Raw genomic sequence first — 72,089 nt, 5'->3', positions numbered from 1 at the left:
AACTAAAATAAATAAATTAATTAAAAATAAAATAAAATAGATACCCAGCAAGGACCTACTGTATAGCGCAGGGAACTCTGCTCAACGTAAGTGCATGCTCAGTCACTTCAGTTGTGTTGGACTCTGCAACCCTATGGACTATAGCCCACCAAGCCCCTCTGTCCATGGGATTCTCCAGGCAAGAATACTGGAGTAGGTTTCCATGCACTTCTCGAGGGGATCTTCCTGACCCAGGGATTGAACCTGCATCTCCTGCATTGCAGGCAGATTCTTTACCACTGAGCCACCAGAAAAGTCTTGCTGAATATTCTGTAATAATCTAAATGGGAAAATTTTTGAAAAAAAAAAAGATACATGTGTATGTATAACTGAATCACTTTGCTGTACACCTGAGACAAATACAACATTGTTAACCAACTATACTACAATACAAAAAAAATTAAAAAAAAAAAAAAAAAAAGGAACTCGGGCCCTCAGCAGTGAGTGAGGAGTGCTAACCACTGTACTGCCAGGCAATTCTCTATAGTTTGGATATTAACCCCTTGTCAGTTGCATCCTTTGAAAATATTTTCTCCTATTCAGTAGGTTTTCTTTTAGTTTTGTTGATGGTTTCCTTTGCTGTGAATAATAAGCTTTTCAGTTTGATTAGGTCCCACTTGTTTACTTTTGCTTTGATTGATCTTTCTTTTGCCTTGGGTGATTGATCAAAGAAAATGTTACTATGATTTATGTCACAGAATGTTTTGCCTATGTTTTTTCTAAGAGTTGAACAGTGTCTTGTTTTACATTTAAGTTTTTAAACCATTTTGAGTTTATTTTTGTGTATGGTGTGAAGAAATGAGCTAATTTCACTCTTTCATGTGTAGCATCCAGTTTTCCCAGCACTGCTTGCTGAAGAGACCGTCTTATCCATCGTATAGTTTTGCCCTTTTTGTCATGGATTAATTGACAGTAGGAGCGTGGGTTGATTTTGGGGGTCTCTATTCTGTTCCTTTGATCTATATGTCTGTTTCTGTACCAATACCATGGTGGTTTGACTACTGCGGCTGATGAAAGAATTTTTGATTTGTCAAAAAAGAAAAAGATTTGTACATGACAATTAACTAAAGCTCTATTACCCTTGCTTTCTTTTTTTAGTGTTAATTGTTGATTATTACTTTTTTAATATTTTATTTCTTTATTTGGCTGTACTGGGTCTTTGTTGTGGCAGGTGGGATCTTAGCTCCCTGACCAGGGATTGAACCCAGGTCCCGTGTAGTGAGAGTACAGAGTCTTAGCCATTGCACCATCAGAGAAGTCCCACCCTTGCTTTCTTTTTAAAAAAATATTTATTTATTAATTTTTGACTGTGCTGGGTCTTTGTTGCTACGTGTGAGCTTTCTCTGGTTGTGGTGAGTGGGGGCTACTCTCTAGTTGTACTGCATGGGCTTCTCATTGCAGTGGCTTCTCTTGCTGTGAGCACGGGCTCTAGGGTGTTTGCACTTCAATAGTTGCAGCTTGTGGGCTCAGCAGTTGTGCTTCCTAGGATTTCGAGCACAAGCTCAATAGTTGTGGCACACGAGATTATCTGCTCCATGGCATGTGGGAACTTCCTGTACCAGGGATCCAACCTGTGTCTCCTGCACTGGCAGGCAGATTCTTTACCACTGAGCCACCTGGGAAGCCCTGCAAGGCAGATTCTTAACCCCTGAACCGCCAGGGAAGCCTCCTTTCTTTTTTATGTCAAACTCTTTTAAACTGTACTCTGCTTTTAGTGCCAACTTATTTTTCTTCCTCTCATTTTCTCTACAATCCCTTGAAGAGGACTCCTGCCTTACAAAAGGCTTTTTTAGTTCAGTGAGGACTTACCAAACAGCACATTCAGGTCTCAGCCTCCTTTATTTCTGCGTATGTCTCTCCACAGTTGGCTACTTTCTCTTTCTTGAACTTCTCTCCTCTCTTGGTTTCCGTGAGCTGCTCTCTTTGGCGTTTTAGTGTCTTTCTCCAGCTGCTCCTTGTCTGCCTTGTTTGCTGACTTTTCTTCTCCCCACTCTTCAAGGTTCAGTTGTCACCCAAAGCCCAGTCCTTAGCACTCTTGAATGCTCACTTTTCCCTTTATGATCTCCTCTACCCTTGTGGATTCCACCATCGTCCCTTCACTGTCATGATTTGTCCATACGTATCTATGCCTTTATCTCTGCTGTCTATCCTGAATGCCAGGATTGTTTCTAAAAGTTCATTGAGTTGCCCATGAATCTCAGATTCTAGGTGTGTAACGCTCACTGTTGGTTTACCACCACAGGCAGTGTTCCCTAAATTGCATAATGACATCACCACCCTCCGGTCATCTTGCTCAAAACTTCAGAGCCATTCAACACTCTTCCCCCAAATTATCTCCAAATCCCTGAGTTCTCTGATTCTTCCCTTTTCCCATTCCCATCCCCAGGCCCTCATCTGGCTTACTTTAACCACAAACTCATACTTGATGCCTAACTGTAGCTTCTCCATCTCTCCTTTCCTACTTCCTGCAGCCTGTGTTACTTTCTCAAAATATTAATGGGCTTATGTAACTTGTTTGCTGGAAATAGCTCCTGGTTCCACCCTGTTGTTCAGTTGCTCAGTCATGTCTGACTCTTTGCGTTCCCGTGGACCATAACCTGCCAGGCTCCTCTGTTCATGGGATTCTCCAGGCAAGAAGACTAGAATGGGTTGCCATTTCCTTCCCTAGGGGATCTTCCCAACCCAGGGTTCAGACTCATGGCTCCTGCTTGGCAGGCCGATTCTTTACCATGGAGCCACCTCAGAAGCCTAGTTCCCCCTTACATATAGAATAAAAACAGTTTTGCACAGTTTTTGCCACATCTTGATTTCCTCCCTTTCAAAATAATGTCCTATGATGCCCCAGATTCCCTTCCAACATGCACTGTCTATGGATCCCTGACATTCCTCCGTCTCCTGGACATACCTGCATGCTCCTAGCCTAGGCCCTTGGCGCACGTCTTTTCTGCTTGAACTCTGTACTCTATTGGATTCCTAACCATCCCCTCTTTCCAGGTTCAGCTCTCACGCCCAGCTAATGACTTAGGTCAGAGTCTCTGAATTAGAAGCAGATTTCATCAATAACATGAAAGTAACAATATAAATAATAGCAATAGCAATACAAATAACACCAATAACTCACATGGATCAAGCCCTTATCTACTGTGCCAGGCACTGTTCTATGTGGTTTCAACATATAAATTCTTCTGTTCTTGCCAATAACTCCTCACCTGACATCTTCAGTGTCAGTGTGGACGAGGATACAGACTGACCACACTCTTCATCCCTTGACTCCAGCATCAGCTGATGCTGGTTGAGTGCTCACCACGGGCCTTACCTTTTTTACTCCATTTACACCTCACAATACCGAAAGGCAGGTGCCATCGTTAGATCCATTCTATAGACCTGACAGTTGAGGCACAGAGAGAGGTCAGCCAACTTGCCCGGGGTCACAGAGTGAGGAGATGGTGGGGCTCTGCAACGCGCCTCCGTAATCAGTGGCTTCTTTCTCTGGTGGGCGCTGATCTGACTCTGGAGACGCTGAGAACCCACAGCACAATGGCTGGGTTGCGTATTGTGACATTCCCACACCGCCCAGCACAGGGCCTGTATACCAGAGCCAACATAGGCTTACTGATGCTCACAGGTTCAAAAACGCGCAGGACAGATGTCATTTTCACAGGAAACCATCCTGTCCTCATTGGGAATCATCAGAGGATAAACATCTCCCTTCTCACAGACCCTCATGAATAAATGAATAAAGAGAAAGTGACTGAAGTGGTGAATATAAAGCAGTGTGATGTGGTCATCTGTAAAGTTTTATTGGAAATCTTCAATGCCAAAGTGTTACTGCCCACGATGTAAGGAACTACTCCTCCTAAATACAAGCTTCCAAAGAGCACATTAGTGATGGGCACACACATGTCACCTCTTTTCCACACCTGCACTGAAGTGTCATTAAGAATGAGATTCTTGAGGGACTTCCTTGGCAGTCCAGGTGTTAAGACTCTGTGCTTCCACTGCAGGGAACACCGGTTCAATCCCTGGTGGGGGAAACCAAAATCCCACATGCCATGGGGCGTGGGAATAAAAGAGAGAAAGAAAGGTTTAAAGAATTTATCAACACAATTAATTAATGATAAAAATGATTAATGTCCTCCAGGATAAAGGTACCTAAGTAGCTGTCTGTTCAAATGCCCGTGCCCCTCAAAGGCAGGTTGGCTAATAGAGCAGCCCCACCTCTGTCTCCCTGCTCCTCCTTCTCTATTCCAACCCAGTGGTAGAAGAGGGGCCACGTGTGAAAATGCAGTGAGTGGTTCAGGGCAGCACAGAGCCTGTCGGTGAGTGACACTGAACAATTACACTCTGGTTTGATTTCTTTTAAAAGGGGGATGATGATTATGATGAAGAAACAGGATAAATCAAGTATGCCGTCAAGCATGGGACTCATGGTTAGAAGCTATTCTTAATATTCAGGATATTCCCATGCCCCAAGACACCTGTAAATATGTCTTGAACAAGCATAAAACCCTCAGCCTGGCCTGGCTTTCATTTGGCTCTTCTCACTGCAGAAATAGAATTCAGGAAGTTAGAGGAGAGACAGAGAGGGAGGGGAGGGGAAGGGTGGGTTGGTGAGGGGTGGAGGGGGAGGGGAAGGAAGGAACAGAAGTGCAGGAGAGAAGGGCAGCAATGGGGAAGATGGAAACAAAGTCTTCCTGATCTAGAACACAGGCGCAAGTGTTGTAGGGTGCCTGCAGCCAGCGGTGGGGAGCTGAGTCCAGCCCTGTATGCAGAGCTCCACAGTTACCTGCAAAGTTGAAGGAAGGGCCCTGAAGGAAGGTCCACTTTCACCGTAAGCTTTCAGGAGAGCACCAAGCACTGGCCGGGGTCTCCGCCTGCACTCTGACGTGGGTTAGCGCAAATCTGTAGTACTTGTTGCTTTCGCCTGGGGCGGGTTGGGTTTCGTACAGCCGGCTTCTGAGCACACTGTGTGCCCTGCAGATAGAGCCCCCGAGGGCCAGAGCAAGCAGCCCCCTAGCTAATCATTGCATTTGAATCACTAGCCCCATTCATGGAGTTTGCGGGTGAATGAAACAGAACCAGAGCCCCATCCATTAGTTACAGAGTTGGCGTGGTGGAGGGGCGTGGGGGGTGGAGACATACTCAGAGCCCACAGGACAAGGCGGACCACTGGGCTGTGGGTTTTTCCAGCCCCATCTTTGCATCTCTCGCTCTGGAGGAACTGTGGGCTAGGAGCCTGCATCCCTGGAGAGATGTTCTCCTAATGTTTCTCCAGGGCTCTGGCTCCAGGGGCCAGTGAGGGCTCGTTTCCCTGCCCCTCCCCACCCCAAGTTGGCAGGCCTCCAGCTTATGGCCATGCCCTGGCCTCAAGTGCCCCCAGAGGATCCCACCTACCTCGGTCAAGGGGCAGGACGGGAGGGAGGAGGGTCGAGGGAGGGAGGGGGGTCGAGGAGGGAGGACACCTAAGCAAGAGCAGGTACACATTGGACCAGCAACACAAGCTTTAACCCGGACCAGGTGCCCAAAAGAGGTACGGACCACCCGGCGGTTAGCCTCTGATCTATCCCAGACTGGGACATCTGCACAGATCCCGGCACAGAGGCCGATTCATTCACAGCACTCAAGACTGGAGCCTCCGCTGGGGGCAGGTGGGGTGGGGGGGCGCAGCCTGGGTGATGCTATTGCAGCCTGGAAGATGGCGAAGAACCGCATGGTCAGAGCCCGGGCCGGGTCAGGTGCTTTGGCGAAGCCCAGGAAACGCCCTTTCCCTGGGAGAGGCCGGTGGGCCGGACTCAGCTGCTGCACAGTCACGGCCCTCCGTCTCCCTATAGCCTCTCTCTCGGCCTTTCTCCTTTTCCAGATATGAAGCCTCCCGTGGTCTCAGCGATGGTAGTAGGAGGAGAAGAGGGCTAAGTGCGGTCTGAAGTGGGGCTGGGGGAGGACGAGGAGGCGGCCAGGAGCCCAGGCGGAAGCAGCAGCAGCAGCTGGAGCTGACCGCCTGGGGCCCAGAGATGAGGGGGTGGGGGTGGGGAAACACAGGAACCTGCAGAGGCGCCTCCACCGCATCACATTCACCCTTTGAGCCCATGGATGGAGAGCCTTTTCCAGGGCACCAGATACCTCACCTGGTTCCCAAGTACAAGGCTAACCCTGGAGCTGCCTAGTTCTCCAGGGGGCTCGGTTGGCTCTGGGTTCCTCTGGTTCTCTTCTGCAGTCCCTCTTCAGAGACAAAATCCACCTGGATGGCCCAAGGCTAACAGGGACACCTCCCTCAGGACTCTGTGGTGGAGGCGGTACCTGCTGGGCATCCTGCCGTATTTAAATCCATCAAGGAGAGAAACTTTGGCCACTGACCTGGTTTGTTAATAGTGTTTTGTTGGAACTGGGCATGAGGTACAGTGGAGCAAGTGCAGGGTCACAATTACCTATGTTTAAATTTTAATAATATTTTCATCATGTGCTATTTTTGCACTAATTTTGATATTTGTTAAATACTGCATTAAAATATTTTTGTCTTGATTACTGATTTTTTTTTGATGCCACAATAACGTTTTGTACAGGAGGGAATACCACCCCCTAAAGCAAGCCTAGAGCTGTGTATTGCAGAAATGTGTACTAGGGTAGGGGGCATGAAGGGGATCAGTTCAGTTCAGTCGCTCAGTCATGTCCAACTCTTTGCGACCCCATGAACTGCAGCACGCCAGGCCTCCCTCTCCATCACCAACTCCCTACATCCACCCAAACCCATGTCCATCGAGTCGATGATGCCATCCAACCATCTCATCCTCTGTCGTCCCCTTCTTCTCCTGCCCTCAATCTTTCCCAGCATCAGGGTCTTTTCAAATGAGTCAGCCCTTTGCATCAAGGGGCCAAAGCATTGGAGTTTCAGCTTCAACCTCAGTCCTTCCAACGAACATCCAGGACTGATCTCCTTTAGGATGTACTGATTGGATCTCCTTGCAGTCCAAGGGACTCTCAAGAGTCTTCTCCAACACCACAGTTCAAAAGCATCAATTCTTCGGCGCTCAGCTTTCTTTATAGTCCAGCTCTCACATCCATCCATGACCACTGGAAAAACCATAGCCTTGACTAGACGGACCTTTGTTGGCAAAGTAATGTCTCTGCTTTTTAATATGCTATTTAGGTTGGTCATAACTTTCCTTCCAAGGAGTAAGCGTCTTTTAATTTCATGGCTGCAGTCACCATCTGGAGTGATTTTGGAGCCCAGAAAAATCAAGTCAGCCACTGTTTTCACTGTTTCCCCATCTATCTGCCATGAAGTAATGGGACCGGATGATCTTAGTTTTCTGAATGCTGAGCTTGAAGCCAACTTTTTCACTCTTCTCTTTCACTTTCCTCAAGAGGCTCTTTAGTTCTTCTTCGCTTTCTGCCATAAGGGTGCTGTCATCTGCATTTCTGAGGTTATTGATATTTCTCCCGGCAATCTTGATTCCAGCTGGTGCTTCCTCCAGCCCAGCGTTTCTCATGATGTCCTCTGCATATAAGTTAAATAAGCAGGGTGACAATATACAGCCTTGACCTACTCCTTTTCCTATTTAGAACCAGTCTGTTGTTCCACGTCCAGTTCTAACTGTTGCTTCCTGACCTGCATACAGGTTTCTCAAGAGGCAGGTCAGGTGGTCTGGTATTCCTATCTTTTTCAGAATTTTCCACAGTTTATCGTGATCCACACAGTCAAAGGCTTTGGCAAAGTCAATGAAGCAGAAGTAGATGTTTTTCTGGCACTCTCTTGGAAATTTTAAAATCAAGCAGGAAATAACATCCGTATATTTAATTTCATCCACATCTCCAAATACTGAACATTTTGATTTCAGTCTCTAAGGAAGGAGCCTGCAAGGCACATGGATGAGACTGCAGTCAGGGTGCACGTGAGTAGACCTGAAAAAAATTTCTCAGATCAGCCATCCTAAAACCTGCTTCCGGGCGTGGAAACTTTTGTCCTGGACATTCTCACATTGATTTGTGCTTATGGCGATTTCCATGATTGGAAAATAAGACTGGAACTTTCCGGACTCTGAAAGTGAAAGTGACAGTCACTCAGTCCTGTCTGACTCTTTGACACCCTGTGGCCTATACAGTCCATAGAATTCTCCAGGCCAGAATACTGGACTGGGTAGCCGTTCCCTTCTCTAGGGGATCTTCCCCACCCAGGGATCGAACCCAGGTCTCCTGCATTGCAAGCGGATTCTTTACCAGCTGAGCCACCAGGGAAGCCCCTAAGGAGTAGTAAAGGGGATCCGTAAATTCAAGCTTACGGAAATAGCCCTTTAGCAGTGAGAACATAGTTCCCAAAGAAAAAAAAACAGAGCCACTTTTCCTACACCTGTGGTAACCTATCTATCTGAATATATATATATAGATACAGTCTCTTCCAATAAAGTTCAGGTCCTCCTCACACAAATATCCTTTAGGGAGGAAGTTAGCCCTCCTAAAAGCAATACTTCTATCTTCTGAGTTCATATTGGGACTCAATATGACCTGAAAGTACTTAATGCACTGAGGAGCTGGGTTATAAGAGGGTTCAATTGTACTATTTCAAATATTCAAAACCAAGCATATTCTCTGAGGTAAAATGCATGGTTTTGTGACTGCTTCAGCGCTGGTACAAGGGAGTAATTGGTTCAGAGAACACACTATAGGAGTAACTAGCATGCTTAGTTGCACTCAGATGAATGGGGTTGAAACCTTCAAGTCCATGTCCTGCTGTTGTTTTTCAGCATGTGGTAATGCAAGGTAGGGAGCGGCAGCCCTAAACTTGTCAATAAAAACAAAACCAAAAATGAACAATTACGGACAAAACTCCAGTGACCGAAGAAGGGTAAAAAAAGAGAATTTTAATATATAGTCAAAATATGCCTTGAAGATATCACACAGATTCAATGTTATGAAACTATCAAAGGCATAAGTGAATATTCTCTTGAGGAATTTCTAATCTAAGGATTTTTTTAAACCACTTTTTGTGGTACAATTTAGGAACAAGTGGGTTTTGTGAAATTTGTTTGGTGATGGTGCAGTTGCTGTCAATTCAGGGTAGATTTGGACCTGTGTTAATCTGAAGTACTTTTTCATTTCCTCTAGTGATGACTTCAGAGAAGGCAATGGCACCCCACTCCAGTCTCTTGCCTGGAAAATCCCATGGATGGCGGAGCCTGGTAGGCTGCAGTCCATGGGGTCGCTGAGAGTCGGACATGACTGAGCGACCTCACTTTCACTTTTCACTTTCACGCATTGGAGAAGGAAATGGCAACCCACTCCAGTGTTCTTGCCTGGAGAATCCCAGGGACAGGGGAGCCTGGTGTGCTTCCATCTGTGGGGTCGCACAGAGTTGGCCACGACTAAAGCGACTTAGCAGCAGCAGCAGCAGCAGCAGCAGCAGCAATGATGACTTATTTCTAGGTCATGGGATCAAGAGGTGAATACCTGAGACCATAGAAAACCTTAAGTTGTATCAAAGAAGCATTGATAGGAGGAAAAATCAGGAAAGGTTTTTCATTACCTTTGCTGCAGAAACTCTGTGTGAGGGTTGTGATGGACCTGGGCTGCAGACCTGGTTGGGGCTGAGGTGAAGGGTCTAGAAAGCAGGGCTGGGAGCCTAAGGCCGGAGGCTGGGCTCACAGTCAGATCTGGCCAGGGCTTGGGAAGCCCAGGCCTCTGCTCTGTCACACAGGCAAAGGAAGCTCACAGGGAAAGAAAACCTGACATTTTGGTGACTTGCTTCACCTAGGTTTACATAGTGGTCTGTTAGTGGACATCTGAAGGGCGAAAGAGCCACAAGAAACAAGGGAAACGAGAAAATGTTCTCATCTATTTCCAAGCTACAGCATGAATACCCAAGGACTTCCTTTTCTCTGTTTTTTTTTAATTGAGGTATAACTGACATACATTAGTTTCAGGTGTATAACATAGTATTTGTTATTTGCATACATTACAAAATGATTACCACAAGTGTAGTTATTGTCCATCACCACATAGTTACAGATGATTATTTCCACTGATGAGAAGAAATTCATTTTTTGTACTGTTGGCTTTTTGGGTTTTTTTGGTCTACACTTCATGCTTTTCATGATCTCAGTTCCCTGACCAGGTATTGAAATTGGGTCATGGCAGTGAAAGATCAGAATCCTAGCCACTAGACCACCAGGGAACTCCCAAGAAGAAACACTTAATATGTGCTTTTCCCTTTCTCTTTTGCAAATATAATAGACTTGCTTTCTGTAACCACTACTGGGAATAGAGACCTAATGCTGGCCCAATAGTCCACTGTGGGCTCTGGTTGTTTAGGGAGGTACATTTTGTTGTTAGGGAGGTACCGTGGTCCGTTTGAATTCTCCAAAAATGGACGTGGAGTCCTGGTGTGCTGCAGTCCATGGGGTCGCAAGGAGTCGGACACAACTGAGCGAATGACCTGAACTGAAAATGAGCTCAATTGGGCTTTCCTGTTGGATCAGAAGCTAAAGAATCTTTGTGCAATGCAGGAGTCCTGGGTTCAATCCCTGGGTTGGGAAGATGCCCTGGAGGAGGAAATGGCACCCCACTCCACTATTCTCGCCTAAAAAGTTCCATGGACGGAGGACCCTGGTGGGCTACAGTCCACAGAATTGCAAAGATTTGGACACGACTGAGTGACTAACACTTTGTTTCAAAACGAGCTCTATTACACTGGTCTTTATGTACTCATGTAGAGGAAGGATCCTAAATCCTAAAATTACAGAGCAAAAATGAGGAGTCAGGAAAGCAGAGGAGGCTATACTGTCACAATTTGTAGTCTGGAAACTTCCAAATGATTAAATGCAATGTAAACACCAGTAACTAAGATGCTGAGTGGATGGTGTGGTTTAATTGTCATGGTTTTGGTAATAGTTGCCAGACATCCTGGGAAAAGGCTTTCGTGTGACCCCCACTTCCACAGTTATAATAATTTTTTTTTATTGAGGTACAATTGACATACATTATTTTCTAGGGTTCCAAAATCACTGCAGATGGTGACTGCAGCCATGAAATGAAAAGACACTTGCTCCTTGGAAGAAAAGCTAAGACCGACCTAGACAGCCTATTAAAAAGCAGAGTCGTTACTTTGCCAACACAGATCCGTCTAGTCAAATCTATGGTTTTTCCAGTAGTCATGGATGGATGTGAGATTTGGACCATAAAGACAGCAGAGAGCAGAAGAATTAATCCTTTTGTGGTGTTGGAGAAGACTCTTGAGAGTCCCTTGGGGTTCAAGAAGATCAAACCAGTCAATCCTAAGGAAATCAGTACTGATTATTCATTGGAAGGACTGATGTTGAAGCTGAAGCTCCAATACTTTGGCCACCTGAAGGGAAGACCTGACTCATTGGAAAAGACCCTGATGATGGGAAAGATTGAAGGGAGGAGAAGTAGACGACAGAGGATGAAATGGTTGGATGGCATCACCGACTCAATGGACTGAGTTTGAGGAAACTTTGGGAGTTGGTGATAGACAGGGAAGCCTGGCATGCTGCAGTCCATGGGTCATAAAAGTCGGTCATGCCTGAGCGACTGTAATGAATGGAATTGCAATACATTAGTTTCAGGTGTATAACACAGTGATTCAGTTATCTTATATACTGTGAAATGATCACAAGAAGTCTAGTTAACATCGTCACCACACCAAAATTTTTCTTATAATGAGAACTTTTAATAGCTACTCGCTTAACAACTTTCAAATAGAAAATACAAATATTATTAACTGCAGTTACCACTCTGTACATTACACATTCCCCCTGTGACTTAAGTTTGTACCTTTGAGCCCCTTGACCATTTCTCCCACCTCTGGCAACCACCAATCTGTTCTTTTGTGTGAGTTTTTCCTTTTTTTTTTTGGCAGATTGTTTTCATAGTTGTCCATGTAATAGTGAGGTCATACAGTATCTATCTTTATGACTTATTTCACTTAGCATAATGCCCTCAAGGTTCATCCATGTTGTAGCATATTCAAGATTTCTTTTTTGTGGCTGGATGTATTCCATTGCGTATACAGGCATATTTCACTTATTGTGCTTGACTTACAGCACTTTGCGGATAATGTGTTTCTTTTTTACACATTGAGGTTTGTGGCCCTCTTGTATCTAGCAAGTGTACTGGTGCCATTTGTCCAAGAGCACTTGCTCACTTCTTGCCTGTGTCACATTTTGGCAATTTCGAGGAGCCGCGTGCCTCGGCCTAGAATGTCGGAAGCGGGTGAAGAGCAGCCCATGGAGACGATGGAGCCACGGAGAACGGACATGAGGCTGCCCCTGAAGGCGAGTCGCCGGCCAGCAACCAGAACGGCGCCGAGGGCGACCAGACCAACGCCAGCCAGAATGAGGAGGACGCGGGAACAATGTTCGTTGGTGGCCTGAGCTGGGATACCAGCAAAAAGGATCTAAAAGATTATTTTACCAAATTTGGAGAGGTCGTTGACTGTACAATAAAAATGGATCCCAACACTGGCCGGTCAAGAGGGTTTGGATTTATCCTCTTCAAAGGTGCAGCCAGTGTAGAGAAGGTTCTAGACCAGAAGGAGCACAGGCTGGATGGCCGTGTCATTGACCCCAAAAAAGCCATGGCCATCAAGAAAGACCCAGTAAAGGAAATTTTTGTAAGGGGTCTGAATCCTGAAGCCACTGAGGAGAAGATAAGGGAGTACTTCGGCGAGTTTGGGGAGATTGAAGCCATTGAGCTTCCAATGGATCCAAAGTCGAACAAAAGACGAGGCTTTGTTTTCATCACCTTTAAAGAAGAAGAACCTGTGAAGAAAGTTCTGGAGAAAAAGTTGCACACCATCAGTGGAAGTAAGTGTGAAATCAAGGTGGCTCAGCCCAAAGAGGTGTATCAACAGCAGCAGTATGGCTCTGGGGGTGGTGGGAATTGCAATCGAGGGAACCGAGGCAGTGGTGACAGCGGCGGAAGTGGAGGTCAGGATAGTACAAATTACGGGAAGAGCCAGCGACGCGGTGGCCATCAGAATAACTACAAGCCATACTGAGGCTTCAGCAGGAGTGCCTGACTGACCACACGCTTTGTTTTGGTATCGAGTGAACACGATTATATACCAAATTTAATTTGGCAAACTTGCTATGGCCTGTCCCACGTGCATCTTATTTAAACTTTTCCCCCTGGAAATTGTTCTCCTGTTTAATATTTCCAGAGCTCTAGTTGTTTAGGCAGCATGTGGTTTCTCAAGAGGCCAGAGTGGCATTATGGGCTGATTTTTATTACCGGGTTACCCAGAACCAGATTGAAGGGTCTGCTTCCTGCTGCCGCTCTGCAGCCTGGACCTGTGGACCCTGGTTGTAAAGAGTAAATTGTACCTTAGAAAACCAGTGTCACCTTTTTTTCACCTTTTAGTTTTATATTATTTGTGTCATACATTTCCTATAATGGAAGTGTTAATTTTACTGTAGTTTTTGGTACCTTTTGGGAATCTAATGTATTGTAAGGTATTTTACACATGTCCTGATTTTGCCACGACCTGGATATTGAAGCTATCCAAGCTTTTGAAATAAAAATTTAAAAACCAAAAAAAAGAAAAAAAAAAGAACACTGTGTTTTTATAGGCCGTTTTGGGGGTATTTTCAGAAAAGATGTGAATTCTCTTGTTTACCTATTTCTATTTGCCAAATGGGGTTAGTACTGTATGGATAAGAATTGCTGAGGGCTTCCCTGGTGGCCCAGTGGTTAAGAATTGGCCTGCCAATGCAGTGTACACGGGTTCGATCCCTTGTCTGGGAAGATCTCACGTGCAACAGAGTAACAAGTCCCATGTGCTACAACGACTGAGCCTGAGGGCTGCAACTACTGCAGCCTGCATGTCCTAGGGCCCATGCTCCGCAATTAGAAGCCACCTTATGAGAAGCCTCCACACCACAACTAGAGAGTAGCCCCTGCTTGCTGCATCTAGAGAAAGCCCATGAGAACTAATGAAGACCAAGCCCAGCCAAAAGTTAATAAATAAAACTGTTGTCAAAAAGAAAAAAAAAAAAGAATTGATAAGGAATGTCAACCTGGTCCCTTTTCATGAGGTGACATCCCTGAGTCACTATCACTAGGCCTGCACTTCTCAGACACATGTAGGTGAAAGATGGGGTGGGGAAAGTCTCGAGTGAGAGAACGCTGTGCTGCAAAACGGGGCCGAGCTCCATTCCTGATGAAGAGTTCAGGCACGAGCCTGGACTCTAAAGGAATCTTCCTAAGAAACTACTGTTCATAGGATTTTCTGGGAAGGCAGCATCCTAACATTCCCCTACTTTTGTTCTAGATGCTCCAAATTCTGTTCACTGCTCTTCCTTTATGTGGAGGATAGAGGGGAACAAACCATTCTGGCCCAAAGGAACTGCTGCTTCAAAGGAAGCACAGGAGACTCCATCAAGCCCAGAAAGGCTCTTCTCCCTTTTCTCCCCTGCCCCCACCACAGGAGCCATATTATTGCATCATCTCTGGCTCAGGAGTGACAATCATGCCTTCAAAGGTATTCTGTCTCATTCAGAATCACTGAGAGGACCCCAGTGCCTGACGATTAAACGCTAAAAGGGAACCTTTCCGTTCAGTGCTGCTGGAAGCAAGAGGGCCGCCCTGCTTAATAGTCCAGATGAATGGATCATTGAAAAGAAGCAACGAGACCTCGGCTTTCTTCATGCCGTCTTCCTCATGTGACACTGCCAGGCTACAAACAAAAAGAAAAATGAACTGAGGAGTTACTGTCAAATTTTTGGGCACAGTAATGGTAATAAGTTTATGTTGCAAAAAGAAATGTCTATCTTTTAGAGAAACATGCTGAGTTGTTTATACATGAAATGATACGTGGGTTTTGTTTCACAATAAATGTGGAATGCTGACAACTTCCCGTAAACTGGTAATTGTTCAAGTTGGTGGTATGTGCATGGTAGACCATTACGCTATTCTCCATGCTTGTATATATATTTGACCTTTTCCATAATAAAACTTAAAGAAAAAAACCTGGTCATTGTGTTTCCTTTTCTTTTGTTGGGCTTTTTTTTTTTGCCTTCCTTTTGTATCTTGATCTGAAAATTTAAACACATTACAATTCATAAAACGTTTAGCTCTAAAACGTTAATATCTTTGACCTGATAGATATGCTTTTGCTGCCCAATTTGTTATATCACAGAGATTCTTTCATTCAAACATTTACGTCATGAAACGTGCTAGGCAGTGGAAGCATAGAAATTAAAGTTACACTGGGTATTAGATGATATAAGGGATTATTAACTTATTGGCTGAGTTAATGCTATTGTAGTTATGAAAATGCCATTTTTTAATGAGTTGCATACTGAAATACTTAGTGTATTTTACCTGGAATATCTCAAGGACAAGAAAAAAATCCCTATCTGAAGCAAATGTCAAAATGCTAACAGATGTTATACCTGAGTGAGTGACAAGCACTGTAGATGGCATTAATGACACAACTCCCTTCACTTTCAAGGATGTTTGAGTATCTTCATGCTGTGTGTGATTGGGGGGGATGCTTTCCAGGAGCTCAGTCTAGTGGAGGAGACAGAGGGAAGGGGGTCAGGAGAATCTGAGTGACAGGGAAGTAGGGAGGGAGGGGGTGCTCTGGGTACAAGAGGAGTCTCACCATCAGGCTGATTTGGGGAGGGTGGGTGAGAAATGGTTGACCATGAAAAGGTGACTCTTAAGCCAGTTCTTTCTAAAGTCAGTTTTATTACAAAAGTAATGCGTGTCCATCCATGCAGTGAGTAGCCAAGCCTTGTGCAAGCAGAGACCGGCACTGTAGGCAGCCGGACTCTGTACCACATGGCAGAGTCAGGAGAAAGGACGTGCAAGATGAGGAGACGAAAGTCACTCTCAGACCACACTGGACAATGCAGGAGAGCGACAGTGTACGTGTGATGAGAGATCCACTGATCAACAGGGGTCTGACTTGACCCTGAGGCCACGGAGAGCTATGGGAGGATTTTAAGCAGGGACTGCCATGCTGAGATCTGTGCTTCAGGAAAACTCAGTCTTCCAGCAGGAAGGAAGAAAGGTAACATCAGGGGAAGGGGGTCTGTCTGTAATGTGTCCCCAGAGGAGGCACCCTCTGTCGATCGCCAGCCAGGGGAGGGCACAAAAAGGGGGCTTTGTTGTGATGCAGCCCCATAGGAAGTGTCTTCCAGAAATCAGCTGCTGGCCTGAAGGGTCCCCTATGTTGTGCCTCTTTGAAAATCGCACAAAGCTGCCCACTGAATGTGAGAATCTCTCAAAAGAGCCGCTCCACTGGGCTGATGCAGCCCCCTATGGCCTGGTTTGGCACCACACGTCTCACGGACTGACCCCAACTTGGTTGGGTGCCACAGGCCTTGTGCAGCTACACACCACCACTCTGGAGTCACACCGCTTAGCTCTGAATCCCACCTGTGTGACCTTGGGTTCGGGCGGTACTTATAACCTGCTCGGGCCCTCTGTCTCCCCAACTCTAAGATGCGTCCTACAGTGACTGTGTGGAGCACACAGCAATGGTGATATCAGGCACCTAGCAGGGTCCCTGACAGAAAGTCAGTGCGTGTTCAAAACCCTTGGCTATTAAAAAAAGAAAAAAAAAAAACTCTTGGCTATTATTAAGAACCTTCTTCTAATATTAAGTTTTACTTCTTGAAAGCAAGGTGGGCAGAATGATATTGGCTTTCTCACCACTGGAGTCTGTCAGAATCAGAGTCGCTGTCACTATCGTCACAATGCTTCTTGTGTTTTCTTTTAGATGACTTTTTCTTCTTCCTTTCCTTGGATCTTTCTTTTGAATGACCAGACTTCTTTTTTTCTTGTTTTCTTCTGCATAAAATATAAATAAAGTTTTATTGGGAATCTTCAATGCCAAAGCGTTACTGCCCACAATATAAGGAACTACTCCTCCCAAAGACAAGCTTCCAAAGAGCGCATTAGTGATGTGCACACAAATGTCACCTCCTCTCCCCTACACCTGCACTAAAGTGTCATTAAGAATGACATACTTGAGGGACTTCCTTGGCAGTCCAGTGGTTAAGCTCTGTACTTCCACTGCAGGGAACGCCGGTTCAATCCCTGGTGGCGGAAGCTAACATCCCACATGCCATGCAGCATGGAAAAAGAGAGAGAGAGAGACAGAGAGAGAGAGAGAGAGACAGAGAGGGAGAGAGACATAAAGAGAGGTTTAAAGAATTATCAAGAGAATTAATGACAAAAATGATTAATGTCCTCCAGGATTAAGGTACCTAAGAGGCTGTCTGACCAAATCCCCGTCCCCCTCAAAGGCAGGCTGGCTGATAGAGCAGCCCCAGCTCTGTCTACCTGCTCCTCCTTCTCTATTCCAACCCAGTGGTAGAAGAGGGGCCACATGTGAAAGCGCAGTGAGTGGAACCACTTCATCATCAGGCCAGCGCAGAGCTTGTCACGGAGTGACACTGAGCAATTCCACCCCGGTTTGACTTCTTTTAAAAGGGGGATGATGATAGTGATGAGGGAGCAGGTAGAAACAGGATAAATCAAGTACAACGTCAAGTACAGCACTCGTGGTTAGGAGCTATTCTTAATATTCAGGATATTCACGTGCCCCAAGACACCTGTAAACAGCTCTTGTACAACCATTAAACCCTCAGTCTGGCCTGGCTTTCGTGTGGCACTTCTCAGTGGAGAAAGGGAATTCCAGAAGTTAGAGGAGAGACAGAGGGGGAGGGGAGGGGAGGGAAGGGGTAGGGTGGAGAGCAGGGAGGGGAGGGAGATGAGGTGCAGGAGAGAAGGGCAGCGATGGGGAAGATGGAAACTCTTCCTGATCTACAACACAGGCCCAAGTAAAGGGCAAACATGCCCCATTGTAGGGTGCCTGTAGCCAGAGGTGGGGAGCTGAGTCCAGCCCTGTATGCAGAGCTCCACAGTTACCTTCACCGTCAAAGGAACGGCCCCTTGCCCCACTCTTCAAGGTTGAGTTGCCTATCTAGATTTTGGAGGATAACAACTCGATTTCAATTCTATCTATTAAAAAAAGAATTAAGTATTTCACTTAGATCTACTAAGCAATGTCATGGGTGTTTTACATGCTCTGCTTCATTTAATTAAAAAAAAGAAAATCTACGAAGAAGGTGTTATCAACATTCCCATTTTATAGATGAGGAAACTGAGGCACAGAGGTATTAAAGAAGTTAATAGTAAGTGAAGGAGATACTTTCTGGTCAGTAAATTTATGTATACTTAGTAAACTTCGTGGAAAGGGCACTGGTACATAGATTGTCAGGGAAATAAAACTCGATTTCCAATCTATTTAAAAAAACAGAATTAAGTTTGTTACTTAGATCTCTGAAGCAATGTACTCAGTGTTTTACATGCTCTGCTGAATTTAGTTAACAAAAATCTATGGGGAAAGTGTTATCAACATTCCCATATTACAGATGAGGAAACTGAGGCACTGAGGCATTAATGAAGTATCTAGTAAGTGAAAGAGATGCTTTTGGGTGAGCATGTTCATGTTCATGTAAACTTTGTAGGAAAGGGCATTATCTATCTAGATTGTCGGGGGATAAAATCGACATCTATACTCTCTATTAAACTTGGTCGGAAAGGGAATTGTGTATCAAGTTTGCTGGGGGAAAATACTCGATTTCAGTTCTATATTAAAAAAAATAAAAACTAAGTATGTTACTTAGATCTACTAAGCTTTTCCTGGGTGTTTTATATGCTCTGCTTCATTAAAAAAACTTACTTGAAAGTGTTAACAATATTCCCATTTTATAGATAAGGAAACTGAGGCACAGAGGCATTAATAATGTTATTAGTAATTGAAACAGATGCGTTTTGGTAAGCGTATTTATCTATACAAGTAAACATTGTCGGAAGTGGTTTGTCCACCTAGATTGTTGGGGGAAAAAACGACTTCTATTCTCTCTCTGGGAAAAAACAAAATTAAGCCTGTTACTTAGTTCTAATAAGCAATATCCTGGGTCTTTAACATGCTCTGCTTTAACTAATTAAATAGAAAATCTACAAGAAGCTGTTATCAACAATTGCCAATTTATAGATGAAGAAACTGAGGCACTGAGGGATTAATGAACTTACCAGGAAGTGAAAGAGGTGCTTTTCGGTGAACATCTTTAATCTGTATTTATTAAACTTTGTGGGAAAGGGCAATGTGTATCTAGATTTCTGGGGAAAGTTACTCGATTTCAATTCCATTCCAAAAAAAAAATCAAATTAAGTATGCTATTTAGATCTACTAAGCAACGTCCTGTGTGTTTTACATGCTCTGGTTCAGTCAATTAAATAAAAATAGACAAGGAAGGTATATCAAAATTCCCATTTCATAGATGAGGAAACTGAGGCACAGAGGCATTAATGAAGTTACCAAAGTGAATGAGATGCTTTTGATGAGTGTATTTATCGGAACTTTGGAAACTTTGTGGTAATGGGCATTAACTGTCTAGATTGTGGGCTATATAAAACTCAATTTGAATTCTATTTAAAAAAACCCAAAATTAAGTACCGTTACTTAGCTCCTCTAAACAATAATCTCAGTGTTTTAATTGCTCTGTTTCATTTAATTAAAATATCAATTAGGAGGGTGTTATCAACATTCCCAAATTATAGATGAGGACTTTGAGGCAAAGGGGCATTAATGAATTTACTAATAAGTGAAAGAGATGCTATTTGATGAACATATTTATAGACATTTAGTAAAATTTTCACAAAAGGTTATTGACTATCTAGGTTGTTCATGAAAGAAACTCAATTTCAATTCAATATAAAAAAATCAACTATGTCACTTAGATATACTATTCAATGTCCTTAGTGTTTCACATGTTTGGGTCCATTTAATTAAAAAATATATATGAGGAAGGTGTTATCAATATTCCCATTTTATATATGAGGAAACTGAGGCATAGAGGGATTAAAAAGTTAATAAGTGAAAGAGAGTCTTTTTGGTCAGCAAATTTATGTATACATTTTAAAGTTTGTGGAAGGGGCATTGTCTATCTAGATTGTTGGTGGGAAAATACTCGATTTCTAATCCATCTATTAAAAAAAAAGTATTAAGTATGTTACTTAGATCTACGAAGCATGTCCTGGGTGCTTTCCATGCTCTGTTTAATTTACTTTAAAAAATCTACCAGGAAGGTGTTATCAACATTCCCATTTTATATATGAGGAAACTGAGGCACAGAGGCATTATTGAATTCAGTAGTAAGCGACAGACATGGTTCTTGGTGAGCGTACTTATCTGTACTTAGTAAACTTTGTAGGAAAGAGCATTGTCTATCTAGATTGTTGGGTAAATATACTTGATTTCCTTTATATATTTTAAAAAAATCAAATTTCTGTATGTTACTTAGATCTACAAAGCAATGTCCTGTGTGTTTTACATGCTCTGGTTCATAAAATTAAATAAATGTCGACAAGGAAGATACTATCAACATTCTCATTTCATAGTTGAGGAAACTGAGGCACAGAGGCATTAATGAAGTTACCAAAGTGAATGAGAAGCTTTTAGGTGAGCGTATTTATTGGAACTTTGTAAACTTTGTGGTAAAGGGCGTTAACTACCTAGATTGTGCGCAAAAAACCTCGATTTCAATTCTATTAAAAAGAAAACAAAATTAAGTATGTTACTTAGATCTGCTAAACAATGTCTTGGGTGTTTCACATACTCTGCTTCATTTAATTAAAAACAAAATCTACGAGGAATGTGTTCTCAACATTCCCATTTCATAGATGAGGAAACTGAGGCACAGAGGCATTAATGAAGTTACTAGTAATTCAAAGAGATGCATTTTGGTGAGCGTATTTATCTATACAAGTAAATATTGTTGGAAGGGGATTGTCTCCTTAGATTCTTGGGGAAAAATATTGACTACTATTCAACTTTAAAAACTTAAGTATGTTACTTAGTTCTAATAAGAAGTGTCTTGGGTGTTTAACATGCTCTGCTTTAATTAATTAAATAGAAAATTTAGAAGGAGGTGTTATCAACGTTCCCAATTTATAGAGGAGGAAACTGAGGCACTGAGGCATTAATAACGTTACCAATAAGTGAAAGAGATACTTTTGGGGGAGCGTTTTTATCTATACTTAGTATCTAGATTATTGCAGAAAGTTTCACACATTGAAATACTCGATTTCGATTCTGTATTTTAAAAAATCAAAATTAAGTGCAGTATTTGGATCTATGAAGCAATGTCCTGTGTGTTTTACGTGCTCTGGTTCAGTCAATTAAATAAAAATAGATGAGGAAAGTGTTATCAGCATTCCCATTTCATAGATGAGGAAACTGAGGCATAGAGGCATTAATGAAGTTGCCAAAGTGAACGAGAGGCTTTTTGGTGAGCATATTTATTGGAACTTTTTAAACTTGGTTGGAAAGCGCATTAACCATCTAGATTGTGGGGGATATAAAACTCGATTTCAATTCTCTTTCAAAAAAAAAAACCTAAATGAAATATATTGCTTAGCTCTACTAAGCAATGTCCTGGATGTTTTACATGCTTGCTTCATTTAACTGAAAGGAAAAAGATCTACAAGTAAATTCTCTTCAAAGTGCCCATTTTAAAGAGGACACAACTGAAGCACAGAGACGTGAATTAAGTTAATAGTGCTTCAAAGAGATGCTTTTTAGTGAGCCTATGTATCTATACTTAGAAAGCTTCATGGGAAAGGGCATTTTCTACCTAGATTGCTGGGGGACAAAACCCGCTTTCAATTCTATTTTAAAAAAGTAAATATGTTCTTTACATCTACTAAGCAATGTTCTGGGTGTTTTACATGCTCTGCTTCGTTTAATTACAAAAAATCAACTAGGAATGTGTTATCAACATTCCTAAATTATAGACGAAGAAACTGAGGCACAAGGGCATTAGTGAATTTACTAATAAGTGAAAGAGATGCTATTTGGTGAATGTATTTATGGATATTTAGTAAAATTTTCACAGAATGTCACTATCTAGATTGATGGTGAAAAAAGCAAACATTCAATTCAATGTAAAAAATAAAATATGCTACATAGACCTACTATGCAATGTCCTTAGTGTTCCACATGATTGGGTCCATTTAATTTAAAAATACATATGAGGAAGGTGTTATCAAGAGTCCCATTTTGTAGATGAGGAAACTGAGGCACAGAGGGATTAAAAAGTTAATAAGAAGTGAAAGAGGTTCTTTTGGTCAGTGAATTTATGTATACATTGTAAAGCTTGTGGAAAGGGCATTGTCTATCTAGATGATCAGGGAAAAAAACTTGATTTCCAATCTGCCTATTAAAAAAACAGAATTAAGTATGTTATTGAGATCTACAAAGCAATGTCCTGGGTGTTTTCCATGCTCTGCTTAACTTAGTTTAAAAATTCTATGAGGAAGGTGCCATCAACATTCCCATTTTATAGATGAGAAAACTGAGGCACAATGCATGAATGAAGTTACTAGGAAGTGAAAGATATACGTTTTTGTGAGCATAACCATATATACAAGTAAATGTTATTGGAAAAGCATTATCTATCTACATTGTTGGGAAAAAAATTGTCTCGATACTCTCTATTAAAAAAACCAAAATTAAGTATGTTAGTTCTACTAATCCATGTCCTGGGTGTGGTAGATGCTCTGCTTCACTTAATTAAAAAGAAAACATACGATGAAGGTGTTCTCAACACTCCCAGTTTATAGATTAGGAAAGGGAGGCACAGAGGCATTCATGAACTTACTAGTTAGTGAAAAGAGATGCTTTTTAGTGATCGTATTTATCTAGACTTAGTAAACTTTGTGGGAAAGGGCATTGTGTATCTAGTTTGGGAAAAATACTCGATTTCAGTTCTATATTTAAAAATAATCAAAACTAAGTATGTTACTTAGATCTACTAAGTTTGCCCTGGGTGTTTTACACGCTCTGATTCACTTAATGAGATAAATATCAACAAGGAAGGTCCTATCAACATTCCCATTTCATAGATGAGGAAACTGAGGCACAGAGGCATTCATGAAGTTGTCAACGTAAATGAGAAGCTTTCGGTGAGTGTATTTATCCGAACTTTGTATATTTTGTGGTAAAGGGTATTGACTATCTAGATTGCAGGTGATATAAAACTGGATTTCATTTATCTTTATTAAAAACAAAAACAAATTTAAGTATGTCACTTAGATCTACTAAACATATCCTGGGTGTTTTACCCACAATATTTCATTTAATTAAAAAGAAAATCCACAAAAATGGTGTTATCAACATTCCCATTTTATAGATGGGGAAACTAAGCCTAGAGTCCTTAATGAACTTATTAGTTTCTGAAAGAGATGCTTTTTGTTGAGCATATTTATCGATAGTTAGTAAAATTCTTGGGAAAGGACATTAACTACCTCGATTGTGAGCAAAATAAATCTCGATTTCAATTCTGTTTAAAAAAACAAAATTAAGTATGTTAGTTAGATCTACTAAGCAATGTTCTGGGTGTTTTACGTGCTTTGCTTCATTTAATTAAAAAGAAAATCTACAGGGAAGGTGTTATCAAGATTCCCATTTTATAGATGATGATACTGAGGCACAGAGGCCTTAATGAAGTTACTAGTAACTGAAAGAGATGCGTTTTGGTGAGCACACGCATGGATACCTAGTAAACTTTGTGGGAAACTGCACCGTCTATCTAGATTAATGGGGAAAAACAACTCTATTTCAATTCTATTAAAAAAAAAATTAAGTATGCTTCCTAGATCTACTAAGCAATGTCCTGGGTGTTTTACATGTTCTGCTTCATTTAATTAAAAAGAAAATCTACGAGGAAGGTGTTATCAACATTCCCATTTTATAGAAGAGGAAACTGAGGCACAGAGTTGTTAACGAAGTTACTAGTTAGTGAAAGAGGTGCTTTTTGCTGAGCGTAATTATCTTTATTTAATAAACTTTCTGGGAAAGGGCAGTGTCTATCTAGATTGTTTAGGGACAGAACATCATTTCAACTCTCTCTTATAAAAGAAAAATGAAGTATGCCTGTTAAATCTACTAAGCAATGGACTGTGGTTTACGAGCTCTGCTTCATTCAATTAAAATGAAATTCCCAGGTATAGATGAGGAAACTGAGGCACAGAGGCATTAATAAAGTCACTAGTTAGTGAAAGAGATGTTTTTGGTGAGCGTATTTATTTATACTTACTAAAATTTGTGGGAGAGGACATTCTGTATGTAGTTTTTTTCAGAAAAACACTCGATTTCAGGTCTATATTAAAAGAAATCAAATTAAGTATGTTACTTAGATCTACTAAGCCATGTCCTGGGTGTTTTACATGCTCTGTTTTGTTTAATTTTAAAAAATCGACTAGGAAGGTGTTATCAACATTCCCATTATATAGATGAGACTACTGAGGCACAGAGGGAGTAGTGAGCTTAGTAGTAAGTGACACAGATGCTTCTTGGTGAGCGTATTCATCTATACTTTGTAAACTTTGCAGGAAAGGGCCTTGTCTATCTAGACTGTTGGAGGAAAAAATCTCGACTTCAATTCTATCGATTACAAAAAATTAAATATGTTGCTATATCTATTAAGCAATGTTCTTGGTGTATACATGCGCTCCTTCATTTAATTAAAAAGGAAATCTACAAGGAAGGTTTGATCAACATTCCCATTTTATAAATGAGGAAACTGAGGCACAGAGACATTATTAAAGTTACAAGTTACTGAAAGATGCTTCTTGGACAGTGTATTTGTCTATACTCAGTAAATTTTGTGGGAAAGGGCATCATCTATCTAGATTATTGGTGGGGGGGATATACTTGCTTTCAATTCTTTGTACAAAAAAAAAAGTATTTATGTTACCTAAATCTAAGCAATGTCCAGGTGTTTTACATGCTCATCTTCATTTAACTTAAAAGAAAATCTACAAGGAAAGTGTTATCAACATTCTCATTTATGGATGAGGAAACTAAGCACAGGGGCATTAATGAAATTACTAGTAACTGAAAGAGGTGCTTTTTGGTGAACGTATTTATAATTAGTAGACTTTGCGGGAAAGGGCATTGTGTATCTAGTTTGTTGGGGGAAACTACTCGATTTCAGGTGTATATTTTAAAAAAATCAAAACTAAGTATGTTACTTATATCTACTAAGCTTACCCTGGGTGTTTTACATGCTCTGCTTCGTTTAATTAAAAGAAACATCTACTTGGTGGTGTTATCAACATTCCCATTTTAGAGATGAGGAAACTGAGGCACAGAGACATTAAGAAAGTTATTAGTAAGTGAAAGATGATGTACTGGTGAGCATACTTATCTATACTTAATAAACTTTGTCGATAAGGGAACCGTCTATAAATTTTTGGTGCATTTTGAGTTGAGATTTTTGTATATGGTATAAGATAAGGGTTTAATTTTATTTTCTGCTTGTGGCTATTCAGTTCCTTGTTCCAGATTACATTTGACTTTAACTCATGTATTTTCTGTTACTCCATGACTTACTTATGCCGTTGGCCCTTGTTTACAGTACATGGACACGGAATTAAACAATTATGCACACGCGCACACACAAATGACAGGGAGGAAAAGGATGACAACTATGAAGAAAGAGAACGTAACAGGAAAGAAGAGCCTTTGTAGTTCAGATGAGACTCCCAGGGTGGCTCTGCACACAGTGTTTCAGACGGAGAGGAGATCATGTTGCTCACCCATTTCTCCACCCACATGGAAGACCACTAAGTAAGTGCTAGACCCCTTCTGGGAAGATCTTTGCTACCTCAGAGTCTGCCAAACGGGCTGGAAGGAAAATAAGAGGATGGAGCCAACACTGGACAAGCTCAGCTAATAAAAGTCTCCAGGCTCAGTAGCCTTGATCAAAGCCATCCGGTCTTCTTTTGTATTCACCAACCAATCGACAAGTCTCTTTTTGTAATGTTTCCTCTTCTCACTGGCTATCAGCTAAGGCTCCTATTTTATTTTCGGGGGGGGGGGGGGCATTAGTTGAATTTTCCTTCCATGACCTCGAAGCCTTTATTGCTAAAGATTTCCTCTCAGTACTGATTGTTTGGATCAGAAACTTAAAAACGACGATGAAAAGGTCATCTCTCTACCTTCTTTCTTGCTTTCCTGGAATTTGGTGTGGCCTAGCCAGAGGTGTGTCTCAGGGCTCAGCCAGAGCAACTCTTCCACCTTCGCTTCACTCCCAAATCCCTCAGCACTGCTCTGGGGAACTACATGGGAAATACTAAGAAGTGTGTAAAGTGTAAGGAGTTTACCATCTAATTGAGAAATCACAAAATACACATATACCTACACACATACCACATTCACCCATGTACACACACACACACACACACACTGGTCATCCTTTCATATATATACATATATATATATATATATATATATAATTTTTTTATTTTAATTGGAGGCTAATTACTTTACAATATTGTGGTGGTTTTTGCCATACATTGACATGAATCAGCCATTGGTGTACATGTGTCCCACCATCTTACTTCCATATATTTAACAGTGACTTGCACTGGAAGTAATGTGTGATTGGGATCCGATGAATTGGTCCCATTTTAAGAGCAGTAAAAGCTCAGAAGACAAGAGTACTGTGAGCTGGGAAGGCTTCTTCCAAGAGATAGAGATTGACCTAGAACCTGAAACATCTGAAAGTCAATGGGATTGGCAAATTGCATTTCTTTCCATCGAGTAGACTAAAAGCAAATAGTTTTTCCTACTCCTGGCAAGGACCAAAAATGTCATTTGAGGTTTCCCCCTGAAGGATGCTCGCAGAGAATGCGGCTGTAGAGAGCAATCCTTTGAGGCTTGAGCCCAGGCTGTCTTAGGGTAATATATCCTTAGTGAGGTGCCTGGTTCCTGCTTCATCAAGCTTGCTTGTCATAATGGCCTAATAGGTCAGGCAGAATTTAAAGAAAAATCATGAAATTTTACGCTTAAGGCCTGGTTAGAGCAAAGAGATGCTCTATCCCACCGTCTGGACTGGGATGACTCGGCCACAGTGACTCGGAACAAACCCGAAGGGCCCATGGTGTCCTGAGATAGGGCAGTGAATGCAAAAACAGAATCACTTTTATTGCCACATAAAACCACCAGTAGTAGTAGATATCCAAGTCTGTCTTTATTTCTTCTTCCCCTTTCTAAGGCAGGAATTAGATATACAAAAACCCCCTCCCCTGGAGTTTTCCTCTTACTGTATCAGTGTAGATACAGAAAAACTTATATCCTATAAAAACCAACCATAGGGGCTTCCCTGGCTTTGTGTTCCCAATGCAGAAGCCTGAGTTCTATCCCTGGTCAGGGAACTAGATCCCACGTGCGGCAACTAAGACCCAGCAAAGTAAAAAAAAAAATAATATCTTTTTAAAAACCAACCATAAAAAGTCACTTTTGAGGCAATCAGGTAATTCTGAATACAAGCGACTGGGTGATGACACCAAGAGATTATTAGTACCATTGAGGTGCCCGGATGGCTCTGTGGTTATGTAGGAAAAAGCCTGTATTTTTAAAGAAAGTACACATAAAGATATAAGGATGAAAATACATGTCTTGAGTTCCTCTCAAATTAGCACCGCCAGAAGAGGAGAGTGAGTGGGGAGGGGAGGAGGAGAAAAGGACAGAAAGAAGAAGGGAGGGAACAAAGAAGAGGGAAGAAAAAACAGGATAGATGAAGCACGTTTAGCAAAATCCTGATAAATATTGAATCTGGACGATGATTTCTATGAGAGTTCATTATTGAATTACTGTATTCTTTCTACCTTTGTGTATGTTTGAAAATTTCATGATAAAAGTTATTTAAAAAAATAAAAAGTCAAATTGCTTAAGACAAACGACAGTAATAGAAATCACTCTTTACATTTTTAGTCAGTTAATATTAATAAAGTATCTTTCCATACTTCATCTCGCATCACAAGAATTCTGAAAATAGCAAGACATACAAACAACCTAAGCATGCATTGATGGTTGAGTGGATAAAGATGTGGTATACATATACAGTGGGGTATTATTCAGTCATGAGAGAGATGGAAATCTTGCCATTTGCCACAACATGGATGAATCTAGAGGACATTATGCTAAGTGAAATACAGACAGAGAGAAACTAAAAAATTAAAAGAAAAAAGAAAAAGCATTCTGTAAGGTGATTGATTTTTATTTTAGCTAGTAGTAGTCATAACAATAGTCACCCTATTTTACACGACTCTCAGAGAGATACAAGGCGTGCTCAGTGTCATGTGACAAGAACTTGGGGCCAAAGTTCTGGTTGTGTGAAGGCAACTAAAGAACAATGCTGTGTGCTGAAACCAGATTCAAGTGTTCCAACTCTAAAGCCTGGCATCTTTACTCAAAACTCTGGTCTGTGTTTGGGGAGGGGATAGTTAGTGTCATCATGCACCCCCTTACTTATCTGATGAAAGGTGCACACACTCTTAAAATTTACATTCAAGTTCAGGGACTTCCCTGGTGGTCCAGTGGCTAAGAATTCATGTGCCCAATGCAGGGGGCTCTGGGTTCGATCCCTGGTCAGGGAACTAGATCCCACATACTGCAACTAAGAGTTCACGTGCTGCAACTAAAAATCCCGTGTGCTGCAACTAAGACCTGGCACAGCCAAATAAAACTAAATAAATACATATTAAAAAAATACGTACACCAGAAAATTTTACTTTAAAAAATCTTTTAAAAAGGAAAAATATATCATTAAACAATTTACATTCAAGTTCAAGAAGGCCCATGATTTCCCTGATGGCCAACCATGGCCTCCAAGTCAGGAAGCTGTGTCCATCCTTGTGGCTGAGCGCAATAAATGCAGTGAGCTGAGCTGGGAGCCAAATTAGAGACTCTCCCCCTCTCCTCCACATCCTAAGACCCTGATTTCATTATCACTGCCCCTGACCAAAACCACTACACTGATCCGTGTCCAGATGCTGGCATTCTGACTCCTTTCATAATTCTGACCTCAATCTACCTTTTAAACTTTATTTCTCACCCACGGTAGTGTTACCTTCAGGCTCTCCTTCCGACTCCCTCTCAAAGCCACACTTTCGGTCTTCCCTGGTGGCTCAGTGTAAAGAATCCGCCTGCCGATGCAGGAGACATGGGTTCAATCCCTGGTCTAGGAAGATCCCACATGCTTCGGAGCAACTAAACCCGTGCGCCACAAATATTGAGCTTGTGCTCTAGAACCCGGGAGCTGCAGCTACTGAACCCTACGTGCCACACCTGCTGAAGCTTGTTCGCCCTAGAGCCCGTGCTCCCCAACAAGAGAAGCCACCACAATGAGAAGTCCATGCACTGTAACTAGAGAAAAGCCCGTGCAGCACTGAAGACCCAGCACAGCCAATTTAAAAAAAAAGTCACCCTTTATCTGTACTCACCTGGCCACATCTGGCTGTGTTGGGGTTCCCTGAGACAAGCTTGCACTCATGCCTCCTGGGGCTGCTCGTGCTACCTTTTTTTTTTTTTAAGTGTAGTTGATTTACAACATCAAGCTCCCTGTTTGATTATTTTATTTTATTTTTCATGCTATCTGTTTTCCCTGGGATTCTCAGCACAACCTGCTCAGCATCTGCCAGTATCTGATCCATCCCGTGGGGTACAAACAACACCCTTCCCACAAACACCAAACCCGCTTCTACCACGGGCTGCTAAGAATAGTCTTTTCAAAGCTGTGAATCTTGGCCCTACCTTTGGGCTGTGTAACCCTGGGAAAGTCACTGAACCTCTCAGAGCCTCCATTACCTTGGTTAGGAACTAAAGAGAATGATGGCCCCCTCCTCGGGCCAATAAGATCGATTAGTCAGGCCCGGGTGCACAGTGAGCTCCCATACGGTGTCACCAGCATGAACAAGCATGGCCATGTGGCATTCTTACCAACTCTCATATCCATTCAGGAGCAGGGGTGATACTCCATGTCCAGCATCTTCAGTCGTGGTGCAGGCCCCCAGTCAGTCCCGACCCCTTAACTCAGCATCAGCGGAAGTTATCTGAGCCCTCACCATGGACCTTTCTTGTATTCCTTCATGTAAATGTCACAACACTGTCCAGCAGCTACCATCATGATCCTCCCCCTACAAAGGTGGTATCTGAGGCACAGAGAGGTCAGTTAATTTACCTCTAGCCACACAGCAAGTTAGTGATGGTAGGGCTGGACACTCTGTCTCCAGAATTTTCAGCTTCTTTCTCTCACATGGACTGATCTCTCTCTCTCCAGACTGTGAGAACCCATGGCACAATAGCTGTGTCTGGAATCATGACATTCTCCACACTGCCTGAGGTAGGGCCTTGTAAACACAGCAGCCAACAAAGGATTACTGACTGAAGCATACATAGGGACAAAAAACATGGCAGCGACACGTTCTCAAGAAAACTCTCTGTCCTCATTGCCAACTGCCAGAGAATAACCATCATCTCTCTTCTCTCATGGACCTTTGTGAATAAATAAATAAACCATACAATTGACTAAAGTCAGAAGTGTAAGACAGGGACTTCCCTGGTGGTCCAGTGGCTAAGACTTCGTGTTCCCTATGTAGGGGGCCCGGGTTCAATCCCTGGTCAGGGAACTAGATCCCATATGCTGCAACTAAAGATCTTGCATACTGCAACTAAGGGTTTACATGCTGCAGTGAAGACTGAAGATCCTATGTGCTGCAACTAAGACCTGGTGCAGCCAAAATAAATAATAAATAAATATTAAAAAAAAAAAAAAGAAATGTAAGGCAGCATAGGATGGCTATTGGTAGCACTTTGTTTTTATCACCTCAGTTAATTCTCACAATAACCTGGTGAGGTAGTTACTATTGCTATCCTCGTTTCACAGATGTAGAGACCAAGATTAAGTGAGAATGAGTAACCTAACAATTTAGCTAGCTAGCAAGTGGTTAGCACAGCCAGGATTTATAGGCCAACAATCTGGCTCCAGGGCCCTTCACTCCCATCAATCTAATACATCAAACCATGATTCGTGGTTATTACTTGAGGCTCCATTCAGTATTTAAGGTTTTAAAAGTGTGAAGTTAAGTAAAATTTAAAGAAAAACACTATCATGACTGATGCCAAAGTAAGGCAACGTTTGTCAAGGGTCACATGGGTTACTACAGTTGGGAAAACACAAATTCACTGTGGAAATCTGAGCTGTAAAGGGACACACTTCCTGAGCTCTCATAGAATTCTTAGCTAGTCTAATGCAAATCATGATGAAAACTCTAATAGGTCTCTCATGAGATAACTAATATTAAGACAAAATTGTGCATAGGATATCCAGCCAAGAGAGGCAGAGGCTTGCTGAACTCAACCAGGGCCAACATGAGGAGGAAACGTCTTGGTTAAAATCAGGAAGAGGTATCAGATTGCCATCTCTTACCATCTTTTTGAAAAAGAATTGGTCACCAACCCCTTTTTTAGTTAATTTCTTAGCCACTCTCCAGAAACATGAAGCAAAAGGTATTATGCGTTAGGCACTGTAGGTGAGATGACCTGGTCCCATGATACATTCAGGAGCCCACAAAAATGATTTGGTTTCTGATCTCAAATGGGGTTGACAAAAACAGTTGTGTAAGATAACACAAGATAAGTACATGGTCAAGTATAGGGCCCATTGTTAGAAGTTATTTTCAGTATTTAGGATATTAACAAGCCTTGGGGCATCCATAAAACACTTCTTCAAGGAAAAATCATAGAGCCTGCAATCTAGCCTGGCTCTCTTTTATTTGACAATGAATAAAATTTATTTATTCCTCAGAAAGGGCTCAGGAAGGTTTCTAGAAAACATGATGAGGCGAGATAAGGGGGTGGGGGAGGCAGCTGCAAGAAAGCAGGTAATTTAGCCACGTCCACAGGAGTCCACCCCAGGGTACATGTATACCTCTAGAGGATTTACAGCCAGAAGCAATAGGGGCTGTTTATAAAGATGTAGCACAATCCATAGTTGCAACAAAGGCAAAAACAAAAGGAAGGGGTGCTCTCTGTACCCCTTGAGTGTTCTAAACACTGTGCAGGTTTCCACACTTGATATTTGATGTGGATTCGTTACTAAAATAGGCTAAGGGCCTTTCTTAAGGGAGTGGGCTGGGGTTTTGTTTTGTTTTCATAGCGCATCTGAGCACCCCACCTGCTCAGAAAACCCAGCCCTGAACTCCTGCTCCTGGAGACCGCTGGAGTATGGCAGACTCGGACTTCAGCCTCACTGCAAAAACTCAGAGCAAGCAAAGGCCTAGCTGGTCCACTTATACACGGGTTTTTTTCTGTAGACACACAGACGGCCCTCCATATCCGTGGGTTTCACATCTGCAGATGCGGAGGGCCCGCTATGGGACTCGAGCATCCGCAGATTTTGGTATCCTCGGCGGGTCCCAGAACCAATCCCCGGCGACACCACGGGGTGAACATATTAGTTTGATTGCTTCTCCTTGCTTAGTACTGGCTGCTGGATATGGCGGGCTGAGCCAGGAGCTAGTCCCCAAACGTTTCTCCAAGGTCTACGGAGCGAGGGTGAGGGCCCGTTCTTCCCATCCACAAATCAGGCACAGGCCCTTGGTCTGGGAAGACGCCGGACCAAGTGCGCAGTACTTGGTCAGCTAAGTTGCAACTTGGGGGCCTGAGTTCTGCTCTCACTCATGCTCCCTACCAGCGCCCCCTGTGGTGCGCACCTAGAATTGCCCCCCATACCTCCTCCCCCCTCCCTCCCCCCGCCGCCAGGACCGCCAAGCTCCTGCCGCATGCGCACTTCAGCCGACCCAACCCCCAGCAGCCGACGATAAACCCCCGGAGGGCGTCTATCCGGACTCTAGTCCTGACCCGACGCCAGTGTAGCCCTAACGGTGCCGAATCGCGGGCCGCCGCTTCTAGCCCTGAGTCTAGAGCCGGGATCTCGGGAGACCCAGGACAGCCTCCGCTGAAGGCACAGCCTCCTGGACAGCGGTCGGAACATGAAGCCTCAGCCGCAGCGTGGCCACAGTGCCCATAGCGACACCGACGCGGTCGTTGCGGGCTTCCTCAGGCTGCGGGTCAAGGACAATTGGGAAGAAGTGCACGGTCAGTGGCAGGCTGGGCACTCGGTTCAGAGGATACCGGGAAACGAATTTCCCTAGGGAGGGGCGAGCAGGAGGATTCCTCCTCAGACGCGGCGGGTTCCCTCCTCTTCCTCAGCGGGCTCGCTCGACGGCCTGACCTTTGTCTTCGGGTTTCTTCTCTTGCAGAGGCTGAGCCCGCGAAGATCTCGCTTCCTGGAGAAGAGGGAGAGGAGCCGAAGGCTCAGTCCAAACCTGAGCAGGGAGCAGCCGCGGAGGGGAAAGAGGCGGGATACGAAGAAGGAGAAGAAAAGGAAGGCGGCAATGTGGCCGCGGGAGATGCGGGCCCCCCAGACGGGGGAAGCCGCTACGCCAAGGCTGAGATAGACGCTGAGGCGGGCGCGGGCGGCGGCGAGGGCGGAGAGAAGGGCGGGGAGGAGCAGCGCCGGGGAGCCGCCATCGAGGTTTGGAGGGGGGCAGGCAGGCGCCACCGAGTCTCCCGGCCCACCTTCACGCTGGAGCAGATGCGGGAGCTGGAGAGAACTTTCCAAGACACTCCGTATCTCAGCGTGGCCATGCGGTAAGCGGGCGGCTCCGGGGGCGCGGGCTGAGGCGAGCGGGTCCCTGTCCTCAGCTCTGGAGTTGAAAACCCCAGGGCCTGGGGCGGGGGCTCTGCCCGGTGGGAATCGAGTCAGTGTTAAGGTGGGGAGTTTGAATAAGTCATGTCGGGAAACTGTCGGCCCATAGTTAACAAATGAGTCGCTGGAGGTATGGTGGAGCACGTGTGCGGTTGGATTCTACTTTGATTTAAAATATTGGTCATCAGTTATTCATGGATTATATTTGCGTTAATGTAGATACTACATTGAATGTGAAAGTGAAAGTCGCTCAGTCGTGTCAGACTCTTTGAGACCCCACGGACTGTATAGTCCATGGAATTCTCCGGGCCAGAATACTGGAGTGGATAGCAGTTTGCTTCTCCAGGGGATCTTCCCAACCCAGGGATCGAACCCAGGTCTCCGGCATTGCAAGAGGAAGCTTTACCAGCTGAGCCCCCGGGAAGCCCAAATACTACATTAGAACATCCTTTGTCTTAATTACTGAATTTTTAGTTACCCTTAAAGTTTGTGCCGGAGGTAGAATTGTCCCTAAGGCAAGCCACAGAGGGGAGAATGAATGGATTGCTGAGTGTCTGAATGCAGAAAAGATTTTAAAAGCTATCATTTACATTGTACTTACTGTGTTAAGCACTTGCCCTAAAGGGTTTCCTACAGATTGTCATTGAATCTTCACAACCCTATGTGAATGTGGCAGCTATTGTTTTTTTTATCCCTGCTTGACCTGTTAGAAAAACTGAAGCCCAGAGACGTGAAGAGACTTGCCCAAGATCCACACAGCTCGAATGTGGCTGAGATTTGATCCTAGGAGGCTGTTCAGTAGGCAAGGCCAGAGGTGATGGTGTGGTAATGGATAGAAGTGAACAGATTGAAGAGGTATTTAGCAGGTAAAATTGATAGCGATTCATGGTAATTTGGACATAGGAGTAAAGGGAAATGATTAAGAAAAATATCTGAATTTCTGATTTGCCCAACTGAATGGCTGGTGGAATACTCAATGAGCTAGGGAATATTGAAAGAGTGACAGAAGCTTGCAAGAGACAGAGGAGGACTGATTGGAGAGGCTGTAGGCAAACCGTTTCATGGAAACCTCCATGGTGGTAGGAGATGAGTTAATGAGAAAGGATGGTAAATAGCATCAACTTTGGCTCAGTATTTTCTGTTCAGTTTGATTACTCCAAGTTCGGTTGGCTTTTGCTGTGTGATAATTCTAAGAATCAGCCCAATTTCTCCCTTTCTCAAGTGTCAAACTCAAGATGCCCCTTGATTTGGGTGTCCAGAACTGCCTATATCTCATTTATACCTTTTGACTGCCTTCACCCAGTTCCCCCACCTGACTCCCTCTGGTAACCACCAATCTAATCTCTTTTTTTTCAGTTTGATTACTTTTGAAGTGTAGCTGACCTACAACAATATGTTAGTTCCTGTTATGCAACCTAGTGATTCATTATTTCTAAATTTATTTATTTATCTATTTTTTTACTTTACAATATTGTATTGGTTTTGCCATACATTGACATGAATCCGCCATGGGTGTACCATTATTTCTATACATTTAAAAATGATCACCATAAGTCTGTCACCATAAAAGATATTATATAATTATTGACTATATTCCCCACACCGTACATTTCATACCAGTTATTGATTTTGTAACTGGAAGTTTTTACCTCTTAATCTCCTTCCCCTATTTCTCTCCTCCCCCCACCCCTCCTTTCAGACAACCACCTGTTTTTTTCCTCTGTATCTATAATTTTGTCTCTGTTTAGCTACGTTTTTTCATTTGTTTCACTTATTAGATTCCACGTGTAAGTGAAATCATACAGTGTTTGTCTTTCTGCCTCTGATTTATTTCACTAAATATAGTACTCTCTAGGTCCATCCACATTGTTACAAATAGCAGAATTTCATTCATTTTTATGACAGAAGTATTCCATTGTGTGTATATATATATATATATATATCACATCTTCTTTATCCATTTATCTGTTACTGGGCATTTAGGTTGCTTTCATCTTTTGGCTGTTGTAAATAATGCTGCTATGAACATTGAGGTGCAGATATCATTTTGAATTACTGTTTTCGTTTTCTTTGATATTTACCCAAGAGTGGAATCGCTGGATCGTATGGTAGTTCTAATTTGAGTTTTCCTGAGAAACTTCCATACTGTTTTCCATAGTGGCTGCACCAGTTTACATTCCCACAGTGTAGGATTCCCTTTTCTCCACATCCTTGCCAACATTTGTTATCCTTTTGATGATAGCCATTTGACAGGTATGAGGTGATCTCATTGTGGTTTTGATTTGCGTTTCTCTGACGATTAACAGTGTTGAGCATTTTTTTTTTCATATGTCCGTTGGCCATCTGTGTATCTTCTTTGGCAAAATGTCTATTCAGGTCTTTGCCCATTTTTGCGTTAGGTTCTTTGTTTTTTGATACTGAGTTGTATGAAGTGGCGTGAAAGTCACCCAGTTGTGTCCGACTCTGTGACCCCATGGACTCTACAGTCCATGGAATTCTCCAGGCCAGAATACTGGAGTGGGTAGCCTTTGCCTCCTCCAGGGGATCTTCCCAATCCAGGGCTCGAATCCAGGTCTTCTGCATTGCAGGCGGATTCTTTACCAGCTGAGCCACACAAGGGAAGCCTAAGAATACTGAAGTGGGTAGCCTATCCCTTTTCCAGCAGATCTTCCCGACCCAGGAATAGAACCAGGGTCTCCTGCATTGCAGGTGGATTCTTTACCAACTGAGCTATGAGGGAAGCCTGACCTGTTTTTATAAATATTGGATATTAACCCCTTGTCAGTAATATCCTTTGCAAAAATTTTCTCCCGTCCAGTAGGTTGTCCTTTTGCTTTGTATATGGTTTCCTTTGCTGTGCAGAAGCCTTTAAGTTTAATTAGGTCTCATTGGTTTGTTTTTGCTTTTATTTCTTTTGCCTTAGGAGACAGATCCCAAAAATTATCGCTGTGATTTATGTCAAAGAGTGTTCTGCCTATGTTTTCCTCTAGGAGTTTTATAGTATCTGGTCTTACCTTTAGGTCATTGATCCATTTTGAGTTTATTTTTTAATGTTCTGTGAGAAAATGTTCTAATTTCTTTTACACGCAGCTGTCCAGTATTCTTAGCACCACTTATTAAAGTGACTCTTTTCCCTATTGTATGTTCTTACCTGCTTTGTCATAGAGTAATTGACGGTAAGTACTTGGGTTTATTTCTGGACTCTCTAGTCTGTTCTAGTGTATGTGTTTTTAATGCCAGTACCATACTGAGGTGTTGTTTTTTTTTTTTTTTGGCCGCACCCCATGGCATTCAGAATCTTCTCTGTCCAGGGATGGAACCCAAGCCCCCTGTAGTGAAAGGGCGGTGTCAGGTGTCTTAACCACTAGACTGCCAGGGAAGTGCATTGATGACTATAGCTTTGTGGTATAGTCTGAAGCCAGGGAGTGTGAGACCTCTAGCTTTGTTCTTTTTTCTCAAGATTACTTTGGCCATTTGGGGGTCTTATGAGGGTTTCATATAAATTTCAGGATTATTTCTTTTTTGGGTGAATTTATTGTAGGGTGAACAATGTCATATATTCCACTTTTTTGTAGGTACTTTTTGTTTTTTAGTTAATTTTCATTGGAGTATAGTTGCTTTACAATGTTGTATTAGTTTCTGCAGTATAGCAAAATGAGTGAGCTATACATATACACAGCCCCTCTTTTTTTTGATTTCCTTCCCTGCCATGTATTTTGATAGGAATTGCATTAAATCTGTAGATTGCTTTGGGTTTTATGGACATTTTAGCGATATTAGTTCTTCCAGTCCAAGAACATAGATTATCTTTGCATTTCTTGGTATAATTTTTAAATGCCTTCAGCAGGGTTTGATGGTTTTCAGAGTATAGGTCTTTCACTTGGTGAAAGTGTATTGCGCTTCCTTTGGTGAAACCAAACCTCCTTGGTTACGATTATTCTTCGGTATTTTATTCTTTTTAATGCTATTTTAAATGGGATTGTTTTCTTGCTTTCTCTGATAGCTTATTATTAAGTGTATAGAAAAGCAACACATTTCTATATATTAATCTTGAATCCTGAAACTTTACTGAATTCATTTATTAGTTCTAATAGACTTTTGGTGGAGACTTGAAAGTTACCTTTTTTAAAAAATTGAAGAATAGTTGATATACAATATTACGTAAGTTTTAGGCGTACAACATAGTGATTCACAATTTTTTTTGATTTCAAAGTATTTATTTAGAATTGTGTTTTTTAATAAAAACAATAGTATCAGAATATCACAATAATATATTTATCTTTGTGAAGAAAATTTCTGCATTAAAAAAATGAACAGTTGTATATACAAGCCAGTTAAACTATCATTTCTGTTTTTATATTTACTGCTACATATTGGGCAGAATCAATATATAACCATACAACAGAGTTGATGATGATGTCTAAAGATGCTTCTAGGGCAAAGATATGAAGACATAAAACTCTATATCAAGTTTAGATAATTGCAAAATAGAATTAGGAGCTTATTTTTATAATACCATTGGAAGATTATAGCCTACACAAAGGCAGCAGCAACTCTGATATGGAGGAGAGGACATATTTGAGAATTATTTAAGATTTAGGTGACAATATTGTAGTGGATATTAATGGAAAGACAAAAGAGATAATTTAGAGAAACTCTCAGAAATATGGTACTCACATAGCATGTGAAAATAACAAAGCCAGATATAATCAATGATTGTAACCAGATTATGATCATTATAATCAGATATAATTTATATTACATAGTTGTCATATGAATCTAGCACCATTATACTATATGTTATATCTTGTAATTTAGTATCTCTTACAATTTCATGAAAGAGTTACTGTTTATTTTATTTTATTTTATTTTATTTTCAATTTTTTCCTTCCAGATATATTAGGATAAAATTGACATATATCACTGTACAGGTTTAAGGTACACAGCATAATGCTTTCACTTATATACATCATGAAATGATTACATGTTCACAATAAATGTAGTGAACATTCATCATCTCACGTAGATATCAAAAAGTATTTTCCTCCTTGTAATGAGAACTCAGGATTTATTCTCTTAATTTTCATATACATCATAGGGGAGTATTAACTATAGTCATCATGTGTATACTACATCACTAGTACTTATTCTTCTTATAACCAAAAGCTTGTATCTTTTTTTTACCCAATTCAGCATAATTAAGATTTATACAATTTTCACACAACAGTTTTTTAAAGTTAGATAGATGCTATTGTCCCATGATTCCAACACTAAAAATATGAACGAGAACACACTGAACATCCTTATTCTTGTCCCTTCCTTTTCCCAGTAACTCATTTCTGCTCTCTCAGACAGCCATCTGGACTCATTTCTTTACATCCTTCTAGAAAAGGATGTCTCTCATCCTTTTTTCCCGCAAACCTTTTTGCATCGTCACTCTCCTGAGGAGGCTTTGAAGACATTTCTTCCTGATTATTGGCTCCTCCTTTAATTTGAATACACAGGTATACTGTGTATCTGTTTTTGTACTCTACATATAACTGTGCTCCTTACATAAAAATATTCAGATTCCTCCCACACAAGAACCAATTTTTACCCCTTCAGTGGTGATATCACCCCCAACAAGAATGCATATTCCATAGCTGTTTCGTGCAAATACAAGTAAATACAAATGCATTTTATTTTCCTCCTTTCACACAGATGGTACCATACTACACACATACTAACCTGTGCTTTTTTTACTCAAAATATCTCATGGTAATATTTTTATAATATTTTATTAAAAATATCCCCATTGTTTTTAATGGGTGCATAGTATTTAATTTTATAAATTTAAACTAACTTACTAAGATAATTTAAACTTATTTAATTCCAGTGATGGATGTTCAGGTTATTTCCAATTTTTTCTGCTTTAAAAAAAAACATGTTACAATGATTAGGATTATACACATCGAATATTGGGATCTGTGGTAGATTAAAGATGTCACGATTTCTCTGACACAGCAAAAGAGACACAGACATAAAGAACAGACTCCTGGACTCCGTGGGAGAAGGCGAGGTCACAATTTTTAAAGGTTGTACTCCACTATAGTTCTTATGAAATATTGGCTATATTCCCTGGATTGTGCAATATATCCTTGTAGTTTATTTATTTTATAGATGGCAGTTTGTACTTATTAATCCACTACCCCTATCTTGTCCCTCTCTCCTGTCTCTCCTCACTGGTAACAACTACTTTATTCTCTATATCTATGAGACTTGTTTCTTTTTTGTTATATTCAATAGTTTGTTTTCATTTTTAGATTTCACATATAAGTGATATCATACACTATTTGCCTTTCTCTGTCCTACTTATTTATTTCATTAAGCATAATACCCTCCCAGTCCATCTGTGTTGTTGCAGATGGCAAAATTTCATTCTTTGTCACGTTGAGTAGTATTCTATTGTATGTCTATACCATATCTTCTTAATCCGTTCCGAAGGCAATGGCAGCCCACTCCAGTACTGTTGCCTGGAAAATCCCATGGATGGAGGAGCCTGGCGGGCTGCCGCCGGCTGTGGGGTCGCTAAGAGTCGGACACGACTGAGCGACTTCACTTTCACTTTTCCCTTTCATGCACTGGAGAAGGAAATGGCAACCCACTCCAGTGTTCTTGCCTGGAGACTCCCAGGGACGGTGGAGCCTGGTGGGCTGCCGTCTATGGGGTCGCACAGAGTCAGACACGACTGAAGCGACTTAGCAGCAGCAGCAGCAGCATGATGATGGACACTTACGTTTCCTCCATATCTTGGCTGTTGTGAGTAATGCTGCATGAACACTGGGGTTCGTGTAGCTTTCTGAGGTAGTGTTTTGTTTTGTTTCCAGATATATGCGCAGGATTGGAATTTCTGGGTCATGCGGTGGTTCTGGTTTTAATTTTGTGAGGAACCTCATACTGTTCCCCGCGGTGGCTGCACCGGTTTACACTCCCGCCAACAGTGCGCAAGCGCTCTCTTTCCCCGCGTGCTCTCCAACATGTGGTATTTGGAGTCTTCTTCTTGAGAGCCATTCTGACCTGTGTGAGGTGACATCTCATTGTAGTTTGGGTTTGCATTGCTCTCGTGATTACTGATGTCTGTTTCATTGAGGTGTAGTTGATTTCAAATATTCTATGAGTTTCAGATGTGCAACATACTGACTGAAAATGTTTATAGATTATCCTTCATTTGAAGTTATTATAAGATATTGGCTATATTCCTGCTGCTGTAAAATAAATACATCCTTTTTAATTTTCCAATTCAGTTTCATCACTAGTAATTGATCTGTTCAAATTTTCTATTTCTTCTTGCTTCAGCCTTGGGAGACTGTACATGTCTAGGAATTTGTTAATTTCTTCTAGGTTATCCATTTTATTGATGTCTAAATAATTGCTCATAGTAGTCTCTTATGATCTTTTGTATTTCTGTGGTGTTGATTGTAACTTCTTTTTCATTTCTGATTTTATCGATTTGGACCCTCTTTTTTCTTGATGAGTCTGGCTAAACATTTATTAATTTTATTTACCTTTTCAAAGAATCAACTCTTATTTGCATTGCTATTTTATATATTTTAAAATCTATTTCATTTATTTCTTCTCTGATCTTTATGATTTCTCCCTTGTACTAACTTTGGGTTTTGCTGGTTCTCCTTTTTCTAGTTCCTTTAGGTGTGCGGTTAGGTTGCTTATGTGAGATTTTTCTTATTTCCTGAAGTAAGCTTGAATTACTACAAACCTCCCTCTGAAAACTGCTTTTAGTGTATCCCATAGACTTTGGATTATTGTGTTTTCATTTTCATTTGTTGCTGGATTTTTTCTTTATTTCATCTTTGATTTCTTCAATGACTTATTCATTGTTCGGTAGCATTTTGTTTAGCCTCCATGTGTTTGTGGTTTTTTTTGAAGTTTTTTTTCCTTGTAGTTGATTTCTAGTCTCACAGCACTGTAGTTGGAAAAGATGTTTGATACCATTTAAATTTTCGTAAATTTATTGAGACTTGTTTTGTGGAGAATGTTCCATGTACACTTGAGAACGCGTTCAGTTCAGTTCAGTTCAATTGCTCAGTCGTGTCTGACTCTTTGTGATCCCGTGGACTGCAGTATGCCAGGCCTCCCCGTCCAGCGCCAACGCCCGGAGTTTACTCAAACTTATGTCCATTGAGTCAGCGATGCCATCCACCCATTTCATCCTCTTTCATCCCCTTCTCCTCCTGCCTTCAATCTTCCCCAGCAACAGGGTCTTTTCCAATGAGTCAGTTCTTCCCATCAGGTGGCCAAAGTATTGGAGTTTCAGCTTCAGCATCAGTCCTTCCAATGAACGTTCAGGACCGATTTCCTTTAGGATGGACTGGTTGGATCTCCTTGCAGTCCAAGGGACTCAAGAGTCTTCTCCAGCACCACAGTTCAAAAGCATCAATTCTTCAGCGCTCAGCTTTCTTTATAGTCCAACTCTCACATCCATACGTGACTACTGGAAAAACCATAGCTTTGACTAGACGGACCTTTGTTGGCAAAGTAATGTCTCTGCTTTTTAATATGCTGTCTAGGTTGGTCGTAAGTTTTCTTCCAAGGAGCAAGCATCTTTTAATTTCATGGCTGCAGTCACCATCTGCAGTGATTTTGGAGCCCCCAAAAATAAAGTCTGCCACCGTTTCCACTGTTTCCCCATCTATTTGCCATGAAGTGATGGGACCAGATGCCATGAACTCAGTTTTCTGAACGCTGAGCTTTAAGCCAACTTTTTCACTCTACTCTTTCACTTTCATCAGGAGGCTCTTTATTTCTTCTTCACTTTCTGCCATAAAGGTGGTGTCATCTGCATATCTGAGGTTATTGATATTTCTCCTGGCAATCTTGATTCCAGCGTGTGCTTCCTCCAGCCCAGCGTTTCTCATGATGTACTCTGCATATAAGTTAAATAAGCAGGGTGACAGTAAACAGCCTTGACTTACTCCTTTCCCGATTTGGAACCAGTCTGTTGTTCCATGTCCAGTTCTAACTGTTGCTTCCTGACGTGCATACAGATTTCTCAGGAAGCAGGTCAGGTGGTCTGGTATTCCCATCTTTTTAAGAATTTTCCAGAGTTGCTGTGGTCCACACAGTCAAAGGCTTTGGCATAGTCATTAAAGCAGAAATAGATGTTTTTCTGGACCTCTCTTGCTTTTTCGATGATACAACGGATGTTCGCTATTTGATCTCTGGTTCCTCTGCCTTTTCTGAATCCAGCTTGAACATCTGGAAGTTCATTGTTGACGTACTGTTGAAGCCTGGCTTGGAGAATTATGAGTATTACTTTCCTAGCGTGAGAGGGGAGTGCAATTGTGTGGTAGTTTGAGCATTCTTTGTCATTCCCTTTCGTTGGGATTGGAATGAAAACTGACCTTTTCCAGTCCTGTGGCCACTGCTGAGTTTTCCAAATTTACTGGCATATTGAGTGCAGCACTTTCACAGCATCATCTGTTAAGATTTGAAATAGCTCAACTGGAATTCCATCACCTCCCCTAGCTTTGTTTGTAGTGATGCTTCCTAAGGCCCATTTGACTTCGAATTCCGGGATGTCTGGCTGTAGGTGAGTGATCCACACCATCGTGGTTATCTGGGTCATGAAGAACTTTTTTGTATAGCTCTTCTGTGTAGTCTTGCCACCTCTTCTTAATATCTTCTGCTTCTGTTAGGTCCATACCATTTCTGTCCTTTATCGAGCCCATCTTTGCATGAAATGTTCCCTTGGTATCTCTAATTTTCTTTCTTTTTTTTTTTTTCAAATACCCCAAATAGTTTTATTTTAAACATTTACCCATTTAAACTGTGCTAACTTCTGATACATAGACAATGGTATCTACTTAACTGTATATGCATACATGTATAAATATATACATAATTCCTACATATGGTAATATTTTGAGCTTCACCTATGAAATTAATTTCAATTGGGGTCAAACGTTTCATCTTTTGCAAGACACCTAATTTGTTCATGAAAATCTTGAATCCATCTGAGGTAAGGAAGAGAATCTCAGATAGGACTGGGGTATGGGATGGGGATGGTCAGACATGCCACTAGACCGTACAGGGTGCACTGCTGCAAATCAGAAAAAGAAGCCACATCATTTGGCCAGGCACCAATAAACTTGGCTTGGTGAATGGAGCAGGATTTCACTCCCAACCCCTGCCTCAGCCAGATGCCCTGCACTGGGTGCAGCCTACATGTAGGTGGCAGTCCTAGAGAGACAGCTCAGTGGTGGTGCAGGCAGATGGTGATCTGGCCACGCTGCACAGCTCCATTCCTTGATAGACTGATTGAATTTGTCTGAAGCAGTTTGGTTGGGTAGGGGGTCTCTTCTTCTCACCACTTCTGATGATTCAGCTGAAGAAGGAGATCACCCTGATGGAAAAAACGTCCATTTCTCAGGTTCAAGTTCGCAGACAGGTGTGCGGCCTCCAAGAGGGCTTTCATGGTTTACTTTCAGAAAATTGCTCAATGTTGATTCTTAAAAAAAGTATATGCTGTAGATCTGGTTATAGATGAGCTTGCTATTTCCCTACTGAGCTCAGGACTGGACTCCACAGTCCAGCAGATTCTTCTCAGTTATTCTGTCACCTCTTTCGGGAAAAACCTAGTTCCACTAGCAAATCCAGGCCCTCCCGCAGCCTGCTCTTCCTCACTTTCTCTCGGCGCCTCCGCTCGGGGTCGTGCGGAGGGGCTGCGTGAGGAGCGAGGAGCGGACGGAGAGCCACCGGGCGGCGCGCCCCGGTCCGGAGGGGGACGGGCCGGGGGGGACCAGAGCCGTGCACGGCCCCCACCTCACCCGACCCGGGCGGCGGGCCAGGCGGCGGCGCGGACACCCGCGCCCTGGAGGCTGGCTCCGAGGGCTCCGCCCGCCGCCGCGGCCCCTCCCCGCCGCAACCTAGAGGCCGCCGGGCTCTAATTTTCTTGAAGAGATCGCTAGTCTTTCCCATTCTGCTGTTTTCCTCTATTTCTTTGCATTCATTGCTGAGGATGTCTTTCTTATCTCTCCTTGCTATTCTCTGGAACTCTGCATTCAAATGGGTATATCTTTCCTTTTCTCTTTTGCCTTTCGCTTCTCTTCTCTTCATAGCTGTTTCTAAGGCCTCCTCAGACAGCCATTTTGCCTTTTTGCATTTCTTTTCCTTGGGGATGATCTTGATCCTTGCCTCTTGTACAATGTCATGAACCTCTGTCCATAGTTCATCAGGTACTCTGTCTATCAGACCTAATCCCTTCAATCTATTTGTCACTTCCACTGTATAATCCTAAGGGATTTAATTTAGGTCATATCTGAATGGTGTAGTAGTTTTCCCTACTTTCTTCAATTTAAGTCTGAATTTGGCAATAAGGAGTTCATGATCTGAGCCACAGTCCGCTCCTGGTCTTGTTTTTGCGGACTGTATAGAGCTTCTCCATCTTTGGCTGCAAAGAATATAACCAATCTGATTTCGGTGTTGACCATCTGGTGATGTCCATGTGTAGAGTCTTCTCTTGTGTTGTTGGAAGAGGGTGTTTGCTATGACCAGTGCGTTCTCTTGGCAAAACTCTATTAGTCTTTGCCCTGCTTCATTCTGTACTCCAAGGCCAAATTTGCCTGTTACTCCAGATATCTCTTGACTTTCTACTCTTGCATTGCAGTCCCCTATAATGAAAAGGACATCTTTTGGGGGGTGTTAGTTCTAGAAGGTCTTATAGGTCTTCATAGAACCGTTCAACTTCAGCTTCTTCAGCGTTACTGGTCGGGGCGTAGACTTGGATTACTGTGATGGTGAATGGTTTGCCTTGGAAATGAACAGAGATCATTCTGTCGGTTTTGAGATTGCATCCAAGTACTTCATTTTGGACTCCTTTGTTGACTATGATGGCCACTCCATTTCTTCTAAGGGATTCCTGCCCACAGTAGTATATATAATGGCCATCCAAGCTAAATTCACCCATTCCAGTCCACCTTAGTTCACTGATTCCTAAAATGTCGACATTCCTAAAATGTGAACGTGTATTCTGCTGCTTTTGGATGGGATGCTCTATGAGTCCATTAAGTCTAATATGTCACTTGAGGTCAGTGTTTCCTTATGGATTTTCTGTTGGATGATCTGTCCGTTGATGTAAGTGGGGTGGCAAAGTCCTGAATGTGATGCTTACTGTCAGTTTCTCCTTTATGTTTGTTTGTATGTACTGTATGTATTTTAGGTGCTCTTATGTTGGCTGCCTATATATTTACAGTTGTTACATCTTCTTGAGCTGATTGCATGTTCATTATGTAGTCTTTCTTTGTCTCTTGTTATGGTCTCTGTTTGAAAGACAAGTTTATCTGATACAAGTGTTGCTACCCCAGCTTTCTTTTGATTGACATTTGCATGAATACCTTTTTCCATCCTCTCTCTTTTTGTCTGAGTCTTTAGATCTGAAGGGAGACTCCTGTAGGCAGCATGTACGTGGGTTTTGTTTCTGTGTCCAGTCAGCCACTCTGTGTCTTTTAATTGAAGCGTTTATTCCATTTATATTTAAAGTAATTATTGGTAAGTATATATTTACTGCCATTTTGTTAATTCTTTTCTTTTTGTTCTTTTCTTCTTCTTTGCGCTCTTCCTTTGTGATTTGATGGCTTTCTTTAGTGTTATGTTTGGATTGCTTTCTCTTTTGTTGTATGTGTGTCCATTATAGATTTTTGGTTTGTGGCTACCATGAGGTTTATATAGATAGTGTTTTTGGTTATACTTACGTATACATGTTGTGTATATGTATTCTTTTTCAGATTCTTTTCCTTGACAGTTTATCATAAGATAGTGAATAACCTTCCCTGTGCTATACAGTAAATCCTTGTTGTTTATCTATTTTATATATGGTAGTGTGCATCTGTTAATCTCATACTCCCAATTCATTCCCCCTCCTCGGTTACCAGAAATATGTTTTCTACGTCTGTGAATCTGTTTCTGTTTGTAAAAAAGTTCATGTGTACTGTTTTTTTTGAATTCTGCATGTAAGTGATATCTTACGGTGTTTGTCTTTATTGGAATTAATTCACTTAGCCTAATACTATCCAGGTGCATCCACATGGTTACAAAAGGCAGAATTTCATTCTTTTTATGGCTGAGTAATATTCCATTGCATATACATACCACATCTTTATCCATTCATCTGTTGATGAACACTTAGGGTGCTTCCATGTTTTAGCTGTTGTCAACAGTGCCACTATGAACATCGGTGTCTGTGTATCTTTTCTAATTAGAGTTTTTCTCTTTTCTAGATATATGCCCAGATGTGGGATGAGCAGTGTTGAGAATCTTTTCACGTGCCTGATGGCCATCTATATGTCTTCTTTGAAGAAATGTCTGGGCGGGCTTAATTTCCAAAATACAGAAATAGCTCATACAACTTAATAAAAACAACAACAAAAACCCAACCCAATCAAAAAATGGGCAGAAGACCAAAGGAGAGATTTCTCCAAAGAAGACGCGTGTGTGTGTGTGTGTGCGTGTGTGTGTGTGTGCGGGCACACGCGCGCGCAGTTGTGTCCAACTCTTTGTGACCCCATGGATTCTTGGCTTGGAAATTCCATGGACAGAGAAGCCTGACAGGCTCCAGTCCCACACATTCACAATGAGTTGGACACAGTAGAGCACATGTGTGCACACACACACATACATGTCTTCTTTGGAGAAATGTCTATTTAGTCTTCTCATTTTTTGATTGGGTTGTTTTTTGTTGCTGTTATTGAGTTGTATGAAGTGTTTGAAAGTTAAGCTCATGTCGATTGCATCATTCACAAATATTTTCTACTATTTCGTAAACCCTATGGACTTTCGTTTTCTTTATGGCTTCCTTTGCTGTGTAAAAGCTTATAACTTTACTTTTTACTCTTTTCTTATTTGTATTAATAGCCTTTTTCTTTTTTGCTTAGAGAAGTTCCTTTAACATTTCTTTTAAAGCATGTTTTGTGGTGTCGAACACTTTGCTTTTGCTTGTCTCTAAAAGTCTTTATCTCTTCTTGAACTCTGAATGATAGCTTTTCCAGGTAGAGTATTCTTTGTTGTAGATTTTTTCCTTTGATCACATTAAATATACTGTGTCACTTCCTCCGGTCGTCAGAGAGAGCTATATGCTCCAGGGGTGCTTTCTGTATGGGCTGCATGAGCCCTTCTGTTGTGGTGGGCTGACTACCATGGGTGGACCCCAGGTCTGTTGGTTACCAGGCGTTGCCTAGTGCAGAGGCTGCTGGCCCCACTGGTGTTTGGGGCTGGGTCCTGGGACCTCTGGCGGGCAAGTCTGGTTCTTGGGTGACTGGGGACTCAGGAGGTCCTATGGCAACTGACTTGTTGGTGAGTGAGGCTGTGTCCCTGCCTGGCTAGCTGCTTGGTTTGGGGTGTGTCGGGATTAGTGCCAATAGACTGGTGGGAGGGCTGGGTCACAGTACTAATAGTCTAGAGGGAAGATTTCAAAATGGCCCTTGCCAGCAGCAGAGTCCTCACGGTCCAACGAGCACCTTAAACTGGCTGCTGCCAGCGTCTTTGTCCCCAGGGTGAGCGGTAGTTGTTTCCTGCCTCTTCAGGAGATTCTCCGGATCCACAGGCAGGTCTGACCGAGGCTCCTTTCAAATCACTGCTTCTGCCCTGGGTCCTGGAGCATGTGAGATTTGGGGTTCATCCTTTCCGAGTGGAGTCTCAATTTCTCACAGCCCCCGGGTCTCCTGAAAGGAAGCCCTGCTGGCCTTCAAAGCCAAATGTTCCGAGAGCTTATCTTCCCGGCTCAGGACCCCAGGCTAGGAAATCTAGTGTGCTCAGACCCCTTGCTTCTTGTGGTAAATCTCTTCAATTATAATTATCTTCCTGTATATGGGTTGCCTGGTGGCTCAGATGGTTAAGAGTCCCCCTGCAATGCGGGAGACCTGGGTTCGACTCCTGGGTTGGGAAGATCCCCTGGAAGAGGGCTTGGCAATCCACTCCAGTTTTCTTGCCTGGAGAATCCCCATGGCAGAGGAGCCTGGTGGGCTACAGTCCATGGCATCGCAAAGAGTGGGACACCGGTGAGCGACTAAGCACTGCACATATGGGTTTCCGACCTGTGGGTGTGAGTCTTGACTATACCCCTTCTCCACCCTTCCTGTCCATCTTATCGTGTTTCCTTCTTTATAGCTGTAGTTGTGGAAGATCTTGTCTGCTCACCTTTCAGGTCATTCTCATCAAGAGCTTCTCTGTATATAGTTGTAATTTTGGTGTGCCCAAGGGAGGAAGTGAGCTCAGAGTTTTCCTATGCTGTTATCTTGGCTACTCTGAATAAATATTTTAAATAGTGAGAAATGTACAACATACATTTCATTTCATGCATAATGTCAAATGCTGAATGTTTGTAATTATTCCCCCTCAGACAGGAGCTTGCAAGACGCATGGGAGTGACTGAAGATAGAATGCAGGTGAATAAACTGGGAAAAAGCACTTTGGCGTAACAGCTCTTCTAAAACCCACTTCAGGAACTGGATACCTTGTCCTGGACATTCTCACGTTGGTTTGTTTTTGTAGCCTTCACTATGTTTGGGAAGTAAGATTGGAACTTCTGGGGCTTTGGGAACTTCAGTAAAGTAAACTCCTTCTAACACTGATATCCTTTAGGGGCAATTCTCTGTGGACTCATGTTGGGACTGAGTCTGACTTAGGAATTATTCAAATTAATGCACCAAATAGCTGGGTTATAAGGGGGTCCACCCCTTGAGTGGCAACTCACTCCAGTATTCTTGCCCGGAGAATCCCCATGGACAGAGGAGCCTGGTGGGCTACAGTCCACGAGGTCACAAAGAGTTGGACACGACTGAGTGACTCAGCACACAAAGGGGGTCCAAGTATACTAAATTATCTAAAATACGTAAGCCAGGCATCAGCTCTTTCTGCAAGGAGTGAATTTTCAAGTATTCAGGCATTTGGGTAAGGGAATAATTCACCTCAGGACGCAACATATGAGCAACAAATGTACGTTTAGTTTAGCTGAGACTGATGGGGAGGGGGATAATTTACAATTCCAAGTGCCCGATCCTCCTGCTGTTGTTTTTGTGTGTTTGGTAGAGCAACGCAGGAGACACAAGAGACGGGGGTTCCATCCCTGTTTTAGGAAGACCTCCTGGAGAAGGAAATGGCAACCTGCTTTAGTATTCTTGCCTGGAAAATACCATGGACAGAGGAGCCTGGCAGGCTCTCTGGGGTCGCAAAGAGGCGGACACAACTGAGCAGACACATACTCACACTCACTCAGAGCAGTGTAGAGTTTCAGCTGTAAATTTTAATTTTCTGAAATTGTTTGATGTGCAGTCTGAAAACTTTGCTAACATAGTCGGTTGTGCATTATGATGGAGATGGAGGAAAGATGTGCGACCCTTAGGAATTTGTCTAAATATATATATTAAAATAAGTTGAATAAATTTCCACTGACCTAGAAAGGTGAGTTTGAGAAAATTGGACACTATCAATATATTTATTGGAGATACTGCATATATGCAACATTATGAAACTGCCAGATGTATCAGTGAATATTATTTTGAGCAATTTCTAATGGCTAAGGATTTTTTTTCTGCCCTTTTCGTACTATTTTCAGGGATTGGTTTTGAAGAATCTCTCTCTGATGGCCCACGGTCCATGGCTCCAAGCCAGTAGCTTCCTTGTGTTAACTCGAAGTACTTGCCCATTTACTTAGATGGTAATGACTACTCGGTACCTCAAGGCACAGAAACTGAATAGTTGTTTTTAGAACAGAGTAAGTTGTATCAAGGGAATATTTTGTTAAAGTAGAAAATTAAGGAAGGAAGGAAGAAAAATCAGGAAGGTATTATTATTCACTTTGCTGCAGAGCCCTTGTGTGAGGGTGGTGATGGATGCGGGCTGCAGACCTGGTTGGGGTGGGGAGGTCTGGAAAGCAAGGCTGGGAGCCTAAGGCCAGGGACTAGGATCACAGTCAGGTCTGGCCAGGGCTTGGGAGGCCCGGGCCTCTGCTCTTTCATGCAGGCAAAGCAAGCTCACTGGGAAAGAAAACCTGAAGTTTTGGTGACATGCTTCTCCTGGGTTTACATAGTGGTCTCTTAGTGGAGCTCTGAAGGGAAAAGGACCCACAGGAAACAACTAAGGGAAAAGAGAGAATGTTCCCACCTATTTCCAAATTCTATGGCACGAATTTCCCAAAGAAATATTTAATAGACATCTCCCCTTGTTTTCACACACAGCAAGAGTTACTCTATGAAAGCAGTACTGGGAATATGGAAGTAGTAGCCGCCAGAACTTCAGTTAGCCAGTTTTGCATTTTGCTTATCTTTATGCAGATTTGATCCCTGGTACACTCTTATCTCCCCCTTCAAAAGGAGCTCTATTAATCTGGCTCCTTAAGACTACATATTCATGCATCAGAAGAGCCCAGATACTAAGGATGGGAGAGGAAAAATGAGGCGGTAGAGAGCAGGAGGCCCTTGGTTTCATGTAAAATTTGCGGTGTGAAAACATGCAAAACTATTAAATATGATGTAATTCCAATAAGTGGGATGCTGAGGGAGCAGTGGCACCCACAGCACAGGTTTTTCTTTCAGTTGTTAAGAGTTGGCTCATATTTCAGAAGGAGCCATTTTGTGAATCCTGACCCGGGTGGTTGTCGATTATCTTCCTAATATGCAGGTTGCACCCTCTTGCCTTAAGCATGAGGGGACGATGGGGCCCTGCTGGTTGAGTGGCAGTGCCTAGAGAGCAGGGCCATGCTGGGAACCAGAGACTCTGGTCCAAGGCCTTGCAGCCACACCCAGAGCAGAGGGAGCTGACTGGGTCCTGAGCGCAGGCAGGTTTGGAGGGTGGGACAGGCTGGAGAGTGCAGAACTGAGAAAGACAACAGTGGTTGCCTCCTCCCCCCGCCCCCATCTCTTGGCTGGCCAAGATTTAAGAATGTCGGTCAATTTGGGCGAAGTTTGTTCCATGGACAGAGGAGGCTGGCAGGCTGCAGTCCATGGGGTCGCCCAGAGTCGGACAGGACTGAAGCCACTAAGCAGCAGCAGCAGCAGCAGCAGTCTAAACCTCTCTGATCTGCAGTCTAGTACTAAGGCGGTGTCCAGGGCTTCAGCTCCACTGGTGTCAGCAGACGAGCCACAGAGTGCCTGGGCCCCCACGACCAAACCTCCCTGGCAACACCAGCTCTGTCTCTATGACCGTCGCATCGGTCCCCGAGGACAGCTTTTATTTACAAATCCAGCCCGCGCCTATTGATTATTTACTGTGCACCAAAGATGGGTCATTCAAAATGGGTCCCGTTCCTCTCAGTATGATTTTAAAAGGCACCCACTTTATCCTGTGCTCAACTTCCCCCATCACGAAGGCGCACCTGCCTAGTGAGTGGGGTTAGGGGCAGGAATAGTAATAGGTGGGGGGACAGACGAGGCCATAAGCCAGTCCAGAGCCAGGCACATCGTCGGTGCTCATTTGCTGGGGGTGGGGTGGGGGACTGATGGCAGGGCCTTTAAGTAAATGTCCTAAAAACTTTTAACCAGAAGGAAATAGCTTCTTCTCCTGGTGCAGTTTCCCATCTTCAAGTCACCAAGATTTCCCCGCTCTGTTTTTTCCTGTCTGACATTAAATGCTCCATGTACTAACGCAGCCCGTTTTTCTCTCTGATTGGAGGTGTGGTTTAAGCATAGAAGGACCATGTGGAAGAAATGCCAGAGAGCACTGAGGTTCAGAGGTGCACCCCTTCGGCTCCCGGCCTACCCTGTGGTCAGCAACTGGGGTGGACCCTGCATCACCATCCTCATTCAGGAGCCAAATTGGGACTGGGTCCTTCTGGAGCCGATGCCCCTGGAGCTGATGCCCATGCTGCCCATGCCCCCCATGCTGCCCATGGCCCCCATGCCCCCATGCCGCCCATGCCCCCCATGCTGCTCTTGCTGCCCATGCCAACCTTACCCCCTCTGTTTCTGCCTCCTCTGCCCTGGATTCCACCACCCTCCGTTCACTCCGGCCGCCCCCACAGGGCCTTTCCTGGTCCCCTACCACCAGTGGCCTTTCTGTAGCCCCGGTTCCTCTTGAATGGTCTCTCTGACAGCTTTGGCGAAAGTGCCTTTGAGCCAGAATGAAGTTCTGATACCTCACCATCAGGCACACAGTGCCTGCCAAGTGTGTTAAATACAAATGCTGAGTCATTGACCCACTGTTTTAGGGCACGTTTTCTGTATTTTCAATAAAGTTGTGAATTCTCTGCATATTTGTTCTGTGTGTCACATGGGTTAGTGCATCTGATGGAAACTGCTGAGCCACAGTCACCATCAGTAGGCCACGCACATCTCCGACGTTTCCCAGGTGCCCAGGAGGAGTGTACACAGACGCATCCGTTCTCTTCCACCCTCATCTCCAACACCCATCCTCCCCCCTCTCTGCCCCACTGGGACCACCGAGATGTGCAAGACGGGTGGCGTGAGTCTCCAAGGGAGGAGAGTGTGTTCCCAGGCAGGCCTGAGCCACATTCATGGTGACGAGGTCAGAGGCAAGGACCCCAAGGGCCACTTCTACAGGGGCAGCTCATAGGGCTTTATGGAGAAGAGGGAGCTGGGTGTTAACCTGATTCTCTCATAGTTCTGTTCCCCGCTTTCCCTTTTGTGGAGGGTATGTGGGGTTGGGGGCGGCGCAGATAGAAACCACTCTAGTGGGAGGGGGAGTTCCTGGCTCTGTAGAGGAAATGCAAGAGGAGACTCTGTCTAGGCCAGTGTAAGACTCTTCCCTCTCCCTCCCCTCTCCCAGAGGTGGAAACCATAGCCCTCCCTCCCCAGCTCAGAGCTGATCATGTGGCCTTCAGATATATCCTGTCACCTTCAACATCCTGGAGAGAACCTGGGTTCCAGCTAATTTACTACTGCAAAGAAGGCTCTTGGTTGAGTGCTGCCTGAAGCCAGGAGGAGTGGTCCCTGAGCACTGATGCAGGATAATCACATTATTTAAAAGAAGCAGGAAGACCTTGCCTTTCTTCTTCAAATGGAATTCCCAGGTAGAAACCACCCAGGAAAGGGTTTGTGAGGAGAAGGAGAAGGCCCTCAGCCAAGTTCCCCTTGTAGCTGGGGGTTGGGGTGGAGGAGGGGGTCATTTGCTGGCAGAGGAAGAGAGTCTTCTCCAGTTGCCTATCCCAGAGGAAGGAGGGACTGAAGAATGGGGAGGGGGAGCATCCAGGCACAGAACCTTATGGAACTGGCTCTCCCCAGCCCTTGGCCATGCCACTGTGCCCAAAGAAAACCGCAGTAAACTCTGGATTTAAAAATACCAGCATTGGGACTTCTCTGGTGGTTCAGTGGCTGGGACTCTGCACTCCCAATGCTGGGGGCCCGGGTTGGAACCCTGGTCAAGGAGCTGGATGCCACACACAGCAGCTAAGAGTTCACATGCTGCAACTAAAGAGCCCACATACTGCAATGAAGATGGAAGATCTGCCCTGCCGCAACAAAGACCCAGTGCAGACAAATAAATAAATAGAATCTTTAGAAAAACCAGATTATTTCTTCTCTTAAAACAAATAACAACATTGTGATGGCTTCATGGTTTTGTATATATGTCCAAACGCATCGAAATGTATATATTAAATATGTGCATTTTTGTATGTTAAGTAACAACAAGCTGAAGTAAATACACAAAACCACAGTAAAGGTTTTGGTAAGTTGGTAAGTTTGGTAAGCTCTGGCACATTAGTCATATAGTAACTTAATCCTTCAAAGAATGACCTACTTGTTCACTGGGTCATTCTGTGTCTTGACTTTTGGTAAAACGATGGCTTTTGATGAATTGACTTGGAGCCAAATCCAAGATGTCTAAGGCCAAGCCAATGAGGCAGGGTGTTTATTTATGGAAAGGTCTTATTTAGAACTCCCTCATGGAGCCCAGGCTCCAACATGAGAAGGAAAATGCTGGGATTTTTTTCTCACATATGACTGAGACAGATCATTCTTGACCCTCTCTCCTAAGGGCCTTTCCCAGGTGGCACTAGGGGTAAAGAACACTCCCAGAGACACAAGAGACTCGGTTTCCATCCCTGGCTCAGGAAGATCCCCTGGAGGAAGGCATGGCAACCCACTCCAGTATTCTTGCCTGGAGAATCCCATGGACAGAGGAGCCTGCTGGGCTACAGTCCATGGGGTCACAGAGAGTTGGACAGGACTCAATCGACTTAGCACAGCAACATGCCCTGTCCTTTCCTAGTTCCTTTTCTCCCTTTACCTTCCTGAGGAGAGGCTATTTGGCTGAATGGCTGTGCAAGGTCAGGAGCACGGTCAAGTTTGGGCTCTGGGTGATGAATGGGGAGAACCACTGCAGATGATTTTTTAAGAGTCCTCCCTTACTAACCCTCAATACCTTAGTGAAGGTAGGATGCATGGAGAGAGGAACATGGAACCATATGGTACCATATGTAAAATAGATAGCCATTGGGAATTTGCTGAATGACTCAGGGAACTCAAACAGGGGCATTGTAACAACCTAGAGGGGTGGGATGGGGAGGGAGGTGGGAGGGAGGGGACATATGTACACCTATGGCTGATTCATGTTGATGTTGGGCAGAAACCAACAGAATGCTGTAAAGCAATTATCCTTCAATGAAAAATAAATAATTACCTGAGTGGCCATCCAACCTGTGAGCAGCTGCGGCAGAAGCCTCAGAAGAAGTTTATGAGTCCCTCTTCCTCAGGGTTTTCAGAAGGAAAGTTTGAGTGCTGCTATGGCAACAGCTGAGCTATTTCAAAGCCTAAAGATGCTGCTGTGAAAGTGCTACACTCAATACACCAGCAAATTTGGAAGACTCGGCAGTGGCCACAGGACTGGAACAGGTCGGTTTTCATTCCAATCTCAAAGAAAGGCAATGCAAAAGAATGTCCCAACTACCACTCAGTTGCACTCATCTCACATGCTAGCAATGTGTTTCTCAAAATTCCCCAAGTTAGGCTTCAACAGTATGTGAACCGAGAACCTCCAGATGTTCAAGCTGGATTTAGAAAAGGCAGAGGAACTAGAGATCAAATTGCCGACATCCGTTGGATCATAGAAAAAGCAAGAGAATTCCAGACAAACATCTACTTCTGCTTTATTGGCTACACCAAAGCCTTTGTGTGGATCACATCAAACTGGAAAATTCTTCAAGAGATGGGAATATCAGACCACCTTACCTGCCTCCAGAGAAATCTGTAGGCAGGTCAAGAAGCAACAGTTAGAACCAGACACGGAACAATGAACTGGTTCCAAATTGGTAAAGGGGTACATGAGGGTTGTAGGTTGTCACCCTGCTTATTGACCTTATACGCAGAGTACATCGTGTGAAATGCCAGGCTGGATGAATCACAAGCTGGAATCAAGATTGCCAGGAGAAATATCAATAACCTCAGATATGCAGATGACACCACCCCTATGGCTGAAAACAAAGAGGAGCTAAAGAGCCTCTTGATGAACGTGAAAGAGGAGAGTGAAAAAGCTGGCTTAAAACTCAACACTCAAAAAAGGAAGACCATGCCATCACTTCATGGCAAATAGATGGGGAAACAGTGGAAACAGTAACAGACTTATCTTTTTGGACTCCAAAATACTGCAGATGGTGACTGCAGCCATGAAATTAAAAGGCGCTTGCTCCTTGGAAGAAAAGCTATGACCCACCCAGACAGCATATCAAAAAGCAGAGCCATTACTTTGCTGACAAAGGCCCGTCTACTCAAAGCTCTGGGTTTTCCAGTAGTCATGTATGGGTGTGAGAGTTGGACTGCAAAGAAAGCTGAGCACCGAAGAATTGATGTCTTTGAACTGTGGTGTTGGAGGAGAAGAGCTGACTCATTTGAAAAGACCCTGATGTTGGGAAAGATTGAGGGCAGGAGGAGAAGGGGACAACAGAGGTTGAGATGGTTGGATGGCATCACCGACCCAATAGACATGAGTTTGGGTGAACTCTGGGAGTTGGTGATGGACCGGGAGGCCTGGCGTGCTGCAGTTCATGGGGTCGCAAAGAGCCGGACACGACTGAGGGACTGAACTGATGTATGAAGTCATTTAATTTTCCAAGCACATAGTAGTATTTTCACATTAAATTACAAAATCAAAGAACAAAACAGAGACACAGCATTTACTTTGTTCAAGACAAACCCTGAACCATCCGTGCTTTTAGTTGATTTTCCTAAATTCTGAGATCAGGGCCTCTGGTTGTGCTTGATGGTTGCTTTTCTTTCTTTTCTTATCTTTTTTTGGCCACACCCTGTGGCACTCAGGATCTTAGTTCCCCAACCAGGAATCGCACCCATGCCCCCTGCAGTGGAAGTGCAAAGTCTTAACCACTGGACCACCAGGGAAGTCCTTTGATGGTTTCTTTTAAAAATATCTTTTATGAAACACAGATGAGAGAGTAAACACAGTCTACCATAACGGTTATCAGCAGAGTCAGGAGTAATTTACAAAACGTTTCTCTTTGTCAATTTCCTTGCCTCCAAAATGGGGATAAACATAATGCCTATTGAATATGCTTTTTGTGAGGACTACATCAGGTAGTTCTTTGAAAGACTGAAAATAGTACATGGGAATCATTCTCTATAAGCTTTTTTTAGATATTATTTCTGTTATTAATATTAGCAGTAGGAGGAGTATGACAAGGTCTTAATTGGTAAAATGAAAAGATTATGACCCATGTCCAAACCCAGTTTTATTTTACTAATATTACTAGTCTAGGAAATCTCCAATGCTTGGAGCGCCTGCCCTTAACCATGGTGCTTGCATACGGAGTGGCTGGTTTCTCCTGTTAAGACAATGTCTCAGCCCCAACAAAGAAAGGGAAGCGCTTAGCTGAGTGCCATCTCTGAGCTCACTGCCTGGAGAACAGCACAGAAACCCAGGACCCACACAGAGACTATGCTGCTCAGACGACCTGGAGAGGGAGACGCATGCGGGTGGGGAGGAGGAAGTGTGAGAGGCAGCGAGGCCTTATAGCAAGAAGAGGAACTGGACTCGGATTCAAATCAGATCTCTGTCACTTTGAACAGACTGTTTCAGCTTTCTGAGCCTCATCCCTACAACGAGATCTTAATAGTACTTCATAGAACTGAAAAGAAGATGAAGAGATTCACGTGGAGCACTCAGAAGAAAACCTGGCAAGCTGTAGGTGTTCAAGAAACATTTGCTACCACGAAGATGATGAAGACACTAATAAGGCAGACAGAACAAAAAGGTGGAGGAGTCAAAAAGAGCCCACTGCTTCCCAGAAGCGGGGAGAATTTTCTCAGTGCCGCAAGGACTGATGTGTCTTGAGTTCTCCCTCAGTAGGGTCAATGCCCCTCAGCCAAGACAGAAGGAAGATTTGTATGGCCCCTCACTGATGAGCACACATGCTCCAGAGCTATGAATACTGCTGATGCTGGAGACTGGCCTCAGTGCTGCTCACTTGCCTGAATCCCACAAAGCCCGTCAGATCAACTGCTATGAATCTCTGGTGCCACAGCAGGCCCCAAAGCACAATTCTCCCCTCTTCCTGGGCACAGAAGGAAAAAAAATAGTCATTGCAGAAGTAGCAAAAGTTGGGGCTTCCCTGGTAGCTCAGTTGGTAAAAAATCCACCTGCAGTGCAGGAGACCCAAGATCGATTTCTGGGTCGGGATGATCCCCTGGAGAAGGGATAGGCTGCCCACGCCAGTATTCATGGGCTTCCCTGGTGGCTCAGATGGTAAAGAATCCATCTGCAATGTGGGAGGCCTGGGTTTGATCCCTGGGTTGGGACGATCCCCTGGAGCAAGGCATGGCAACCCACTCCTGTATTCTTGTCTGGAGAATCCCCATGGACAGAGGAGCCAGGCAGGCTCGCAAAGGGCCGGACTGAGGGACTGAGCACAGCACAGACCAACGGAAAGAATAATGTAAAAATGGTATTCAGGTGCCCTCTTCTGGACAATCTGGGCAAGGGTTCTCCCAAAGACATCTCTGGGTCTACTCATGCAATCCTGGGGCCTCAAGGGAAATTCATGGGCTATCCCCGCTAAGGAACTCTAATCTGGGGCCAGGACCAGATTATGAGGAACCTGACACGGAGTCCCACTAGAGTCTGCATGGTGACGGCCCTGGATTTCGCCTTTGTTGGTGAATCTGGAGATGAATCAGGGAGCCCCAGTGTCTTCGGTCAGCTCAGGACACTGTTATTAGCCTCTAATTGGCCCTTGGTTGATAACTGTGCACATGATTCATGGCTGTGAAGTAATTTTTTTAAAAAATATTTATTTATTTATTTGGCTATGTCAGGTCTTAGTTGTGGCACGTGGGATCTCCGTTGCTTCATGTGGGATAATTCATTAAGGCACATGGGCTCTGTAGTTGTGGGTGCGAGTGGCTAAGTAGCTCCGAGCCATGTAGGATCTTAGTTCCCTGACCAGAGATCAAACCTGCATCCCCTGCTTTGGAAGGTGGATTCTTAACCACCGGACCACCAGAGAAGCCCCTATTGTAATCTTAAGACCATAAATTCCAACTGTGGCATGATCCAAGCAGATGTCTCAACTCACCTGGTGGAGGTGGTTCAGGAATCTTCTATAGAAATGGTACATACAGGAATGAGCAAAATGCAGAACAGGTGGGGTCTCACAACTCCCTGAAAGGTTCTCAGGGGGTGTTTGGCTCCCTGGCATGTTGCCCAAAGAGCCACTGCTTCCACTGGCCCTGTGAGGGTCTAGGTACAAAGACCTCCTGGATCACCAATCCCCAATCCTTTTAGCACCAGGAACCAGTTTTGTGGAAGACAATTTTTCCATGGATGGGGTGGGGGTCGTGGTGGTTTCAGGACGATTCAAGCATGTTACATTTATTGTGCACTTTGTTTTTATTATCATGACATCAACTCCACTTAGATCATCAGGCATCAGATCCCGGAGGTTGGGGACTCCGGTCGTGGACCATAAATGGGCCTGATCAGCACACCTGATGGCTCCTCCGGTCAACTACTACTAACAAGCAGGAATGGGGCACAGCTGCCATCGAATCTGAGGTGGCCCTTTCCCTTACTGAGTGTGGCGAGGGATGCTCATTGCAACGGGCAGAGCCTCATGCAGTGTGGATGTCTGTCTGGGTCACTTCAACAAGAAGGTTTGCTGTATCTTCACTGAACCGTGGATGTGGCTAATGGCCTTGCCATTCGGTCAGGCTTCTGGCCAAGACTCAGACTGGCATATAGAGCAAGACTCCCTGTGGGGACCGCTTGTGTTCCTCTCTAGGTAAGGTGTTTTTATTCTCTCCTTTGTTCAAGATTTTCTCTGTTTGGTCTTCTGCAATTTGAATATGATATGCCCAGGTGTTTTTTTTTTTTCCTTTTGACATTTATATTGCTTGGTATTCTCTGAATTTCCTAGATGTGTCGACCTGTCATTAATTTTAGAAAAACCCCAGCTCTCATTACTTCAAATATTTCCTCTGTTCCTTTTCTGTCTTCTGCTTTGAGCGGTCCCATTATACACGCTGTACCTTTTGTAACTGTCCCACAATGATTGGAAGATATTCTATTCCATGTTTTATTAATCTTTTTGTCTTTACATTTCAGTTTGGAGGGGGTATTGATATGTCGTCAAACTCTCTGATTCTAATCCCAGCCCTTTGCAATCATCTGATGGGTCCATTAAATGTATTCTTAATTTCTTTACAGGTATTGATTCTACTATTGCCTGTATATTCTTTCTAAGGGTTTCTGTCTCTCTGTTTCCATTATCCATCTGTTCTTGCAAGTTGTTTGCCCACCTTTTCCACTAGAGCCCTTAGCATATCGATCATATTTATTTCAAATTCTCAGTCTGGTAATTTCTGCTATACCTGAATCCACTTCTGACACTTGCTTTGTCTCTTCAGACTATTTCTTCTTTCCTTTTATCATGCTGTGTGATTTTTTTTGTTGAAAGCCAGTAATGATCAGGTATTTGGAAGCACACAGGCCTCTGTATGACATCTTGTTTTTATCTGGCCAAGAGATATGCTGTGTTTACTGTTGTCTGCATCTGTAGTATCACAGGAGTCAATTTCCACGTGTGTTTTGTGTTTGTCTGCTGGCGTCTTTCGTTTCCCATAGAAACTGCTTCTTAAATAGAGTCTGAGCCTTCCGTTCTTTCAGCTGTGACCCACTGTATTATGAGCCCTTTCTGATGTTTGGTCACGTCTGGGTTGAGGAGACACGTTCTATAATCTGATGGTTTGGGCTCAGTTGTTTAGTGTCCCTGACCCCCTGGACTATGACCTTCACAAGTACTTCTCAGCTTTTTTCTTCTCTTCTGTGAGGGTGAACGTCCAGGGGGTTTGAAGTTTGGTAATTTCCCTCACCCCAAGTCCAAGAAGGCTCCGGTGAAGTCTTCTCCCTTGCTGCATAGGCCATTGTTATGAAGAATGCTCTTGGCTTGTTTTCAAATGGTTACTTCTCCCCTTTTTCTTGGTCAAACAGGAGGCAATTTTTCTCTGATCTTTACCAAGAAAACCTGTTGAGGATCCTAGGGGTAAACGCTATGATTGTGGGTTGCTTCGATTAGGTCCCTAGGAATTTTTAATTCTCAAGTTAGTCCACACTCAGTCACCAGCAATTCATTGAAGCTACCTTTCAAGTTCCGGTTTTTTAGATTTCAGCATTTTCTGCCTCAGGTGTGCTGATCTGTGTTCATTATAATCTGTAATCTCGAGAAGCACCTCTTTCTCCAGTTTGGGGATTACAATTGGTCTCATGACTTCAATTCTGTGATGGAGCCAAGAATAGTCATTGATTTTTAATCTGTTCATGTTTTTTTCTTGTGAGGGTGGGAATGATGACTTGCAAGCTCTTATTGGAGTGGAATCTTTCCTTTAGATTTTAGACGTTGTTTTCTTTAGCTCTTTGGATGTATCAGGGCTTCCCTTGTGGCTCAGCTGGTAAAGAATCCGCCTGCAATGCGGGAGACCTGGGTTTGACCTCTGGGTTGGGAAGATCCCCTGGAGAAGGAAAAGGAGTCCATTTATATGCCATTGTGGAAAAGGCAGAAGTATCAGTCAGTTCAGTTCAGTTCAGTCGCTCAGTCATGTCCGACTCTTTGTGACCCCATGAACCGCAGCATGCCAGGCCTCCCTGTCCATCACCAACTCCCGGAGTCCACCAAACCCATGTCCATCGAGTCAATGATGCCATCTAACCATCTCATCCTCTGTCGTCCCCTTCTCCTCCTGCCCTCAATCTTTCCCAGCATCAGGGTCTTTTCAAATGAGTCAGCTCTTAGCATGAGGTGGCCAAACTATTGGAGTTTCAGCTTCAATATCAGTCCTTCCAATGAACACCCAGGACTGATCTCCTTTAGGATGGACTGGTTGGATCTTCTTGCAGTCCAAGGGACTCTCAAGAGCCTTCTCCAACACCACAGTTCAAAAGCATCAATTCTTTGGCGCTCAGCTTTCTTTATAGTCCAGCTCTCACATCCATACATGACCACTGGAAAAATCATAGCCTTGACTAGACGGTCCTTTGTTGGCCAAGTAATGTCTCCGCTTTTCAATATGCTGTCTAGGTTGGTCATAACTTTCCTTCCAAGGGGTAAGCGTCTTTTAATTTCATGGCTGCAATCACCATCTGCAGAGATTTTGGAGCCCAGAAAAATAAAGTCAGCCACTGTTTCCCCATCTATTTGCCATGAAGTGATGGGACCAGATGACATGATCTTAGTTTTCTGAATGTTGAGTTTTAAGCCAACTTTGTCACTCTACTCTTTCACTTTCATCAAGAGGCTCTTTAGTTCTTCTTCACTTTACGGAGACAGACAAAAAACAGAAAAAAGATCACTGGTTGCCAGGAGGAGGGAGGAGAGAGGAGTAGGAACAACACAGAGGATTTGGGGGGTGGTGAAAATACTCTGTTTGATACTATAATGATGGATACACGTCATTAATTCATTTGTCCACATCCATAGAACATACAACACCAACGGTCCCCTGGTTACTTCTCCAAACTCCTTTGGAGCCTCTCTCCTCCTCACTCCTGATATCTAGCCACTCCTGGGCCTTTCCTAGGACATATGAAACCTTCCCAATTCAGGATTTTTGCCCAACAACTTTCATCCAGCTTAGGTATCCTTCAGGTTAAGCTTTTGTGTCCCTTCCTGGAGTGGCCTTCCTTGACCTCACAACCCAAGTCAGAATCCATGTATTCTCTCTCCTTGTACCACGTTCCTTACATGGACACATCACCATTTGTGTATTTATTGGTTTACTGCCTGGGTCCCTAGCTGGGAGGCAGATTTCATGACAGGAAGGAAATCATCTGTCTTTCTCCCTGAGTTCTTCCCAGCACCTAGCCCAGGGCCCAAATGGAGTAGGTGCTCAGTTGACACAGGTGGAATGAGTGAATAAAGGAAGTTTATTCATCCATTCCGGAGAAGGCAATGGCACCCCACTCCAGTACTCTTGCCTGGAGAATCCCAGGAACGGAGGAGCCTGGTGGGCTGCCGTCTATGGGGTCGCACAGAGTCAGACACGACTGAAGCGACTTAGTAGCAGCAGCAGCAGCATTCATCGATTCTGTAGAGGTTGATGCTGTTATCTCAGAGTAGTGATGCACCTGCTGCAACACAACCAGCAAGTGGACATAAATGCGTGAGATCTCAGAATTACAGTTCTTAGGTGAATACGCGTCTAGGAAAGTATTTGCTAAGGGGATGGAAAGTAGGGGTGGGGGAGAAGTGGGGTGTGGAGCAAGTCAGTTTGGAAGATTCCAGACCATTGACTCAGGGAAATGGCCCCCGGCGGAGGACCTGCAAGACATAGTTTCAGGATTTGCAATTGTTGAAAAACGTCCTCAGTTTTCATAATACGGATTGCTGATAAACGGTCCTGCTTGAAGGCTAATGGAAAACCCAGCGCTTTCCCTGTAAGGACAGGTTTTGCAGTTTATGGGAAGGAGGCAGGCTTAAAAAGCTCCATGGAAACTGCCCCTCGCCCCGCTTTCTACCATTTTCCTAAGCAGAGCACAGGGCTGCGGGACGCGGGAGACGTCCCCGGTGGTGCCAGGACCACACTCGCATAGCGGAAAGTAGATCTTGGTGACCCTGCATCCCGCAGGCTGCACATCGCTCTCCGCCCCACAGACTCCCACACCGCCCTCAGTCTGCACCTCACTTCTCAGACTCCACACGTCCCCACTGCAGCCCCCCGTAATCTCCAGCTCACCCCCTTGTCAGCTAGCAGTCTCACATCACCGCACGAAGGGCGAGAAGCTTGTAGCGAAGGCGCAAGTGCGGAGAGTCAGCGTGGAGCCACGTCCCCGGCAGAGGGCGCGGGAGAGTCAAGGCCGCCACCGCCAGCCCCCGCCTTTCTAAGAAACAGACTCTGGACCTCCTTTGCCCCGCAGTGAGTTCGCCTATGCCTGTGTGCTCAGTCGCTGAGTCGTGTCCTAGGGTTAGGATTAGGGTTAGGGGACTCTTGGCGAGTGCATGGACTGTACCCCGCCAGGCTTCTCTGAGCACGGAATTTTCCAGGCAAGAATACTGCAGTGGGTTGCCATTTCCTACCTCAGGGGATCTTTCCGGCCCGGGGATGGGACCCGTGTCTGTTCTGTCTCCAGCATTGGCAGGCAGCTTCTTTACCGCTGAGCTACCTGGGCAGCCCTAAATGGCCCTATGGATAGTGAGAAATAAAGGTTAGTTTTATCATTATTATTATCCTGGATCTGATGTATAGGTAACAGGTGATCTTAAGAAAGAAACCAAGAGTCTATGGACTGAGAACGGGACCGGGGATTGTGTTTGGCCAGTTTGCTTTTGCTTCTTTTTTGGCTTGGGTTGCTGGGTGTGTTGTTTCAGCATCCAGTGTTTTTTGTTTGTCTGTTAACGTGTAGGTTAAGAATCGTCTTTCTCGGGAGATTGGGGTTGACATACACACGCTAATAGATATAAAATAGATAACAAAGAAGGACCTACTGTGTAGCACAGGGAACTCAATACGCTGTATTGGGGAAAGACTCTTATAAAAAGAGTGGATACTGCTCAATGTTATGTGGCAGCCTGTATGGGAGGGCAATTTGGGGAAGAATGGACACATGTGTATGTATGGCTGAGGCCCTTCAGCTGTTCACCTGAAATTATCACAACACTGTTAATTGGCTGTACTCTAATACAAAATAATAAAAAAAAAATTAAGTCAACAAGAGAAAATTTAAAAAATACATTATCTGGAATAAAATAAGTATTTTAAACGTCTTTGCAGAACATTTTTTTAAAAAATAAAGAAGAGTGGATATATGTATATGTCTAACTGATTCACTTTGCTGTACTAGCCTGAAACTAGCACAATGTTGTAAATCAACTGTAGGCCAATAAAAAATAAATTAAAAATGGATTTTCTGGGAAAAGACTTATTTTTCTAGAGTGATTGAACACATTTCTGGGGAAATGCATTACCATTCCCTTTACCAAGGACTGATGGGAAGGGAATAATGGAAACAACAGCTTCATATGCCCAGGACAGCAGGGAAGGTGTGAGGAGACCTTTTTGGGACATTAAATCCCCACAAGACCTTTTTGTATTTTTGTTTTTTTGTAAAGATCTTCTCTAGGAATGAAATGGACCAAGTCAAAGAATGTTAGAGCGGGAAGGAAGTTTTGAAATTACACCACCTTCTTTTTAGTACATACGTGGAACAGGAGGCCCAGAGAGGATAGTGACAGAGCACGTGACTGCAGTCAGTTTCCAGTCTGGAGCTCAAGCTGGAAGCAGTATCTCTCAGGGAAAGGGAGTAGTGTGATGTTTAAAGATTTTGTTCTATTCTTTATTAGGTAATTGTTGTAGGAAAAGTTGGAAGTTCATGTATTCATTTACCTTGGATCCTACCACTTCAAAATGATTGGCGTATTCTTATGTATAATTTTCCAGATGTTTTTGTATATGTCAGTTCAGTTCAGTTCAGTCGCTCAGTTGTGTCCGACTCTGTGCGACCCCATGAATTGCAGCACGCCAGGCCTTTCTGTCCATCACCAACTCCCGGAGTCTACCCAAACCCATGTCCATCGAGTCGGTGATGCCATCCAACCATCTCATCCTTTGTCGTCCCCTTCTCCTCCCGCCCCCAATCCTACTCAGCATTAGGGTCTTTTCCAATGAATCAACCCTTCGCATGAGGTGCCCAAAGTATTGGAGTTTCAGCTTCAACATCAGACATTCCAATGAACACCCAGGATTGATCTTTCTTAGGATGGATTGATTGGATCTCCTTACAGTCCAAGGTACTCTCGAGAGTCTTCTCCAACACCACAGTTCAAAAGCATCAATTCTTCGGCGCTCAGCTTTCTTCACCGTCCAACTCTCACATCCATACATGACCACTGGAAAAACCATAGAATTGACTAGACGTACTTTTGTTGGCAAAGTAATGTCTCTGCTTTTAAATATGCTATCTAGTTTGGCCATAACCTTCCTTCCAAGGAGTAAGCGTCTTTTAATTTCATGGCTGCAATCACCATCAGCAGTGATTTTGGAGCCCCAATAAATAAAGTCTGACACTGTTTCCACTGTTTCCCCATCTATTTCCCATGAAGTGATGGGACCAGATGCCATGATCTTAGTTTTCTGAACGTTGAGCTTTAAGCCAACCTTTTCACTCTCCTCTTTCACCTTCATCAAGAGGCTCTTTAGTTCTTCTTCACTTTCTGCCATAAGGGTGGTGTCATCTGCATATCTGAGGTTATTGATATTTCTCCCGGCAATCTTGATTCCAGCTTGTGTTTCTTCCAGCCCAGCGTTTCTCATGATGTACTCTGCATATAAGTTAAATAAGCAGGGTGACAATATACAGCCTTGACGGACTCCTTTTCCTATTTGGAACCAGTCTGTTGTTCCATGTCCAGTTCTAACTGTTGCTTCCTGACCTGCATACAGGTTTCTCAAGAGACAGGTCAGATGATCTGGTATTCCCATCTCTTTCAGAATTTTCCACAGTTTATTGTGATCCACACAGTCAAAGGCTTTGGCATAGTCAATAAAGCAGAAATAGATGTTTTTCTGGAACTCTCTTGCTTTTTCGATGATCCAGCGGATATTGGCAATTTGATCTCTGGTTCCTCTGCCTTTTCTAAAACCAACTCGAACATCTGGAAGTTCACGGTTCATGTATTGCTGAAGCCTGGCTTGGAGAATTTTGAGCATTACTTTACTAGCATGTGAGATGAGTGCAATTGTGCGGTAGTTTGAGCATTCTTTGGCATTGCCTTTCTTTGGGATTGGAATGAAGACTGACCTCTTCCTGTCCTGTGGCCACTGCTGAGTTTTCCAAATTTGCTGGCATATCGAGTGCAGCACTTTCACAGCATCACCCTTGAGGATTTGAAATAGCTCAACTGGAATTCCATCACCTCCACTAGCTTTGTTCATAGTGATGCTTTCTAAGGCCCACTTGACTTCACATTCCAGGATGTCTGGCTCTAGGTGAGTGATCACACCATCGTGATTATCTGGGTCGTGAAGATCTTTTTTGTACAGTTCTTCTACGTATTCTTGCCACCTCTTCTTAATATCTTTTGCTTCTGTTAGGTCCATACCATTTCTGTCCTTTATCGAGCCTATCTTTGCATGAAATGTTCCTTTGGTATCTCTAATTTTCTTGAAGAGATCTCTAGTCTTTCTCAATCTGTTTTTTTCCTCCATTTCTTTGCATTGATCGCTGAGGAAGGCTTTCTTATCTCTCCTTGCTATTCTTTGGAACTCTGCATTCAGATGGGAATATCTTCCTTTTTCTCCTTTGCTTTTTGCTTCTCTTCTCTTCCAAGCTATCTGTGAGGCCTCCTCAAACAGCCATTTTGCTTTTTTGCATTTCTTTTCCATGGGGATTTTCTTGATCCCTGTCTCCTGTACAGTGTCACGAACCTCTGTCCATATTTCATCAGGCACTCTGTCTATCAGTTCTAGTCCCTTAAATCTATTTGTCACTTCCACTGTATACTCATAATGGATTTGATCTAGGTCATTCCTGAATGGTCTAGTGGTTTCCCCTACTTTCTTCAATTTAAGTCTGAATTTTGCAATAAGCAGTTCATGATCCGAGCCACAGTCTGCTCCCGGTCTTGTTTTTGCTGACTGTATAGAGCTTCTCCATCTTTGGCTGCAAAGAATATAATCAATCTGATTTCGGTGTTGACCATCTGGTGATGTCCACGTGTAGAGTCTTTTCTTGTGTTGTTGGAGTAGGGTGTTTGCTATGACCAGTGCGTTCTCGTGGCAAAACTCTATTAGCCTTTGCCCTGCTTCATTCTGTACTCCAAGGCCAAACTTGCCTGTTACGCCAGGTGTTTCTTGACTTCCTACTTTTGCATTCCAGTCCCCTATAATGAAAAGGACATCTTTTTTGGGTGTTAGTTCTAAAAGGTCTTGTAGGTCTTCATAGAATCGTTCAACTTCAGCTTCTTCGGCATTACTGGTTGGGGCATAGACTTGGATTACCGTGATATTGAATGGTTTGCCTTGGAAACGAACAGAGATCATTCTATCGTTTTTGAGATTGCATCCAAGTACTGCATTTCGGACTCTTTTGTTGACCATGATGGCTACTCCATTTCTTCTAAGGGATTCTTGCCCACAGTAGTAGATATAATGGTCATCTGAGTTAAATTCACCCATTCCAGTCCATCTTAGTTCACTGATTCCTAGAATGTCGACGTTCACTCTTGCCATCTCCTGTTTGACCACTTCCAATTTGCCTTGATTCATGGACCTAACATTCCAGGTTCCTATGCAATATTGCTCTTTACAGCATCGGACTTTGCGTCTATCACCAGTCACATCTACAGTTGGGTATCGTTTTTGCTTTGGCTCCATCCCATCATTCTTTCTGGAGTTATTTCTCCACTGATCTCCATTAGTATATTGGGCACCTACCGACCTGGGGAGTTCATCTTTCAGTGTCCTATCTTTTTGCCTTTTCATACTGTTCATGGGGTTCTCAAGGCAAGAATACTGAAGTGGTTTGCCATGCCCTTCTCCAGTGGACCACATTCTGTCAGACCTCTCCACCGTGACCCATCCGTCTTGGGTGGCCCCACACGGCATGGCTTAGTTTCATTGAGATAGACAAGGCTGTGGTCCGAGTGATCACATTAGCTAGTTTTCTGTAATTCTAGTTTCACTGTGTCTGCCCTCTGATGCCCTCTCGCAACACTTACCGTCTTACTTGGGTTTCTCTTACCTTGGGCCTTGGGTAATTCCTCTCGCCGCCGCCGGCCCCCAGCCCCCAGCCCGGCCTAGCCCCTGTCGGCTGCCGCTGCCCCCAGCCCCCGGCCCCTGTATACAAATATACATATTTGTATATGTAAATACTGGTAAAATGCTGTCTCAACTAAAATTGCATCATATTATCCATAATTCTTTGCCATATAGCTCCTACCAGATGCATAAACCTGTTGGATGGAGGGGCCTTCATTAATTTAATCAGTTCCTTATGATAAACAAGCTTTTTTCAACTGTTAAACTCTTTTAAAAGATGCTGCACTCAACATTCCTGTTTATACATCTTTTGCCAAAGTAATGCCTACCCCTTGATCAGTGTCAATTTTTTTTTATATGTCAAGTTTAAAGACTATTTTAATTAATTAATTTGGCTGCGCTGGGTCTTAGTTGCTGCATGTGAACTCTTAGGTGTGGCATGTGGGATCTAGTTCCCTGACCAGGGATTGAACCCGGGACCCCTGCACTGGCAACTCGGAATCTTAGCCACTGGACCACCAGGAAAGTCCCCAGTGTGAATTTTTGTAGGAACATAGGGCAACTGGGTTTGGACTCTGGCTCTGGAGCTTGCTGTGTGTCTTTACACAAATCACAACCTTTCTAGGCTCCAATTTCCTCATCTTTAAGTGGAAGCAATCAGGCTACTGATTGTTTACAGGTATGGGGGAGGATTAAATGAGATAATACATGTAAAATAATTGGTCAGTGCCTGGCACGTAGCAAGTCCTAAATCAGTGTAGCCATTATTGTTGTTACTATTGTTGTTAATAGCACCATGACCCCTGAAGAAAACTGATTCTTCAAAATAACTCCCATAGTTTCTATTACTCTTTAAAAGAGAGTAATCAGAATTTCCTGACGAAGTTCTTAGGTGTACAACTTTAGAAGCTGAATTAATATTTTCTATTTCTAACTTTGTTTATCCAGAGGATAAGTAATAAGTTTAAATGAAGTAATGAAGTGTGGGCTATGGAGCTATTTACCATACTCTGCTTATATAGCTTTCTGCCAGTCAAACCAGGAAAGCAGAGCTTTTCGTTGGATGTTCTATGTAAAAATCAACTATTTTGTGATGAATAAAGCCACTTCTGATTCTTCCTCATTTGGAAAATGCTCCAAGCCCATCTTATCCCATAAAATCAGCAGAATATCTGCGCTATCAACTTTGCAACTTCCCCGTATCTTCAAGCTGTTCTCCTGTGATTTTCTCTTGTATCCACGGGCCCACTGTTTCTTATTCCTAATAGATGTGGGAGAGAGCACAGAATCAGAAGTTGCTGCCTCTCAAACTTTGCTTTTTAATCTTGGAAGATATCCAAGAGTCACACCGGAACAGATTTCAGCTTCATATTCCCACCTAAAGCTTTGGAAACTAGTCACTCTTCTTACCAAAGCCTATATAGTGTCACCCTTATTTGTCCAAGGATCATGAAAAATAAGGAAACACTCACTCTGTTTTATTGGTTGATTTTGTTTGTATTTCCCTGTTTTTAATTGAGTTATAGTTGATGTACAATATTATGTAAGGTTCAGGGGTACTACATAGTGATTCAGAATTTTTAAATGTTATAGTCCATTTATAGTTATTATGAAATACTGGCTATATTCCACGTGCTGTACAATATGTCCTTGTAGCTGGTTTATTTTATACAAAGTAGTTTGTACCTATCAATCCCTTACTCCTATCTTGTCCTTCCCCACTTTGTCTCCCCACTGGGAATCACTAGTTTGTTCTCTATATCAGTGAGTTTAGTTTCTTTTTTAGGGTCATAGTCACTAGCTTGTTTTATTTTTACGTTCCACATACAAGTGATATCATACAGTGTTTGTCTTTCTCTGACTTACTTCACTAAGCATAATACTCTCCACGTCCGTCCATGTTGTTGCAAATGGCAGGATCTCCTTCGTTTTACGGCTGAGTATATTCCACTGTGTGTCTGTATATACACACCTCATCTTCTTTCCGCATCCCTCTGCTGATGGGCGCTTGGGCAGCTTGCGTATCTTGGGTATTGTGAATAGTACTGCAGTGAATGCTGTGGTGCATGTATCTTTCCAAATTCGTCTTTTCATTTTTTCGGGTATCTCCCTAGGAACACTCACCCTCTTTGAGAAGCTGGGTGGAACGTCCGGAGGTTGGTGGCCTAGCTCAGAAGTCCGCGGTCAGTGACCAGATGTCATGGTGACCAGTTTTCTGAAATGCTGCCAGCAGCTCCATGCTCACTTACGGTAGCTTCCTCTTCTGTTCCACCGAGCATTGTGGACAGAGACACTCAACAGGATGGGCGGCATAAACGTGGTGGTTACGTGAGTCCTTTGCGGACACAGCTTTTGTGGAATCTGAGCACCGAATGCTGGGACATCCTTGTCTGTAACTGAGGCCCGGAATGACCCCCTGTGTGTCTTTTGCCATGGTGTGTCATCCTTCCCTCCAGAAATGACCAGGTCCACTCTACCGTGGTGTCTGTCTCCGCTTGTTGTCGTGGCGTTGTCAACTGAGCTAGGCTCGAGCTTTGTTTCCTGGGATTGCCTTCCCTGTCCTGAGTGAAGATTGGCCGGAAGAAAAGCTGGGGCAAGGTTTGGCAGGTGGGAGTGAGGCCACGGCCATCATGTTCCGAAGTTTGGTGTAAGAGCAGGTGCGATTGCCACTTGTATGCATTGGCACCGACTCCCCGGCACCCCTTGTGGGCGTGGGCCAGCAGAGGGGCCCGCAGCAACTCCAGCCCGCACGGTGATCTCCTGCAACAGCTCCAGGACCTGGGCCGTGTTCACGAGCAGCTCTGTGGCACAGGATGCCAGTTCCTTCTCTCGATTGGAGACAGTAAGAGGCAGATGTACAGGATTTTATGTCTTCACGGGTTTTACTTTGTCCTTGTGGGTTCAAGGGAATCCTTGCAGCTTCCACTTGGTCTTTGCTCTCCCCCACTTCATATGCACCTGTCTGCCCAGCTGTTGGCCTTGACTGTCTTCAGTGACTTCAGGCCACCATCATTTGTGAAGGCGATAGCCTTTCATAGACTTCATCTCCGCTCCCACCAGTGCATGAGATCTAATCTCTATAATATATCCCTCGTGGACTTTCACTCTGCTTCTCTGATCAAACCCGACAACCGTGTTTTGTTTTGTTGTTTAATCGCTAAGTCATTTCCAACTCTTTGCCATCCCATGGACTATAGACCTCCAGGCTCCTCTGTCCATGGAATTCTCCAGTCAAGAGTACTGGAGTGGGTTGCCAATTCCTTCT

At 43.4% G+C, this 72,089-nt stretch overlaps 1 protein-coding gene and 1 pseudogene across 1 annotated transcript; both read left to right on the top strand.

Moving 5' to 3' along the window:
* Positions 1–12,248: 12,248 nt before the first annotated feature.
* LOC145536191 (heterogeneous nuclear ribonucleoprotein A/B pseudogene) lies at positions 12,249–13,071 on the top strand (annotated as a pseudogene).
* A 19,612-nt stretch (positions 13,072–32,683) lies between these two features.
* On the top strand, positions 32,684–52,864 carry LOC145535941 (uncharacterized). The gene is made up of 4 exons (XM_081564292.1): positions 32,684–33,016; positions 33,181–33,571; positions 49,018–49,063; positions 52,287–52,864. Exons 1-4 carry the CDS (start codon positions 32,911–32,913, stop codon positions 52,689–52,691), a joined length of 948 nt encoding a protein of 315 aa, XP_081420418.1. The 5' UTR covers positions 32,684–32,910; the 3' UTR covers positions 52,692–52,864.
* Positions 52,865–72,089: the final 19,225 nt, after the last annotated feature.

The sequence above is a fragment of the Giraffa tippelskirchi genome, chromosome X, assembly GCF_054371585.1.
Source record: "Giraffa tippelskirchi isolate mGirTip1 chromosome X, T2T-mGirTip1v1.2.pri, whole genome shotgun sequence".
NCBI classification, from domain to species: Eukaryota; Metazoa; Chordata; class Mammalia; order Artiodactyla; family Giraffidae; genus Giraffa; species Giraffa tippelskirchi.
This window is presented reverse-complemented; position numbering and strand designations above follow the sequence as displayed.

Excerpts from the sequence above, each read along its gene's own strand:
- LOC145535941 (XM_081564292.1), top strand. The coding sequence starts at position 32,911 with ATGAAGCCTCAGCCGCAGCGTGGCCACAGTGCCCATAGCGACACCGAC. Across the intron at positions 33,572-49,017 it reads TATCTCAGCGTGGCCATGCG|ACAGGAGCTTGCAAGACGCA; the intron begins GTAAGCGGGCGG and ends ATTCCCCCTCAG. Across the intron at positions 49,064-52,286 it reads TGACTGAAGATAGAATGCAG|GTGTGGTTTAAGCATAGAAG; the intron begins GTGAATAAACTG and ends CTCTGATTGGAG.